Source organism: Notolepis coatsorum (assembly GCF_963971535.1).
Source record: "Notolepis coatsorum genome assembly, chromosome: 13".
Classification (NCBI taxonomy): domain Eukaryota; kingdom Metazoa; phylum Chordata; class Actinopteri; order Aulopiformes; family Paralepididae; genus Notolepis; species Notolepis coatsorum.
The window spans coordinates 68,134,468-68,206,556 of NC_140177.1; the positions used below are offsets into that span (position 1 = coordinate 68,134,468).

General features: G+C 41.4%; 1 protein-coding gene across 1 annotated transcript; it reads right to left on the reverse strand.

The window, feature by feature from the left end:
- Positions 1-5,516: 5,516 nt before the first annotated feature.
- Positions 5,517-40,081, reverse strand: ccnb3 (cyclin B3). Its single transcript, XM_084326876.1, has 12 exons — positions 39,960-40,081; positions 39,506-39,666; positions 38,171-38,254; positions 32,853-32,959; positions 31,900-32,098; positions 15,287-15,385; positions 14,332-14,424; positions 12,614-12,751; positions 10,103-10,258; positions 9,463-9,612; positions 6,925-7,055; positions 5,517-5,868 (listed from the first exon to the last, which is right to left on the reverse strand). The coding sequence occupies exons 2-12, from the start codon at positions 39,587-39,589 to the stop codon at positions 5,751-5,753; spliced, it is 1,359 nt and encodes a 452-aa protein (XP_084183002.1). The 5' UTR covers positions 39,590-39,666; positions 39,960-40,081; the 3' UTR covers positions 5,517-5,750.
- Between the last annotated feature and the right edge of the window lie 32,008 nt (positions 40,082-72,089).

Here is a 72,089-nt window from a genome sequence, read left to right on the forward strand (position 1 = left end):
CTCCTCCCTGAGGGAAGGAGCTGAAAGAGGTGATGTGCATGGGTGAGACTGGTCCTTGATAATACACTTGGAGCGGTGGAGGCAGCGGGAGGTGAAGATGGAGGTGATGTTTGGTAGAGGAGTCCCGCCGAGCCTGCCTGCCGCCTATACTAAATATATAGTAATTTAGTAGTGTTTTAGTGGTCTTTTTGACATGGTGTGTTTTTGTACCTGCATTTAATTGTATAGAAAGATATTTGAATATTCTTCCACAAGCAATATTTGTAATAAGACAACTTAATTATTGACTTAATCCTGTCTTTCCTCAGTTTCCTGTGCAGTTATTTCCAGCTGTATTATTTACTCAATTGTCAACTTTTCTAGTCATACCCTTTCTAAACATTTAAACATTTTATTTTGAATCGTGTCTCTGGCCTTTCATTTATTAAACTTCCTGCACCCCTGGGACAAAAAACTTCCCAACTGTAGATCATGTACATAATGTACTTGGGATAACCTAGTCTTGATTTATTGCATATCCCCTGAAATTAAGTCTGGGGCAAAAGATGAAGTCTGCATTTTTTTACCCTATAGTTTGCCCTGCAAAAAAACACTGCACACATTGTACCCCTGAGACAAAAAACTTCCCAATTGACTCCCATGTTAAACAGGTTAAAACACGTTTGCAGATTAAAAGAATAAAAATTCATCTAGGCCCCTTTAACACTTTAATCGCCGATGACGTGTTTAGACGTCATTCCTAGCCATGCTCATTCTGCCGAAGACGCCGTAACTCGTCTTTGATATCAATATTTCAAAAATCTGTGATCGAAATCATATTTCCCCTCCGGGGCCCTGAGATATACTGCAAAGCTCCACTCAACTCTCTAGCGGTTCAAGAGCGCCATCTGGTGGCCGATCGGCAGATCGCCAACAGGAAATGACTCATCGAACCGGAAGTGCTCATCCATATGTCGTCCGGGCACTCGCTATCGTTAGAGAGACTCCGTCTTGACACAGTGAACATCGATCGGTGCAAATAACTCGAAAAAACAACATGATTTGGACGTATATACTATTATACAACCTGGAAATGGATCGGGCATTTCTCCATCCCATAATAGAAAAAATTCTGTTCCACGCTCATCTGCCAGCGGCGCGAGGAAGCCACGGTGAGTTGCAGCGTTATATTCTAACGTGTTCCATATAAACTGCTATGATGATCATATGACCCACACTGGATGAATCATCTAACGCTGCCCACGGAATTATAAACGACCCCCCGCCCATCATCAGATGATACGTAGTAACTTCTAGAAGTACCTCCAGTTGAAATGTATTATCTGGCACAGATCGCTATCAAACTGTATTTCATCATGCATATAATGCATTTGGGGCTATAAATCACGTTCTGAAGAAAGCTGCAGAAAACGATAAAAACATACTTATACTTTAGACCATATTTTAGTATGAATATGTGAATGAAAAAGTATATCGTTGCTACACCCTGAACAATGGATATAGGACATTGAATGGGCCATAATAATGGCAATTTAGCAATAGAATTTAAAAAGTTATAGCCCTGCAAAGAAGGGGAACTTCTCCATAGACAAATAGAGCTGGCTAGGGATGGTAAATTATGAATTTGAACCATGGCGATCAAAGTGTTAAGGGCATTTACTATGCATGATTACTAATTTTTTTCAAGATGGCCGCATTGCGTCATCTATTTCCGCTGGCCACAGCTTGTGTGTTTACTGCTTGTATCCTGCAATGCAGTTAAAAAAAAATTATCTAAAATGATTTGAGAATGTTTTATGAAGGTCTTAGTGTGGTGTGCATGCGTGTTGAGAAATTAATGTGCATGCATGTGGTCATTTGCAGCCATAATGTGAAAATGGCTGCAAATGTCAAAATGCAGGCAGTATGTCAGATCTGCTCCCTATGCCTGTGTGTCGGCTGTCGGGGGAGGGGTGGGTGCACTGTGCATGCTGCTGGTTTTCTCACAGTGGCTCCGGTCCGTACACACACACGCACGCACGCACACACACACACACAGAGAGATCACTAAGCACTCCATCAGCAGTGCACCTGTGTAAACAAAGCAGGTCTGACTCCTTCCCCCTCTAGACTACGGTATCGGATTTCACTCAGCATTCACTAAGCATGCAGAGGCACATGTGCTCACAGATAGGAAGTGCTTTCAGGTAAACAAGAGGCGTGGCATACCAAATGATCTCTGGTCAGGAACCAATCCAAATGCTCCTGTTGTATTGGTCATGGATCCGTCAGCGTTTGTGTATGTGTATACAATCTGTGTGTGTCTACAGTGTGTGTGTGTCATTTTGCAGCCATACAATGCAGTCCTTTTGTAAAATCCGATACTGCTAAATTGTCTCAAGTGGATGAGGTGTGTGTGTGTGTGTCTACAGTGTGTGTGTGTGCCATTCACATGCACTGTGCGTGTGTGTCTGTGTGTGTGAAAACTAGCCATTACTAGTACAGTGTACTAGCCATTTTCACATAATGGCTGCAAATTACCACATGCATGCACATTAATTTCTCAACACACACATGCACACCACACTAAGGCCTCCATAAAACATTCTCAAATCATTTTAGATCAAAATATTTTTTGAACGGTATGCAGGATATAAGCAGTAAACACACAAGCTGTGGCCGCCGGAAATAGATGACGCAATGCAGCCATCTTGAAAAAAATGTGTAATCATGCATATGTAAATGCCCATAAAAGAGCCTAGATGAAAAAAATTATAAAAATCTAAATTCAATCTGCAATGGCGTCGTTTTCAAAAAAGCGTGTTTAACATGGGAGTTATGTAGGACTGAAGTTAATAATGGTATTCCTAAAAAAAAAGTTAAATAAATTCATAAGTAAATATATATATATTACATGTAAAGTACATGGGACAGAAAACGTCCCAAAGGGTACACCGTGTGCAGTGTTTTATAGACTGTCACTGCACAAAACATTTTTATATCAAACTTGTTTTTTTTTGCCAATCTTCGACACTCCAGGCTCTCATAATCCCACCCCAAAAAAAATGACATTAGCATTTATGGGATGGAAAATAATTAACCCTTAGTGTTTTTTGTCTTGAAAATAAGCCACGCTTCAATCACACAAACTGGTATTTAAGGGGTTAAAATCCTGAAAATGAATTAATATTTTATATGTATGTTGAGGACTGAAGTTAATAATGGTATTCATAAAAGAAAATGTAAAAGAAATTCATATGTAAATATATATATATTACATGTAAAGTACATGGGACATAAAACGTCCCAAAGGGTACACCGTGTGCAGTGTTGCTTTATTTTTGTTCTCATCCATTTTCTGCCGTCAAACTGCCACCTCTAGTTAACTTTTTTGTTTTGGTCTGGGTTGAGGTTTACTGTGCATTTCTCCACACCTCTCTTGGCGGAGCCTGAAGTGTGGCCAGCAGTAGCAACCCCTCCCCCTAGCCTGCCTGCCGCCTATACTAAATATATAGTCATTTAGTAGTGTTTTAGTGGTCTTTTTGACATGGTGTGTTTTTGTACCTGCATTTAATTGTATAGAAAGATATTTGAATATTCTTCCACAAGCAATATTTGTAATCAGACAACTTAATTGACTTAATCCTGTCTTTCCTCAGTTTCCTGTGCAGTTATTTCCAGCTGTATTATTTACTCAATTGTCAACTTTTCTAGCCATACCCTTTCTAAAAATTTAAAGTTTATTTTGAATCGTGTCTCTGGCCTTTCATTTATTAAAGAACTTGAGGGAACCTGTATCTTATAACTTTTAAGGTGTTTGAAGTGTCCCGTTTATTCTGTTGCATATACGTATTACAAATGGTCATGTTTATGTTGTGTTGAAGATAAATAGATTCCCCCGAATTCCTCTCTGCTGTGTGAAGATTGATCATATCAGGTAAAAGGCAGATAAAGAATGACTATTGTGAATGTGTAAAGAGGAAAAACTGAATAATCTTATAGGTAAGACTCTCTATTTGAGTGTGAATGACAATATACTGACTATAAATAAACTGAGGAACAAGTTGCAGTATATTCTGGTGAAGAAAACTCAAGGTATCTCTATAAAGACATGAGTCGTTTCGGCCCCTAGATGTCACTAGAATACCACCAAAATGTACGTTTATAAACTGAAATCTTTATACGATGTTGACTTTCAAACTAGGCATTGCAGATCAAATAGGACTCCAGATCTAGCCATATCCAATCTTGCTGCAAAAAATTTCAAATATATTTAGGTTCAACTTTGGGTAGAAAAGAAAATTGTCTTGCCTAATCTCCAATTTATCAAAATCAGCCCATGTTACCCCACTTCTTAAGAGAGGTACACTGGCTTCCCATCGCCACACAAATCCACTTCAAGGTCCTTGACCTGGCATAATAATAGTCTCTAACTACACTCTACATCTTCTGGTCGCCTCAGACCCACTCCTATCCAAGCTCTGGGGGGGTCATTAAAAAGATGTGAGCGAAGGTAAAGGAAAGGGGACATTTTACCAGAGCCGGTTAGAGTAGCCTCTGAAAGCGGGACGAGACTCCGTCAGGTGACAACCAGACTTCTGACAGAGTGGTCTCCGGAGGAGGATAAAATCACATTGACGCGTCGATGGAGCTGAATCGTGGGAATAGGGGGCAGGCCAGGGTATGAGAAAACGAAGGGGCGCACATCATAGTGCGGGCCTCCTCTCGAAATTAGTATATAATAAGTGATGAAAACGTGGGAGAGTTTTATAAAACAAGTAAAACATCTTTATTTTCAAACAATGACAGCCATCTCAAAATACAGAACAATATAATCAAACTGTCTTGCATGTAAAATATGAATCAGCATAATGACTAGGGGTGTAAAAGAAAATGTATTCACACAAGGACTGTGATTCTATCACATTCAAAATTGATTAAAATTCCAAATATGAAAAAATATCTATCGATTCCAATTTCTTTTTGCCTTGCTTTATTGCAGAAGATTGGAAATTGTGTTTCTGTTCAAATTATTGGAACAAACGAAATAACGGTTTACATTTGATGTGATTTTTTGCTTTGAGACTAAGTGTCTACCACAGTCAAATAGGAAAAGTAACTCAAAATACGAAAATAGTAATCTATTATCAAATCTTGACTATGAATAGTCAATCAAAGTAATGAACCGAGAATCGATTTTTAATTGAATCATGATACAAAAATTGGAATCCAATAGTGAGATTTCTGAATCTTTGCACCTCTAGTAGTGACATTAACATAACACTGTAAAACATGTGACATAGTGTATGTATACAGATATAAAAACACACATAGTATAGATATTATGGTAAATGTGGAAAAAAGATCAATGTATATATTTATCATTACATGAATATACTCAACTTGCAAATGTATACATTCAACCGTTTTCTGCATGTACCATAACATAGAATATATACACACACACAGCTCTAAACCAGCTGGGGGTATATAATGTAAAAAATAATAATGATATGCCCCCCCCCCCCCCCCCCCGCTCTAAAAATCCTAACAGTAGAACAAATAAAAAGAGATAGAACAAGCACAACTCACACAAACAACTCGTACTGAAACACTTGATTATAAAAACAGGAATACAAAAACAAAATGGCATTCATCTCTAGTGATATGTATATATAAAGAAAAAACAGTACAGAGAAACAGGACACTTATATAAATATTACAAATATTAACATATATACAAGATTCTCTTCAGGAAAATGTACATATTTTCACTCAACTTCTGTCATGGAATAATACTTTTCTTGTTTGACGTCGTCTCTCTGTGATAAGGCTTGCTCCAAAACCTCCATGTCCACCACAGGCAGAGTTGCGACTTCAAAGAACACCCTGGAGAAGGTTACACACAGAAAAGGTCATTAAAAACAAATGTCTTAAAAGGTTATCACTCACAAACACAATGAATTACCTCACGCACTAACATTTCAATAGGACTTGATGGTGAGTTATTGTATTGAGAATTGGAGGGAAGACTGGTATAATGCTTCAATGCAGCACGCACACACACTAGGGATGGGTACCGAATTCGGTACTTTTGAGGTACCGAACCGAAACACGTCGGTACTACCGAGTATCGAATCAAGTGAGATACCGAAAGAAAAAAAGAAAAAAAAAGAAAAAATACGTTCACACGCACAATATATGCTTACCTAGGATTTGACTTGATTCAACAACAAAGCAGTCGGAGCAATGGTAAGCCGAAAACTGTTGAAATTGTAGTTATTTGAAGTTTGGATTATTTTTTTTCACGACTCAGGTAGGTAAATTAAATTTCTTGAGACTAAAGTACCGAAAAAAGGTACCGTTGGGTACCGGTATCGGTTCAAATGTGAAAGGTACCCATCCCTAACACACACACACACATCTGGAGGACAGTTTAGATTTTGTACATCTGGCGTTTGATCCATCCTCCATTGACAACTGTTGCTTCCCGTTTGTCCAAAGATGTGATTGAAGGATCAAGAAAAGAGGACGGGATTGAAGATGGTCAATGTCCCCCACCGCACACACACACACCCCAACAAAATCACTTTAGCATTGTTGTATGTTTCTCAACACTACACCTTTCTCTAGAAGACATTATATAGGCAAGTATTGAGAACACTGACAAATATAACAATGCTGAGAGGTGATCCTGTGTATGTGCAGGATTTATTTTCTTTTTTGGACTTGGATCTTCAGGGGGATTCATTCCTTGCAACACAAAAAGAGAATACCGGTGGTGCCGTTTTCTAATCCTCTGTGTACTACACCCGGCCATTTCTTTTATTGGTCGTACTTGAGGTACACTTGATTTAATAATAAGTGGGGGGGAAAAGTAACTAAGATAAAGTAAATATAAATGTTCATGTACTGGATATTTGTCTCCTAAAAAGGGTCACGTACTTGTGCGAGTACTTATTCCTGACAGCCCGGAGTAAGTCGTCCTGAGGTTCTAAGAGCATGGGTTGAAGTCTTCTCACCACAGGAGCCAGATCTGACACTGTGTACCCACTGTGGAACTGGAGGATGGGAGACTGAGGAGGGAGGGAGAGAGAGGGGCGTCAGAACATGGTCTTTGAATCTGGCCTGGGAGCAGACCCAAGGGGTGACTCTTTTCACAGCTGCCATTTTGAAAGGTCACCAGAGTGTTTTTTCTTTTTTAACCTTTATTTAAAAAAGGTGCTATACACGACATTGAGCAACTAGATCAGGGGTTCTCAAACTTTTTTATACCACAATCCCATTTTATTTAGGATATTATTTGACGACCCCACACTTAATGTATCGCGAAATTTCAGCGATACAATTATCTGGGTGTGATAATAGACCACAAACTCAACTGGAAACCTCATATCAAATATGTCAGGACTAAATTGGCACAGAGTGTTGGTGTTCTATGCAAGATAAAACACATTCTAAACCAAAAAACACTGTATACACTGTACTGTACACTCTTCCTACCATATATGAGCTACTGTGCGGAGGTGTGGGGTAATACCTACAAGAGCACTCTACAGCCAATATGCACCATGCAAAAAAAAGCAATAAGAATAATCAACAATGTAGGATATTATGAACACACCAATAACGTATTTATAAAGCTACAAGCATTGAAATGTATGGACCTAGTGGATTACAAAACTGCCCTCATTGTATACAAAGCCAGATATAAACTAATCCCAGGCAACATTCAAAAATGGTTCAGAGACAGGGAAGGAGAATATAACTTAAGAGGGAGAGGGAATCTTGTGCACGCTGAAAAGCATAGTGAAGTTGTGGAATAATTTACCCGAATACATCAAACTGAGTAAACATGTGGCACAATTCAAAAAGCAGCTAAAAAAATACACATTGGAAAAATACAGAAATGAGTATTGAGGATAAACAAAGTTATGTTATATTGTGTATGTAGTGCTGTACTATATTCACTGCTGTCAAGTGAATCAAGTTCTTTCTTGTAATCTTTTAATATAAGTAAAAGTATATTCTATATTGTAATACACTAAATTATGTTATATCTAGTAAAATGTATGAAAGAACAAATATAAATGTAAGGGGGTAGGGATCAATAAGCTTAGCTTCCCTCTACTCCTTTTTTGGACATGTCTGCTAACCAAACACATTGCTCTTGACCTTGTTTATAATTCCTTATTTTTTTTTATTTTTTTTATATTTTTCTTTTAATGTTTTTTTTATTTGTTGCTATGATTGTTTGGTTCGACGGAACAAGATATCGTGAGTTGTTTGGAGGAATATGGAGAATAACATGTCCAAAAATAAACGTTTTCAATCATTCAATCATTCAAATAAGGAATATCAAAATAAAAGCGCATGTTGTTGAATTTGATCATGCATATTAGAAATTGAAATTACAGCACTATGTTATCAATGAAATGAATGAATATTATCAACAAAAGCAACGGAATTGTTTCTGTATACACATTTATAAAACGAGGCATACCGTAATTCCTCTAATAGTAACCCCGGCTTGTATTTGTTTCAACTGTAGCGGATACCAGGCTTGTATTAGGAGGAGGCATGTATAAGAGAGAGGCCTATATTTCTAATTTTCAAACCGATCATAATGAATAAATCAATATTTTGTGTCAGTTTGAACCCGGTTCATTTATTGAAACCAAGTACTGTATGAAATACGGTAGTAAACAGTGCAATTACAGGTGGTCAAAAAAAGTAAAATAAAGTAAAATAGTGCAATCACAATACTGGTATAATAATAATAATAATAATAACTTCGTTTTATACCATTCTGAGGTAGGCTTACTCTCTTGGTAAACATTAACACCATACCATTATATGGTATTTACTGCACAGCCAGGCCAGCATATAACAACAATAACAAAATATATTGCCTATGGTAAATCCATTGAGGGAAATACCGTAATTCCTCTAATATACATGAAACCCGGCTTGTATTAGGAGGCCGGCTTATAATTGCTTAGCTCAACAGCGCACCCGGTCATTAATAGAGACCCGGTTTTTAATTGAATACCGGTTACTATTAGAGGAATTACGGTAGTTATCCAAAACCCCTGATTCTGTGGATCAATTATAATTTGAAGCCCTGTTCCTGCACAATTAGGACATATCAATTCATTGATAGCCCAATGAATGGAAGCGGACATGGCCAGTTAGCCTAGGCATTGTCCAACTAACACCTCTCCCGAAGGCTAACCGGCCATGTGCTAAGCTAGGCTAACATGCAGCCAGATAGCTTTCTACTGAACGCACAGAGAGGAAACTGGTATCTATCTTCTCGTCTCTCTTTGGAGAAGACGGTAAGCTAATTTCCCCAAAATGTTGGGGTGTTCCTTTAAGACCTTTATTAATTTATATGGCCTAGAATTCTGATTATTCTATTTAAGAGTTTTTAAGACCCCGTGGGAACCCTGAGTGTGCGTGTGTGTGTATACTATTACTCACCCATCCCCCCAGGTCTTTGGTGACCAGTGCCATCAGCAGACAGGCCGAGGCCAACAGGGAACCCCTCTCTGGTACCAGGTCCATCTCATGCAGGCTCAGCTCACACACGTAGCGCGCCAGGGTCAACGTGTCCATGCCCGCATTCACACACTGCCGAGAGAGAGCGTGAATACACAGCGTTACACACAAACAGCTGGTATCACATACTGTAGGTCTCATCTCTCAATACCGCTGTATGTTTAATGGCTTCACCGCCATTAAAAACCATTTGCCATTTTCTTATATGGATGCGCAATATTGGCGACCATCACTTTATTTATTTATTATTACAAGTGCACAAGCATTGAAATTAAAGTTTAAAAAAAGAAAATCATGTCTTATTACTTTTAGTATGCATAAAATGTAGTTACTCGAGGGGGGGATGCATACAGACATATTGCATGCAATAAATATTGATGATCTGCCATCACAGAAAATGTATTATTGTTTATCGGCCAAAATGTCTATATTTCATTTCAAACCTTTATTTAAACTCGAAATGCAACTGAAGGCAACTTGCAAGTATACTGCTTTTTAAATAAGGCAGAAGGTTTTCCCAAAAAGGCAAGAGACACACACACACCTACATACATGTACATACCTTGGCGTAGCGTCTGAGAAACCGGTAGGGGATGGGGATGTTGATGTCAAAGCTCAGCGCCTGCAAGATACTGGTCTCCATGGAGATGAGCTCCTCCTTCTTGTACGCATCGTCGCAGATGTACAGGAAGTCGTCGAGAACTGGCGGGCTACGCTCCTGATGGATTAAAAAAAATTGTCAAAGTTAACGCAGTATTAACGCCCAATTCTATTAACGCCACTATTTTTTTTAACTCACGATTAACTTTTAAGAATTTTCTTTTGTAATTATTCTTTTTTTTTTCTCTAGACTTCACTCAGGTGTATTATTGATGCTCTCATTGATACTATGTTTGTTTCTGAAGTGTGTGTGTGTGAGAGAGATAGAGAGGGAGGTTGGTGTGAGAGAGGGGGGGGGGGTGATTACTCAGCCCTTGTGTGGGTGAATGTAACAAGTTCCTAACGTTTTCTTTCCCCTATTATTTCATGCACACTTTATTCATTGTTTTAAATTATTATTTTCTTTTAAGTTATTTTGTGCATCACTCTGTTTTGAATTTGATGCAAATTTGCAATGCATGAGGGTCATCCTTTTGTGTTAAATGGCTGCATAAAGCAAGCATTTGTTGACTCTCATGTTGATAAGAGTATTAAAACTTGGAACTTGAAAAAGATCCATTTAAGATAAAAAGAAAAGAAAATGCGATTAATTTGCGAGTAATCGCGAGTTAACTATGGACAATCATGTGATTAATCAGATTAAATATTTTAATCGATTGACAGCACTATTTTAAATATAAAAACACAATCAATGGGTATTTGAAGTCTAAAGCCCTCCTCCTATTTGGAATCTTCCAATTTCCAATCCAATAAATCCAATGAGTTTCTTAGCCCAAAAAGAGAAACAGAAAATGCTTTCGTTGGTGTCAAAGTTCACCATTATGTCTTAGGTTTGACCATGTAGGGGGCTCCCTTTGTGGGTGTAGTTAGGGGTGTTCCTAACCCTCAGGGTGCCATCTTGGATTTGGGATCTATGCCTCGAGTAGGAAGGAGGGATTGCTGAGGCCTCCTACAAACAAACTCCAAAAACCAAGCCAGGAGTAGTTCAGTCTTTCCCCCTATTATATTAGATTACCGTAATTCCTCTAATAGTAACCCCAGCTTGTATTTGTTTCAACTGTAGCGGATACCAGGCTTGTATTAGGAGGAGGCATGTATAAGAGAGAGGCCTATATTTCTAATTTTCAAACCGATCATAATGAATAAATCAACATTTTGTGTCAGTTTGAACCCAGTAAAATGTACTGGGTTCATTTATTGAAACCAAGTACTGTATGAAATACGGTAGTAAACAGTGCAATTACAGGTGGTCAAAAAAAGTTAAATAAAGTAAAATAGTGCAATCACAATACTGGTATAATAATAATAATAATAATAATAATAATAATAATAATAATAATAATAATAATAATAATAATAATAATAATAATAATAATAATAATAATAATAATAATAATAATAATAACTTTGTTTTATACAATTCTGAGGTAGGCTTACTATCTTGGTAAACATTAACACCATACCATTATATGGTATTTACTGCACAGCCAGGCCAGCATATAACAACAATAACAAAATATACCCGGCTTGTATTAGGAGGCCGGCTTATAATTGCTTAGCTCAACAGCGCACCCGGTCATTAATAGAGACCCGGTTTTTAATTGAATACCGGTTACTATTAGAGGAATTACGGTACTTTTGTTCCCTTTACTTTTCGGGCATGTGAATCAGCATGGGACTGATTTCTTGTTGGACAATGGAAGGTTTGCATTTTGAAAAATCAACTCTGTTCCAGTTCTCTCATCTTTATTTCCGGCAGGTTTATGCATTTATTTCAAGCACGTTACAACTCATCGCAAGAGTCTATGAGTGTGGTGGTGTAGTTGTCTCAAAGTGATATACTCTGTGTGTGTGTGTCCTCACCTCGAACTTGGCGGTGGAGGTGGCGGTGGATTTTTTTTTTTATCTTTCCCCCCCCTCCTTTTTACGATTTTTCTCCCATCCCACTGTTAGTCGTTATGCCAATTCCCAACCCCCTTCCTGGTTGTTGCGCACCCCCCCTTACTGTTGGTCCGGGAGGCCGGAGACTGTCACATGCTTTCCTCCGGCGCATGTGCAGCCTGGGGCAGGCCAACCTGGCCGCGCAGGTTCTCACCGGGAGAGTGTAGCGTGTGGGAGGTCACACTACCTCCCTCCAGATCCTACCCTCGCTGTGCAGGCGCCCCGACCGAACTGTAGGGGTCGCTGTCCACAACGCCCAGGACCCACCCATCAGCTTTCCCACCCCTAACACTGCCAATTGTGTTAGTGCGAACGACCAGCCAAGCTGATAGCAACGCCGAGAGCTGGGCTAGAACCCAGTGTCTCCAGCGTTGGTGGCGAGCGCCTTGCCCACTACACCACCTAGCCGCCCGTGGCGGTGGAGTTGTGTCAAAGTGATATACCGTGTGTGTGTGTGTGCGTGTGTCCTCACCTCGAACTTGGCGGCTATGAGTGTGGCGGTGGAGCCGATGAGCTGCAGCATCTCTCGTCTGACCGGCGTGGAGGCCAGGTAGTGGTCCGTGATCTTCACCGCCAGGTACAGAGTCTCGTGGTTCAGCTCAAAGTTCTCCTGCGACACAAAAACACTGGATGTGAGGAAAACATTTTCACAAAGTTTAATAAAGGAACACGCCAACATTTTGGAGTTATTCACTTATCGTCTTCTCCAGAGAGAGACAAGAAGATAGATACCAGTTTCCCTCTCTGTGCGTTCAGTAGAAAGCTATCTGGCTGCACGTTGGCCTAGCTTAGCACAATGAATGGAAGCGGACAGTGAGGAAACTGGTATCTAACTTCTTAATCTTAATCTTTTTACGGTAAGCTAATTTCCCAAAATGTTTGCGTGTTCCTTTAACACACGTAGAGAATCTCTTTCTGGGCGGCTGGGTAGTGTAGAGGTCTAAGCACTCGCCTACCACCGCAGAGACTCTGGGTTCAAGTCAGTGGTACCTCCGGCTTGATCAGTCGTCCCTACGAACACTATTGTCAGTGTACGCGGGTGGGAAGCCGGTGGGGGTATGAGTCCTGGTCGTTGCAAACAGCGAATCCTACTGGTTGGTCGGGGCGCCTGTTCAGCAGAGAGGGGATCTGGGAGAAATAGCGTGAACTTCTGCACACGTTACGTTCTCCCAGTGAAACTCCTCGCTGTCAGGTGAAAAGAAGTGGCTGGCGACTCCACATGTATCGGAGGAGGCATGTGGTAGTTCTACACCCTCCACAGACAGACAGTAGGGCAATGCGCGCAACAACCAGGAAGGGAATTGGCATAACGACAAAATTGGGGGATGGGAGAAAACTATAGAAAAAGGAAAAAGAATAAAGATTCTAATAATCTCTCCATTTCTTTCAATAAATTCAGTGGTGCGGTTTCCGCGACCGACAAAAGTGTACTTTATACACAAACGTCAAAGTGGCGCTGAGGGTGATGCCAGTAATTTTACTGGGCGTCGCAGACAGCATGCAGGTATGATGGTCGGGGTGGAAAGAGCGGCGACGGCCCACGCAGAAGTACATCTCAGTGTTTATCCACCTCAAGTCTAACAGCCCAAACCCACCGAACGCGGGCATGAGGCGCTTCACTTTCGCTCCCATGTTAACGGGTGTCGCTGTTCACACCGGCCGCGCGCGGGCAGGAAGTGCATTTTTTTGCTTTGGTTGGATTCAGAGGCATTTTTACAGAAATACACTCAATATCTGCATTATTACTACACATATAGATGTTGTTCAACCAGCTAATGTGTCTGTATCTTTCCCAATACAAATAAACCATACTATACTTTTTCCAGGAGTACAGTCACACTGATTTCATCATTCTAAAATGAATTCTAACATTCTAATTAATTAGATAATAAATGGTTATACATGCAAAATGGACAATAGAATACTGGAACTGGAAATATTTATACAATCTTCAAACGGGGGGACTGACTTCGCATATAGACTAGGCCTTTACAGCTGTTCCAATGTAAATGTGCCTTCCTCCTCCGTGCGCTTTTGCCCGCTCTGAAATTGGACTCGGTGTGGACGGCCACGCGGGCTGTTCTTGCATGAAACCCGCAAGTGCTTGGTGGGGTCCCGGCGTAAGACAAATCGTGGTTGTTGTCATGGTTACGTATGGACGCGGGCGGGCGGGCGCAATGAATAACACACCTGGACTTCAATCAGCCAGTCCACCAGCACGGCTCTCATCCCCGGGTTGAGGCTGGGCTGCGTGGACATGTAGTTAGAGAGGACAAACTTCTCCTTTGGAACACAGAGACAGAGAGAGATGGACGGACAGAGAGACAAGAAAGAAAAGAAAGAAAGAACAAGAAATGAGTGTTTCCACACCTTTACAATACAGTAGGTGCACCTAGCAAGCTCACTCACATCACACCGTGACAAACTGCCCGCGCGTCGTCTGCCCAGTCGGGGACGAGAGAGGAGGAAGTGAAGCCAGATGACGTGGATATAAAAGTCTATAACTGTTCCAGGCCTGGAAAACACTAATTATAAATCAAACTGCTTTTCCAGGTTTTCCGTGAAATTCCTATGGTATCTCTTGTGCTTGGTCAGGGATGAAAGAGGGAGTGAAGATTAGATTAGATTCAAAATCATTGTCAGAGTACAGTAAGTACAGTACAATGAAAAGAGGTTTGGCATCCAACCAGAGTGCAAATGTAACAGTAAAGTGCAATAGTAATATACAATGTATGAGTATAAATTAGTACTACTGAGTGTAGTGCTAATCAAATGTATGTACAGAGTTGTAGTGTTAATATGTACAGTGAAACAGGTCATAACTGCAGCATAACTAGTAAGAGTAGGTAAGGGATATGTAGATATAGTATCACTATCTACAGATATGTAAAAGTGATTATATGCAGGTATGTACAGATGTTGAGATATATGTACAGTACAAACAGTATTATTGTACATGCTAGCATAGAAATACATAACAGATATACATTATTCTACCCAAAAAATTTTCTTCAGTGACAGCTGGAAAAGTATATGTAACACCATTGTGTAGAGAACAGTCTACCGAATCGGGAGTCTTTGGTTTTGAAGCTTTGGATGACTCTTTTTTTCTCCCCTTCTTTTTCTCGTTGCGTTTTCAACTCACCTCTCTCTTCTTGAGGTAGTCGAAGATTTCCTTGGCGTACTCTGGAGTCAGAGAGCACTGGTCCGAGTGCTGCGAGTCGATGTCAAACTCCTCTGGGATCTGAAGGGGAGACGGACAGAGAGGAGAGAGTTTAATTTACCTGGCACAGGGTGGCCCTTCCTTCCGCCATTTTACCAGTCAAGTTGGTTTGAATAGAAAAGAGCCTCCTGGCAACTGTCAGCCTCCCACCGAAGTGTGTTGGTGTTAACAGACTTATCAGCCACAGATATTTACCGGCACGTGGCTAGTGTTACAGCTGGGACGACGGCAGCCCAACATGTCATCGCAACATTCAATATCAATAATAACCAAACTGTTTATTAAAACAGTGTATCTGCAGGTTTCAACATGAGATTTTTTTATTCCGATTTCATGACCATACTAGCACAAAAACATAGCGATAATGAACTGGTGGCTGCACTTTATTTAAATTGTTGCATGTCTCCCCCAAAAAAAAGTAATACCTGTGTGCAAATGAAATTGAAGACTTTTTAATACCCTGCAGATACCCTGTAAATACTGCTTCAGGCCATGATCATATAGGGCACTTCTTTTTCATAACCAAATGCTAGAAATTAGGGGTGTAACGGTACACAAAAACCACGGTACGGTACGTACCTCGGTTTTGAAGTCAAGGTTCGGTACAGTGTTCCACTCAGGGGTGATGTAGTGTGCAGTAACTAATTGTACTCATAGGGCTGTCAACGAATATTCTATATTGAAATTAATAACAAAAAATATTATTATATTAGATTGTGAAAATAACAGCCCCCGGTGGACGGTCATTAGTGGTTAACATACCGTTGTATTCGTTCGGTACAGAGCCGTTCGGTACGGTACGGTACACACTGAAATGGTTCGGTACGGATACGTGTACCTTTACACCCCTACTAGAAATGCAGCTGCGAGCGCCGCTAGTAAATGGAGAAGGTAAGGAAAAATACCTCAACCTTGTTGCTAAACAACACACAGTTTGACAAGAGGATGACATCGACATACGGTGTGGCAAAATCTGCTTTAAAATGTGAGTCTTTTGGAGAACGACTGCGACCAAACGGTTGAAGGAAAACTGGGAAAAAAAAGGCACAGGCGCATTCCAAGGAGCCTCCTACGTGATCTCAGCCTTAAAGGGGAGATGAAGCGTTAAACAATATGAGCCTAATTTGTTTGTTGTGTACCTTGGGTAAGACATGGTCCTATAATCAAATGTGAAATCCTGCTTATTTGTCTGAAAACGCAAGTGTAATTTCCCCGTTTTTGCCATGGGCGCCGCCATTTTAGATTGAGCTGGATGGTGACATCACGGTGATGGTTTGGGCTGGGTCCCGGTTTACAGTGATGGTTAGATAGCTACGTAAATATGGAGTGTCGTGAAAGTCATAAGATAAAGCAGGGCTCGCAACTCAGTCGTAGTTCCAAGGTGTTTTATTTGACAAAAAAAGGCAGATGCCAGTCAGTCAGTAAATTGTCAACCAAATGTAACGTTACGTTACCTACAGAAAAAATATATATTATATAATTATACTATTGTATTATCTGCGAGACACCCCCCCCACCCACAGTCTGAGTCAGAGCGATAGTTCAACTTGACTAACAGGGTGAAGTAGGTATCAGTTTCCTTTTTTTCCTCCCTCAATAATGTTATTTATGTACGTTATCATTATATAAACAAATGCACATATGGATTGTTTGCTGCAACGTTTCTGAATGAATTGAAGCATTAATAAATAAGCAGATAATTAAATTAGATATCCATAACATGTGTTTTTAATTAGCATAGCCTAAATAAATATGAATTAGGGATGTCCGATATTATCGGCCTACCGATATTATCGGCCGATATCGGCATTAAAATGTGATATCGGAAAATATCGGTATCGGTTTTCAAAAGAAAAACATTTCTATAACCTTTATTTACCCAGGCAAGCAAGTAAGAACAAATTCTGATTTTATTTATTGTCAAAAGTATATCACTGAAATCCAAGTTAATGTATATCTTAGAAGTTCTTTGTTTCATCGTACAAACAGCCAAAGCTGTCATGTATGTTGTGTATGTCATAAATGTCGATATGAATTGAAAATGGGGGACCCTGATGTAAACAAGACAAACGTCTTTCTCTGGTCTGCATCCTTTTAACAATTGGGAACACAGTTTCTTGAGTCTGGCGTTGTTGTACTTTATCTATTTAGTGTTACTTTTGGGAGTAGTGGGGGAGAAATGAATGAATGAATGAAAACTTTATTTAACAGATTGCAGAATGGGTACAATACAGTACGGCGCAATACACACAATTGTTAAGGGGATGCAGACCAGAGAAAGACTTTCGTCTTGTTTACATCAGGGTCCCCCATTTTCAATTCATATCGACATTTATGACATACACAACATACATGACATTAGGGATTAATAAGAACGAGCCACCTCGGAAGAAGACGGCCGCTGCTGCTGAAACCACCGCCTTGCGTTGCCTCGCTGGCTCTTCCGCTTCACAGCGCGGCAGCGGGCGATAAGGGGGGCGTGCTAGCGCGCGGTCACGTGACCAATCAGAGGAACCCGGAAACCGAACTGCGTTGTATTTGGCAGTGTTTCTAGTTGTAGCAGCGCAATAGTTAGATAACCTAGGTGGGGAACAACCAAGAGATCACTGCAACTCACACAAGTTGGAGAACTATCTCTCTCTCTCTCACACACACACACAAAAGGAGCCGCATGTGATTGGTGGAGGCGGGACCCTTACAAAAAACTGTTGTTGCTAATCATTGACACATGCTAGCCTGTAATAATCCCCCCCAGAAAAATCTACTTTGCATTTGATATATTGCAAATATATGCCATCACACACACTGGCATTTAAAGGGTTAGAATTATAAAATTTATATGTGGTGTTATGATCAGGCCTGAAGTTGAATAAAAGATTGTATTATTTTCAATCTGACATTACAAAAAAACTGAAAATCCATCAAAATCAGTGTTGTTGCTAATCATACATATGCTAGCCTGTTTTTTAACAATAATTTGTGATGCCATCACAAACACTGGCATTTAAAGGGTACAAATAAAAAATGCCTGCACCAGAATGCAGGAAATTAAGTCTTTGTAACAAGAAATGTCCTGGTGGGGGACCCCCAGACCCCCTGCTTAAAAAGTGGCCTGACTGGGGCTATATTTTGCACTATATTTCCTGGCCTGAATGATTTCCCTAGTTCAGCCCTGGTTAAAAGCCTCCAATGCTTATTAGTGTGTGTGCGTTTAAACGTGTGCATGTTTCAACCATACATTTATATAAAAAAAAAAAAAAAAATGTTACCTCCTATAATAGTGGGGGTCGCGGCTCTCTGACCCCGTTATTTTTGGGTCTCGGCCTGAAAAGTTTGGGAACCCCTGAGCTAATTGAAGAAACGCCTTCTTTCAGAAGGCTATCAATGTGCGAAATACACTGCCTGGTAGGGCTCGGGTACAGGGCAATGTCTGAAAAATACGTGCAACCTGGGAGAGTGTAACCCGGTCGTCGAGCCCTATTATTATTTTCTCTATATATATATTGTTTTATTTGAAAGATATATATTTACTGTTGACCTGTTTTATTGTTCACCCGTATATGCTCCTTGTATCGCCGCTGCTTACAGCGCGCATTGGAACGGAGACAAAGTTATACCGTTCGTTTTGTATACAGCCGAGCCACTACTCAACACATATTGAACGGAGAAAAAGATAACCGTTAGTTGGAGAATAAAAGTGAGGAGAGAGGTGTTTTGCTACAGCGCTGTGTAACGTTGGTGTTGTGGTGTCTCCAAGGGAGAGGAGGGAGGGATATAACTACTCCCGCATCGATCTGCCGACGGGCAGGGGATAACGGAGACAGAATAGACCTTTAGACTGAGTTCGGTTGAGGCTGAACTCATATAAACCAACAGACTTTAGGTGATAGCCTAATCTATACCCTTCTGTTGAACTCATTCTAATTATTAATCTGGACCTTCAGAACATGCAGTATTATTAATTTGCTCAAATGTCGTGGCCTCACACAGTGCCAACTGCAGGTCTCGCCATCTCAGGTGCCAACTGCAGGTCTCGCCATCTCAAAGATGACAGAGCATGCAGCATCCCCCTGTTGGGGTTGCTCAATGCTGTAAAATATTACATAAGTGTTTTTATGAATAACGATATTTGAGGAGCCTAATAATATTGCTACAGCATGCAATTCTCTGAGGTGGGAGGCTCCACCTCCGGGCGAAACCATCTCTGTGACATCAGCAACAAAATGGCGGCGCCCATGTTGATTTATGCTACATAAATGGACATAACAAATCGTTTTTTCTTAGAAACGCCTTACTTTTATAACGTGATTTTTTCTGTGGTTTATCTAAATACTAATTTGATGCTATGACTGTTTATATCGCTATGCTTCATCTCCCTCTCTCTTTAGGCCGAGCGTTGCGTCGGCGGACCGCAAATGACATCACGCCATAAATCCATCTCTACAGACTGTATGAATTAATGTTGCGTTTTTTTCCCTTCAAATTAGGGCTGGGCGATATGGCCTCTAAATGATATCGCGATATTTTTTGGCCATATCACGATACACTATATATATCGCAATATTTTGACATTTCCTCTAAAGCACTTAAAAATGCTTTACATCTAAGACTATTTATCGGACTATAAGCCGCGGCTTTTCCCCCCATTTTTCGACCCTGCGGCTTATATAACGGTGCAGTTAATCTATGGATTTTTACAGCTAACTGGGCGCACTCCCTCAGCTCTGTGACCGTCAGATCAGACTCCTAAATCTGCTGCAGCAGTGCACGCCTTGCCCCTCCTCCTCACATAACCACGTCAACAAACCATTACGGCAAGAGGAGTGCATGAGCAGCTCAGAGCTCCTCTTTCAACATAACTGAAGCATTAAACAAAATGACCCAGTCAACGAACTATTCACTTTAGTTTATTAACACTTTAACTGCCAGAAGACGAGTTTAGGCGTCCTTCCCCACCATGCTCAAGTTGCCAAAGACGCCGTAACTCGTCTTTGATATCAATATTTCAAAAATCTGTGATCGGATTCATATTTCCCATCCGCTGGCCTGAGACCCACCAAAAAGCCCCACTGAACCCTCTAGCGGTTCAAGAGCGCCATCTGGTGGCCGATCGGCGCAATCGCCAAACAGGAAGTTACTAAGACGATGTGCTGTTCACCCATATTACTTCCGGGCACTCGGTATAGGTCCCGGCACTCTAGCTCGTCACAATACATAGCGATCCGTTGCCAATAACTCGATAAACAACATGATTTGGAGGTATATACCATTATAAAACCTGGAAATGAACCGGGTATTCCAACATCCCATAATAGGAAAATGTATACTCCACGCTCATCGCCCAACGGCGCGAGGAAGATACGGTAAGATTCAGCGTTATTTTTCAATGTCTTCTATACTAACTGATCTGATGAACATATGACCCACATTAGATGAATGGTATAACGCTGCCCACGGAATTATAAACGCCCCCTCGGCCATCCGGTCAACATCAGATGACGTGTAGTAACTTCTAGAACCATGTCCAGTTGGAATCTTTTAGATCGCGCCGATTGCCATCAAACTGTATTTCATCATCAATATAATGCATTTGGGGCTATAGATCACGTTCTGGAGAAAGCTGCAGAAAGAGATGAAAACATACTTATACTTTAGACCAGTGGTTCTCAACTGGTCTAGCCTCGGGACCCAACATTTTCCTTAGTCATTAAGTCGCGACCCAAATTTCTTAACCACTATGATTTACATTTTTTTTTTGCAGTAATACACAATCTTTCATGCATTGTTAAAAACATGAAATAAACTCAAAGTGCAACTAGGGCTAAAAACCCAATGAAATAAAATAATAATAAATAATATATGCTTCTTAGCAGATTTCTTAGCTTAACATAACAGACCTAAGTTTGGGGGAACTAATGGGATAACTGGGGTTGCAACAAAAGTGCAACTAGGGCTAAAAACACAATGAAATAAAATAATAATAATAATAATAATAATAATAATAATAATAATAATAATAATAATAATAATAATAATAATAATAATACTAATAATAATAATAATAAATAATATATCCTTCTTAGCAGACTTCTTAGCTTAACATCCCAGGGAACTAATGGGATAACTGGGGATGTTGTTTGCTCCTGACAAGAGTCTCAAAGTCTGGGGTGATGGTAGACAAAGCAACTCTGAGGTCATGCTCAATGTCCAATCTGTTCCTCTGCTTTGTCTTAAGCCACTTCCACAAAGATAGGTAGCAAAAAAAAATTATAAAAAAAAGAAGAAAAAGAAAAGTAAAATTTAAATTTTTTTTTTTTTACAACACACATTGCAACCCAATCAAAATGACCCCGCGACCCACTTTTGGGTCGCGACCCACCAGTTGAGAAACACTGCTTTAGACCATACTTTAGTATGAATATGTGAATGAAAAAGTTTAACATTGCTTCACCCTGAACATTACATATAGGACATAATGGCAATAATAATGGCAATATAGCAATATAATCTAAAATGTTATAGCCCTGCAAAGAAGGGGAACTTATCCATAGACAAATAGAGCTGGCAAGTGGCAACCCATGCATGGTCATGAATTTAACCTCCGGCAGTTAAAGTGTTAATACATGAGGCGTTGTCTAATGTTATCTAGCTGCTGATAGCTCCTGATATCATCAGTTTGGCATTCGATTTCGCAGGTGCTGGCTAGCGCTGGCTAACTGGCTCTATCGTTATGAGAGCTAACGTTGCTACCTATATGTACCCGGCGCTGCTAACTGGCTATCGTTATGAGAGCTAACGTTGCTACCTACTGTACCCGGCGCAGCGGCGCTGCTAACTGGCTCTATCGTTATGAGAGCTAACGTTGCTACCTATATGTACCTGGAGGAGCTGCTAACTGGCTCTATCGTTATGAGAGCTAACGTTGCTACCTATATGTACCCGGCGCTGCTAACTGGCTCTATCGTTATGAGAGCTAACGTTGCTACCTATATGTACCTGGAGCTGCTAACTGGCTCTATCGTTATGAGAGCTAACGTTGCTACCTATATGTACCCGGCGCTGCTAACTGGCTCTATCGTTATGAGAGCTAACATCGCTACCTCTCTCTCTCTCTCTCTCCGTCATGAAAATTGTTGTAGTTGTTGTTTTAACCAAATAAAAAGCAGCAGCACTATTGCATAACTGAGTCATGTTTGCTTTGTATTTCTTTCTTTAGGGGAGTTTGTTTCACAGTTTTAGCATGTTTTATAGATGGCTAGGTTAAACAGGTTTTTGTTTTTAAGAGGGGTTTGATTTAGATTAGATAATTTAGTTATTTTTAAATGTCTGATCTAAAGATAAACAAAGGGTTTTAAAAGTGTTATATTTATCTTCTCTTATAGTACCAGAGAGAAGCTGAGGAGAATCAACCAGCAACAAAAGCAAAATTTGTTTAAAAAATAATTTAAAAAATGTATCATTATTATTACTATTTTTTGTATCGAAATGGTATAGAAATATCGATACTTTTCAAGGTATCGTATCGAAGTCGAAATTCCAGTATCGTGACAACTAGAGCCATATGAAATCCGTTTTATTATTTTCCAAATTCCATTTTATTTTTTCCCAAATTCCATTTTTTCCGTTTTAATATTTCAGAATTCTGTATTTTGCTTTTTATGCTCATTTTACCATCAGAAATAGTGTCTAATAAGTGGGAATGAATAAATGTCCACAATTGAATAAGATACAACAGTCCATTTAATGTTTTTAAGTGCTGCAACTCAGAAATACAGTTCAATTTTACACAATATTTTTCAATTAATATTGTGACAAAATAAAAATACATATTTCAAGTGTAAACAATAGATACAGCTAGCTACTACTGACATTATCACAATGACAATGTCAGTAACCTAGCTATATCTATTATATTGTGATGAAATATAGTAATGCATAATTTAGGCACCTTTAGTTTAGTTTATTTCGATTATAAAGGACAGTGTATAATGACAATCGTTTGCATTAAACAAATGGATGGGTGCACTAGATTTAGCAAGAAGCTATCATTTCCATCTATAGTCCTATGTACTCTAACGTTTCATAGCTATTTAAGTTTATTTAGATTATAAAGGGCAGTGTATAATGACAATCGTTTGCATTAAACAAATGGATGAGTGCACCAGATTTAGCAAGAAGCTATCATTTCCATCTATAGTCCTATGTACTCTAACGTTTCATAGCTATTTAAGTTTATTTAGATTATAAAGGGCAGTGTATAATGACAATCGTTTGCATTAAACAAATGGATGAGTGCACCAGATTTAGCAAGAAGCTATCATTTCCATCTATAGTCCTATGTACTGTAACGTTTCATAGCTATTTAAGTTTATTTAGATTATAAAGGGCAGTGTATACTGACAATCGTTTGCATTAAACAAATGGATGGGTGCACCAGATTTAGCTTAAACTTCTAGAAGCTATCATTTCCATCTATAGTCCTATAACGTTACATAGCTATTTAAGTGTATTTAGTTTATAAAGGACAGTGTGTAATGACAATCGTTTGCATTAAACAAATGGATGGGTGCACTAGATTTAGCTAGAAGCTATCATGTCCTAACGTTATAGCTATTTAATCACAATAGTGTCGCAAGTGTTTTTGCGGGTCCAGTCCACGCAACGTTGACAGAATTAGCAAAACACCTTATCACCGGAGGCATAAAAAGTCATTAGGATACTGTTCTGCTCTGAATTGAGGGCTTATTGTGGATTTTTTTAGCTTCTTGACGATGTTAACACTGAAGCAGCCAGACGCTTGAGCACCGCTTGTGTTGTGTGTAACACGCTGTAGCGTCCCCGCCTCCCCGGTCGCGTGTGCACCAAACGTTCCACCCAAAAACGAAATTTCAGTCCAGATTAGGCCAAATTCTGCAATATTCCACGTTTTGCAGTTGATTCAATTTTTATTGGTAAATTCCGCGATTGCGTCCGCGATTCCGTGAACGCGGATTTCATATGGCTCTAGTGACAACACTAATATGTACCTGGAGCTGCTAACTGGCTCTATCGTTATGAGAGCTAACGTTGCTACCTATATGTACCCGGCGCTGCTAACTGGCTCTATCGTTATGAGAGCTAACGTTGCTACCTACTGTACCCAGTGCTGCTAACTGGCTCTATCGTTATGAGAGCTAACGTTGCTACCTATATGTACCCGGCGCTGCTAACTGGCTATCGTTATGAGAACTAACGTTGCTACCTATATGTACCTGGAGCTGCTAACTGGCTCTATCGTTATGAGAGCTAACGTTGCTACCTATATGTACCCGGCTCTGCTAACTGGCTATCGTTATGAGAGCTAACGTTGCTACCTATATGTACCTGGAGCTGCTAACTGGCTATCGTTATGAGTGCTAACGTTGCTACCTATATGTACCCGGCGCTGCTAACTGGGGGATCATCCCTATGTTCCCCGGGTTCTATGTTCCCCGCTTTGATTGATTAATAGATTGAAAATTTTATAAATTTTTATTCTTTTATTAATTATTAATGTCCGCCTTGTTTCGAACGGTTAAGCTTAGGCCCTCTTTCGAACTGGTTAAGGTTAGAGTTTGGAATCAGGGCTGGTGGTCTAAAATGTTCAATCAATCAATCAAAGCGGGGAACATAGACATGCTCCCCTAACTGGCTATCGTTCCTGTTTAAACAAAAATGTTAATAAATGGGAGCTTCCTCAAACAGCCATCTCTTTCCCGACAATCCCCTCTGTGCACGAACCCTTACATATGGTAATTAAACATTAAAACACCTGCAGTTTATAGTCCAGTGCGGCTTATATATGTACACATCATTCAATTGAGCTGCTGCGGCTTATATTAAGGTGCAGCTTATAGTGCGAAAAGTACGTTAAAAACTCTTGGGTGCCTAAGACTTTTGCACAGTACTGTGTTTTCTATCACCTTTAGCCAAACACACACACACACATATATATATATGTAGCGGTATATATATATACACACACTGTGAGAAAATAATAATCACACACAAAGGGATAATGGCTTATAGCAGACTTAATGATTTTAGAATATTTCAGATAATGAAATTAAATGTTTATATCATCAACTATCCAGTTAGTAATTTATACTGTAACGTTTGGCTACTTTAAATCATTGAATGTAGAGAGAGAGAGCGCCAGCCCCCCCCCCCCCGCCGGTTTTGTAGGTTTGCGTTTTGAGCGTATAAGCTGCCGTAGGTGATGATGTCACACTCAAATGTCAACACAGGAAGTTGAACAGACGATTATGGGAACTGGATGCCCGATATGAAGAAACGAATAACCAATAAATATGAAGTTATGTTTGAACTTCTGTTGTCAAGCCTCAGGATCAGCAGTATATGGAGAGGTTGGTCATGCTGACATGGTAGAGGAGGATCATCAGTATATAGAGAGGTTGGTCATGCTGACATGGTAGAGGAGGATCATCAGTATATAGAGAGGTTGGTCATGCTGACATGGTAGAGGAGGATCAAGAGGTTGGTCATGCTGACATGGTAGAGGAGGATCATCAGTATAGAGAGAGGTTGGTCATGCTGACATGGTAGAGGAGGATCATCAGTGTATGGAGAGGTTGGTCATGCTGACATGGTAGAGGAGGATCATCAGTGTATGGAGAGGTTGGTCATGCTGACATGGTAGAGGAGGATCATCAGTGTATGGAGAGGTTGGTCATGCTGACATGGTAGAGGAGGATCATCAGTAGGGCTGGGCGATATGGCCTAAATATGATATCACGATATTTTCTGACCTTTCGGCGATACACGATACACATCGCGATGTTTTTCCTTTTTTCCCCAAACAATTCATTATGAGGCTTACCAAGACAGTATTTGAGTTTGCAAGCGAACATTAAAGACAAAAGACTCATGCATTTAGCATTTTTATATTATATATTAGATTTAGATTATTGGATTCTTAGATTATATATTTAGCATTTTAGCCTTTTGTTTTTTTTATATTATATATTAGATTAGATTTAGATGATTAGATTACATATTGTAACTATTTATTTATTTACATGTATGTATACATTTATTATTTGAACGGCTTAAGGCTATATCTGTACTTGATGTTTGTTTGTTGTGTTGCATACTTGAAATAAACTTCAATCAAATCAAACCCCCCCCTCTTAAAAACAAAAACCTGTGTTTAACCTAGCCATCTATAAAACATCATGCTAAAACTGTGAAACAAATGTCCTACTCCCCTAAAGAAAGAAATACATAGCAAACATGACTCAGTTATCCAATAGTGCTGCTGCTTTTTATTTTGTTAAAATCTTTTAGTTAATAAGACTAAAAGACTACAATATATATGACTACAAGGGCCAGAAGCCCACTTCATGACGGCTTCCTGTCCTCGCATTCCATTTCCGGTTTTCCGGTTAACGTTACATTTTCAACAACAGATTGCTGCTAATTAAACACTTCATGGAAACGGAGTAACGTTAACGTTATGTCGAGTTCATACATGTAGTGTAGTATGAACTCCACATAACGTTAACATTACTCCGTGTCCACTGTTGCTGCCACTGTTGCGTCGCAGATGGATGGTACACTCTGTTAGCTCCGTAGCTAATCCGCTCATAAACTAACTTACAGATAGCAGTACCGTTAACGCCGGAGCTTACTCCTGGGTTTCAGGGGGCATCCCTAGCACCGAGCCACCGCCTCTCTGTCTCTGGCTAGGTGTGTGCGCTTGCGTGCGTGTATGTGCGTGTAGATGACGTAATTTTGGCAAGTGTGTGTGTGACTGACTTTTTTTTTCTGCGAGAGGTAGAGGCGAGAGAGAGAGGAAAGCATTTAGCACTGCGCTTGTAAGTCTCATCTCAGCCGCGGCGGCCTCTAACGCGAGGGCAAAACATCACGATATCCGCGATACGTTTAAAAAGTGTATTGTTAATGAACTGTACCCGATATTTATATAATATCGTCATATCGCCCAGCCCTAATCATCAGTATATATAGAGGTTGGTCATGCTGACATGGTAGAGGAGGATCATCAGTATATAGGTTGGTCATGCTGGTAGAGGAGGATCATCAGTATATTGTAGAGAGGTTGGTCATGCTGACATGGTAGTTGACTCGCTGTACATGTGGGAATCGGGATGAGACACATGAACACCTGCCTCCTCCCAAGGTCTACTTTGGATCTGGATATGCCCATTAACCTCCAAGAACTCATGCATTACCCCCTCTCGCCTCATGCACTTGGCTCTCCCGATGGCTTTTTGCCAAGACAAACAATGATGATCCTCCTCTACCAGCATGACCAAACTTTCTATACTGATGATCCTCCTCTACCATGTCAGCATGACCAACCTCTCTATATACTGATGATCCTCCTCTACCATGTCAGCATGACCAACCTCTCTATATACTGATGACCCTCCTCTACCATGTCAGCATGACCAACCTCTATACTGATGATCCTCCTCTCTACCATGTCAGCATGACCAACCTCTATATACTGATGATCCTCCTCTACCATGTCAGCCTGACCAACCTCTCCATATACTGATGATCCTCTTCTACCATGTCAGCATGACCAACCTCTCCATATACTGCTGATCCTCCTCTACCATGTCAGCATGACCAACCTCTCCATATACTGATGATCCTCCTCTACCAGCATGACCAACCTCTATATACCGATGATCCTCCTCTACCATGTCAGCATGACCAACCTCTCCATATACTGCTGATCCTCCTCTACCATGCCAGTATGACCAACCTCTCTATATACTGATGATCCTCCTCTACCATGTCAGCATGACCAACCTCTCCAGATACCTGGCTGGACCATGGCACTGGCACCTTGGCACTGCAAGCTAATACATGTGTCCGAACTGGCTGAGTCTCTGGACTCAGAGTACTGCAGCACTCTGCTGGGATACTATGACTTTTCTGGGGATGACTGTGCCAGCGCTTTCAAAGGAAAGAGACCGGTGAATCCGTTGAATAATCTGCAGAAGAACCCTAGATTTCAGAAGGCTTTTAGTCAGCTTGGCACATTGTCGCTGGTAACAGATGAGCTCCAACATGAGATGGAGTCCTTCACATGCATTATGGATGGCCATGGTCGGATGAAGTCAGTTGATGCTGTGTGAGCCAAGATGCTGCAGAAAATGATGGGTGCTGATAAAGTCCTGGATGCAAACTACAAAGTAGACATTGAACGCCTGCCTCCCCCCAAGGTCTGTCTCATCCCACATGTACAGCAAGCCAACTTCAGAGTCGCCTGCTACAAAAGAGCAGAACAGCCAATATTCAAGAGGCCCAAAGCCTATGATCAAGGTACTGGCCCATAAACTGGAGTCAGAAGAGCAAGAAGCTCTTGATAAAGAGGCAGATTACGCAAAAAATAACATGGATGAGGAGGATGGAGAGTACGAGTGTGATGAGGCGGAGGAAGAGATAGACTTTGACAATAGTTTTAGTGATGATGATGATTAGTAGTTTAGGGTACAAAAAACAAATAGAAAAAGACTTGAATGTTGTGTCAACAAAGAAGATATCCAGTCCATGATATCCAGTGCATATGAAAACATATAGTTTGAACCTTAACAATAAATAAATCACTGATCAAAATCGCATGGGAAAATGTGTTAATTTGTCTCTATATAATTGTTTATACAAAACTATAATATTTAGGGCATAACAGCATGGAGACAATCTTTATTACAATATTATTTCCAATATTAAGCTAAGCTAAATCGATCTCGTCCAATGCACTACATTTCAGTAAAAAGGGAAAATAGAGATGTGATATGCTTTTTCAGCGTTTTTTGCCTTTTCTGTCCTGACATTTTATCAAGATGTGTTCGAATCTTTAAAATAACAATTGTACTGAATTCCTTGGGTCAAAACTTGTTTGGGGAAATGTTTTAATTTGTCTCTATATGTTGTTAACTTCAAAAGTTATGCTGTTTTCTTTTTCAGGTTTTGGTTCAGAATAGGTGTAATAAATGGTTAAAAATAAACCCATGGGACATTATTCCAACCTGTTACCTGTCAGAATCTTAAAATAGACACTTCAAGGATTAATAAAAAACAAGTGGTGAAAAAAAATCCACCCTATGCAGGTGGACCTACTGTATGTTTCCATCTAGACTATAGTGGCTGTTCTGTATAGTTTAATAGGAGCCTAATACTGCTTTTCTAATTTAAGGCTCACAATGACCTGTAACAATGAAATAGTATAGGCATATTATACATTTCCTGAATCCTTATGGTCCTGAGAGTGTTGTAGATATTGTATTTAGTGTCTTTGTTGCTCCTAGATGACACAAGGCTAAAAGATAGTATATCATTTAGGCAAAAATCGTGTAGATATGTGTGTTGTTGACTGTTCAAAGAGCTCCAGTGACCTCTATATTGGTCAGAAAGATTCAAATCTTAGCTTGAATGAAAGAGGACATAGTCCCCTTTAAAATGATACCAAACACAATATTGTGAAACATTGACAAATGTCCTCTACGTGAGTCTAAAGCAGGATATGCACCAGCATCTGAAATGCAATTTCCTGAGGGGGTAGGTATACTTCATGACTTGATAATTATGATAAAGCTACCACTCTGGAAGGGCTATCATACAAAAATATCATCTACAGACATAGATCTTTGAAAAAATTATATGTAAGTTTATTCACCCTGAGTGGCACTGACAAGTGAAATGTTGGCCTCTGGCCCATGGACTACTAGTGTGGAGTCCGCTTTGAGCGTTTCCAGGGTTAGCAGCTAACGCTAGTTAGCTTAGCCTAGTTATGTGGGATAACTTAATTACCGTAGCAGCTAACGTTAGCCCATTGCTTGCGTCAATTAAATTGCATGTCATTAAAGGTCCGTGCCGGTCTGTGTCTAATGGAATTACAATTGCATGTCATTTAAGGTCCTCGCTGGTCTGTATAATGAAATGAGAGGAAAGCTCTGCGCTAAAGCAAGTCTCATCTCAGCCGCGACGTGACAACATATACTCGATGTTCGCGATATAGTAATTTACTACATCTCATGTAGAACAAGCCGTGATACATTGAGTATACTCGATATATCGCCCAGCCCTACTTCAAATGTAGCCAAGGTTAAAGACCCTAACCCTGTCAAAACAGCAGCAATAGTGTATATTTTCAGCAATACGTTTGTTTACCAATAAGTGTTATTAGTGAAATATTAGTTTTGGAAATGTATTCAGAAACTTGAGAATATCGACGGAAGGTAATGCATGCCGCCATTTTGTTTGTAGTCATATGAGGAGAGGAGTCCCAGGGCTTTCGAATGGTGTTGGAATTTTTTTAAACGACACTACCCAGCTCAAGCCAGCTCCTGTCATGACTTATTTTTTTATTTATCTTATTTTTCGGAATTAACTACCACAAACCTGAACGTTATTGACATAAATTAGAACGCAGTTAGTTCATCTACCTTTCTGTGAACATTTAGCAAAAATCTGCATTGCATTCTGATAAAAAATGGCGACACAATTTCCATTCAAATAAAGTAAATGTACTTACAGTAGATTTCATTCACAGTTTGTGGATCACGCCTGGTGATACTAAATCCAGATTGAACTCTGCCATTGGAAAGAGGAGATTTGGCCCGATCCATAGATGTGCATCTTGGCTATAATAAGGTAATTTATAGGCCTGATATTCTATATTCTATAATAATATTTCAAATTGCATGTGTCCGGATAGAAGAATTCAGTACTGTATCTACAAAACCTTCCGTTTCATCATCTTCCCTTTATTAATTTGCTTAGATTTTTTAGCATGGTGTTATTCACTGTCAAAGATGAAAAAAATAATAATAGTAATTGAATTGATATTCTCCTTTGGTTCATTACAATTTACTCAAGCCTAGTAACAGACACAATATTTCTGACACAGGGAATCATTCCCTGAGATCCATAGATGTCCCTAGATACCAAGAACATGCAAATGGACCTTGTAGAAGTGGAGCAATCTTCCATTTACTTAGGTATGTATTTTTAGGCCGATTTTCAGAAGATATGGCTAGGGCGGAAGAGGTTAAAAGGCCCCCTCCACTCAAAAACTTGTTTTTGTACACAGTTAACTCCTTTCGGAGACATGACTTTGACTCTACAGGTTGTTATTTGTGCAGAACTTGTCACCAGAGCGCCCTCTTCACATCCTTCCACTGGAGGAGGAGGTCTTCTCTGTACTTCGCCAAAATCGGAGCCACCTGTGTGACGCAGCTAATCCTCTAATGGTCACTACTGCCCAGTTGGCCACACTGTCGACCAAGAAATGCTCAATGCTAACATGAAACTATAATATTCTGATAACATGAAACTATAATATTCCGGCTAATGGCACTCATTGGCCACGGTCGTCATTGGCCACGGTCGTCATTGAATGATAATCACCTGCTTGTTGATTACAATCACATGTTTGCCAAACCAAGATGTCTGCGATGGAATACCATGAAATAGTTAGCGTCAATCTCCCACCCCTGACACACACACGCATACAGCCTTACCTGTGGTCTCTGGAGGCGCAGTGGCAGCTCTCGGCCAACAGAGGGTGTGGCAGCCACCTCCGTCTTCTCCTCCTCCTTTATCTTCACCTCTGCCTCATCCTCCTTTATCTTCTCATCTACCACCTCCTCCTTTATCTTCTCCTCTACCTCAGGTCTCTCTTCCTCAGGATCTGGCCCCTCTGAGCTCCCAGAGGAAGACCTAAAGAGGAAGAGACAAGAGAACTCTTTAATACTTCTTCAAACCATTCAAAAACAAAGACTCAGACTACCTTAGGGTCTGAGGGGGCTGACAACCAATAGGAACAGCCGGTGTTGACGGTGGATAACAGGGTCAGCAGCACAGCACTCGTTAGTTTACTTGAAGATGTGCTTGGATGGAGGTAGACTGAAAACATGTTCTGCTCAAGTGAAACATCACTTTTAAAACACCCGGGGGGATTTGATTTGAACACATTAACCAAACATAATGAGGTGTGTTAGCTGCCAATAGGAAGAAAGGATTATGATTGAAGATGGTAAATGGTATTATTATACATCAATCATATACAGGGTTCCCACAGACGTTGTAAAATGAAACTCAAGGACTTTCAAGTACTTTTCCAAGCACCATTTATCATTTTAAACAGGCATTTAAAGGGATACAATTAACTTTTAAATGCTGTTTTTATAGAAAAAGATGTAGGATCCAATATTTATGGCTTAAAACCAATTTCCGTCAATTATTTGCACTTTAAATAAAAAAGATTTTATTTCTTGGATTTTATCATGGATGAACGTTCAATGCGAATGGTTGATTTGAATTTCAAGCACTTTAACCGTTTTGCGGCCAACCACGTATATATACGTAATTTTTTTATTTTTACTTATAATAATGATGTGAAGAGCAGTGGAAAGAGGGCCAGGGGGCGAGTAGACAGAAAGCACACTGAAGAAAGTATATAAAGGTATATTACTTTTTCAAGTTCTTGACCGACACTGAGGTGGCGGTTGTGGTTTTCTTCACAGTCTTCTTCGCCAATTCCTTCTTCCTCCCCGGGAGACTGATGTGGACCTTGTGGGCCTGTGGACGCCGGGTAAGGACTTCGGTTAAGGTGGTACACAAGACACGGATACCAGCATATTGGCTCAACATTGGCCTATGTCTAGGCTTCGGCAGGGAAGTCAGTTCAAGTCAGTGCTCTAGTCATCTATTTCTGGTGACCCAGGATACGGTCGCAGTACAGTGTCCCAAAATGAGTCTCATCAGAAAACTAAAGTACTAATTGACCACAGGGAAAAATGTACATTGTACATTATAGCCATAAGTAATATATTTACGTCTTATTTATAAAAGTAATATATTTACGTGTTGTATCTGCAAGAGTACAAAACAAACAGGACCGGGAGACAAACCAACAATGATAGTATATAAATGGATATGCAACATTATGTACTTATTACACCCATACGTACACATACGTATATTACGTATTGCTATAACATACAATATGTACCTTTTTTCTATTTGTTTACTGCAGAGTGGAGGAACTGGGAGACCCATGTTACTGACCAAACACTCCATATCAGTGATGGCCATCGAAATGTAGTTATTCAATACTTATTTTAAGAAAATAAATACCACGTAAAGCACCTTTAATGACATGCATTTGTGTAATGTGAAACGTTTCCAATGAGGAGGAAAACTGTTGAGTTGAAACTGAATAGGCCTTGAGCCACTATCTTGTATTCCATCCTGTATACCAGCGCTCGAGTACTCGCATGAATTACTCGAGTAATGCTAGAGTAATTGTTTAGGGAAATAATTTTTAGAATGCATCTTAAAACGCATGGCAGCACGGAGTCACTCACACTACTATTTTATTATGTTCGAATAATTACATTACCTCCACTACTCTGTCTGCAACAGCCAACAGGTCTCTCCACTCAAGAAACGGCATGCCCATATCAATAATTCAATAGTGTATGAATTAGGGCTGGGCGATATGGCCAAAAATGATATCGCGATAACGATATCGATAACAATATCATATCACTCAAAAAAAAAAAAAAAAAAAGTATAAATTTTTTTTTAACAACAGATGTATGTTTATTTTGCAGCAATTGTTTGTCGTTGCCGCCATCTTTAGTGTTACATCCCCTCACACTCCAGTTCTCAGGCTGCAGCTGGTTTGAAAGCGAAAGTAAACCGGCTTCTCTGCTGGCTGTGGCTCCAGGGGAGTTGAACAGTTCTGGCTCTGCTAGTTTCTTTTCTATCTTTTGGCGCTTTTTTGGTGGACAAACCACCGCACATGTGCACCGTGACTCATGACTGGAGACTAGCTCTGCTAGCTAGGGATGGGTACCGAACCAAAACACGTCGGTACTACAGAGTATCGATTCGAGTGAGATACAGGACGAAATATATAATAATAAAATTCTATTTTTTTTTTAGCTTTTTTTTTCTTCATGTCAACGTTCACACGCACAATATATGCTTACCTAGGATTTGACTTGATTCAACAACAAAGCAGTCGGAGCAATGGCAAGCCGAAAACTGTCGAAATTGTAGTTATTTGAAGTTTGGATTTTTTTTTTCACAACTGAGGTAGGTAAATAAAATTTGTTTAGACTAAAGTACAGAAAAAAGGTACCGTTGGGTACCGGTATCGATTCACAGGTACCGGTTCAAATGTGAAAGGTACCCATCCCTACTGCTAGCACACATAGCCTACGGTGTACAGACAGTTTCAAACTGTATTTTAATTTAGAAAGCAAACAAAATAAATGGACAAGAGAAAAATATATCTCAATTTGGTCAGTATTGTCATTTGGACAAGCAAAGCCATTACTTTAAGTTGCAGGCAAGAAAGACAAGTCTGTCCACTGTCTCTGGTTTTAAAACTGCCATGTTGCAGGTCACAAAAAAAAAATATATATATATATATATATAAATTTAAAAAAATCGCCAGCTTTTAACGCAACAAAGTGTTATGCTCTCATGCTTCACAGCTAACCAGCGTTGTTTTCCTGCAACAACTCATGCCCCATGGGATTTCAGAGTGAGATTTCTGTTTCAGTGGCACAAACAAGTACTTTTGGCAATAAATAAAAAAAAATTGGCATAAAGGAATAAAATATACCGTATTATGTTAAACATAATATAATATGTTTTGGAAGTCCAACATATATAAAACTCTCTGGTCATAATATCCTGTGAAAATAGTTACCGGTACCTCTTGTTTTTATTTGGTTACCAAGTAACATGCGTGTGTGTGTGTGTGTGTGTGAGCAGCAGCTAAACAAACCGTGGAAGCTAGAGCATGAGAGAGTTGGAGGAGGAATCTAACAAGTAATGTTACCAGGAAAAGTTTGTTGCGTTGGAATACAGCTACAATAGTTTGTGTTTCTGCATTTCCAAATTGTGCTGACAACATGTCACCCCCTTCGCGTAACATTCACAGACTATTGATGCGAACGTACACGCAGAGTTGTGCTACATGGACCGAAACACTCCTGGGCTGGCTGTACCAGAAACACCTTTGAAACACTTGAAATCTGCCATTCCATGAGTGGAGAGAGCTTCTGCAGTGCAGACAGAGTGGAGGTACTGAGGTAGTGTAATGTTAGTTAGTTATTACAAATAGTAACTGAGACTGTTTCGATTGACAATAAGCATCAGGTACAACGTTATTGCAATAAGGTCAATAAACAAAGATCATATTTGTCCAGAATTTCTCCGGGACATTGAAATCTTCCCGGACGCATGGACTGCAGGAACACTGTGCACCTTATATATATTCAAAAATGCATGCGTGCATCAATACAAAGATTCCTGAAAGGAAGAAGAACCCCCCCCCCCTTTAAATAAGTGTATGAGCAGAAACATCACTGCCTGCCCAAGTACCGTAATTCCTCTAATAGTAACCCCGGCTTGTATTTGTTTCAACTGTAGCGGGTACCAGGCTTGTATTAGGAGGAGGCCTGTATAAGAGGGAGGCCTATATTTCAAATTTTCAAACGGATCATAATGAATAAATCAACATTTTGTGTCAGTTTGAACCCAGTAAAATGTACTGGGTTCATTTATTGAAACCAAGTACTGTATGAAATAGTAAACAGTGCAATTACAGGTGGTCACTGGTCATTTCAACGTTTTCAAAGTGAAATCAAGTAACTAGCTCAGTATGCAGCTCAGTATATTAGTAACCCGGCTTGTATTAGGAGGCCGGCTTATAATTGCTTAGCTCAAGAGCGCACCCGGCCATTAATAGAGACCCGGCTTGTATTTGAGACCCGGTTACTATTAGAGGAATTACGGTATTTCAAAGAGCAACAAATATAACTCAAATCAAAAGACAGGGTTTCATGATCAAAACAAACTCAAGACATGGCGATCATTTATAATCACCAAAGTTAAGTGATGGAGTACATGCAGCACCACCAGTGACAAATTTAACAAGTTAATTTACACCAACCAGGGCTCCCCACTGGGACTCAAACAATTCTAGTCTATGAATTTCCAGGTTTTCCAGGACGAGTGGGAACCCTGACCAACACACACACACACACCAGACACAGTGTCTCTCCCGCCCATGCTCAAAGTACAGCGTCCATTACCAGAGTGGCGGATGCATAGTGTCACACTTACTGACACCTCCCTCCCCATCGTCATGGCGATCTGACAGGCAGCCTGTCATCAGAGGAGCGGACAAAATCACTCTACTGCACTAAAAGCATTTTATTACAGTAGAACATCATGAGACTGAACCCAACAATCTGAACACTGAATTACCTTTGGGTAAGCTTTGGCCCCATTATTCACAGCAGTTACACTTTTATTTGATCTTACTACTACTACTACTACTACTACTACTACTACTACTACTACTACTACTTATTGTTATTGAACATACCTGTGTACAATGAAACCCTGCAGTGCACCTTAACATGCCCATACACTAAATGGTAAATGGCTGTATTTATATAGCGATTTTATCCAACGCGCTTCATAATTTGTTCCTCACATTTTACTCAAGGACACTTTGATACGCTGCCCGGGAGGAGTGGGAATCGAACCGGGAACCTCTGGATTACCAGACGACTGTTCTACCTGTCGCCCCACTATATGCAAGACACTTTCTTACCTAATTTTATATTTTATCTTTCTTACTACTACTACTACTTATTGTTACCATTCTTGTATTCATTGTTGTTTCTTAATTGTGCACTGTTGAGTCTGAGCTCGAAACACACATTTAATTACCTGCAATGCCCCTGTATTGTGTATTTAACAAATAAAGAACTTGAACACATTCAACTGAAACTGGAGTTTTACCATCTTAACTCATTGGCAGCCAACCGTTGAGCGCCAATAATGAGTTCTCGTTTTTAGATGCTTTGATCTTTTTCCTTTGATCCCCAACACTTGCGCGGACCTCCCTGTATCTCCCTTGCACCGCTGCCTACGTTAAAATTGCAATGATGATCGAATCCCACCAGGTGGCAGTATCGCCTACCTTTTGAACTGGGATAGTTTAGTGTGGGGAGTGTCTGCAGGAACTTCTCCCCCTCAGAGGGAATCAGGACAGAGCAATCGGTCGGAGATTGTATCGCCTCAAACCTATTGTTTCCCGTAGGATAGCCATGCAAAATATACACGAGTAATTGCGATCGCGATGGGGTCATTGGGATTATTCTTTTTGGAGTACCTTCTGGCTAAGGTAAGGTATATTTTACCGAACCTAAAACATGCTTTTGTACCGATCACAGCGCCGTCTTTTACCAAACCTAAAACATGCTTTTGGTAACGATCGCAGTTTCGAGGTAAAACGACCCCCGCCCCCCCCTTGATGATTTTGTGAAGACACATAATATATATGGTATATACCTTTGATTTGGAAATATTTGGAGTTTCAGGCGAGCAAGCCGAACGATTTGGGCATATGCATATAAGACGTCATATCTCACGATCTAGAAAAAAAAGACTGGATTATTTTGGAAAGGGGCGATGTTTAGCATGTAATAGCGCACAAACTAAAGTATGTAGACATTAACTGGTTTGTCAATGTTGGACTATAAACAATGCCTGTCAAATGAGCCATACTATTGTCTCCATAGCTATAATACAGAACACACGATGGGTCCGCAAACATTGCGAAAATGGTCAATAACGCTGGCGCCATTGAGTAAAGATGGGAAAACAGCGTGTCAGTCAATGAGTTAATAACCAATGTTATTTTTAGATAATAGAACGTCAACCCTTCTACGGAATTGTTCATTCTGCACAACTCACATTGGTGATGTCAAGGAAGGCTGGCCTCTTCTTAGGAGCACCTTGGGGAGGTGAGGACGACCTCTTGACATGGGGACCGTCCTCCTGCAAGACACACACACACACACAGGAGACAAGTAAATAAAAACACATGTCATTACACATTATTAATCACTGTTGACTTCGATAGCTCTATTGACCTTTGTATGTATGTATACATATATCCTAATATGTCATACGTCTATGCACTCAATACTGCAGCACCCAAGTTTCAGCACTGTTTGATCGTTGTTACTCAGCTGAAAGAGTTGTACCCTTCCTGCTGACTTGTCGTACAGAACTTGTAAGTCGCTTTGGATAAAAGCGTCAGCTAAATGACAAAATGTAAATATACAAAGCTCTATGAAGAACAGCGGTGGATTCCGAGGGTTAAGTTAATAACTCATCCTAACAAATTATTGCAAGTTTGCATTGTGTTTTTGAGTCAAAGGCTGGTGGGGTGAAAACACAAGCCGCTATCAAATCTGAAAGTCATTATGTCATTACAGCAGCATTACCGGAAATGAACAGCTCGGCTGGAGAAGTTTAAAGGAGACTTTGGAAAAGGGTAATTGTATACTGTATTTCAGCAGCAGCTTGTGTTAATTTCACCCCGCTGGCCTTTGGTGAGACTCTTTGAGCTTTCTGTTGATCCCTTCGAAAACACAAGGAACTTGCAATAATTAGTTAGGACAAGTTATTAACAACCCTCAGAATCCACAGTGTTAGTTATAGAGCTTTGTATATACATACATAGCTCAATAGAGCTAGAAAATATACAGATACCAACATGATCAGAATTAGGACTAGGATGTGTTCCATGCAAAGGTATATACGTGTAGGCTATACTGTTGTCCACAATATCCTATAGATGGATATTGCATTAAAAAAGTATTTAATATAAAAAGAGAAAGACAGTGTTGAATGAAACACCATGACAATTGTATTACAAGATCAAATATCCTACAGGTCCTGCATTATTATTGCACCGAATCAAAAATACGTTTAGATTAGGTATGCATTCCTCCAGTGCATAGGCTGCTCATTTTGTGCCAGTTTAATTCAACTGAATGTAGCTTACAGGAAACAATCAAGTGATGAAATAGACATGTCGACAAGATGGAGAATGTGGTAAATTTAATGTTTTCATTTATCGTTAAATGTGCTGTGGATTTCAGGTCACATAAACACGCTGTGTTTTGAGTTCTTTCTGTAGTGAGATCGTAGTGCCTCCCATTGTTCATAGTCACCTCGGCGATTTAAACAGCTCGTCTAACCGAACGATACCTCAAGCAGAGTTGAATGCAAGTCACTTACCTGTTTCTCACCCCCTTTGATATTTAATTTTGGTATTTTACTCCCGCCGAGCACAGTGGGGTTCTTCCCCCTCGGAAAAGGCATGGCTGACTCCGTATTATCCTCTCATAGATCCTACTCTCTATCTCTCTCTCAGCAGACTGATGGCCAGTGATGATGACCTGTAATGGAAAAACAACGAAACAGGCGGGTCTCTGGTTTAAAAAAATAAAAATAAATAAGATCGAACTACTTCTTTCTCTCGATGTTCAATGTGAAACAAGGAGCAAGTTAATTGTATATATTATTAGGTTTTTTTGTAATGCATAACTTGAACATAATCTGTGTGCACGTTTGCAGATCTCTAACGAAGCCCGTCTAGCGTTGTTAGGTGTGGCGGTTTCGTAGTTTGATTGAATCGAAAATGACTATGTAACGTTAGGTTAAAAAATATATATATTATATTCCATCTTACCGTGACTGGTGTCTCCTCCTGTGTGTTTAAATAAATCACTTAATAACTAAAGGTGAAAGACTACAGTAGATTGAGCCCAGTAGGTTTGAACTCTGCGCCTCTGAGACACAACAACTATGGGGCCGCGGCGAGCCACACCAGCTGCGCTCATTGGCTGGAATTTGACTCCAGCGAGCCTATCAGGGTGCCGCTGGGATGCCGTTGTTAAGGAGCGCGTCACGAGTTAAGGTGGGAACGAGGTTAAGGAGCGCGTGTTTTGCTGCACAGGATCCGCCCAACGTCCTGTTTACTTTCTGTCCACTTTAGAATAATATCTGGTGATTCTAAAGTGCATGTTTCCCCCCCAATGCACTTGGACAGAAAGTTAAAAAGACAGGAAGTTGACTTCGAGAAGTATTTGCAATGGTATTGTGACGACGTAAGTAGCATATTATAATATAAAGTCCACTATATATTATGAGTTATACATACACGTTTCAACAAGTAATACTATTGTGAGATTATACCAACGGGAATACGAATGCACATACATGGCTCCGCCCATGTGGTCGACAAATCCTGTAAACCCACTAGGAGGAGTTCTTTGACATTTCAAACCGCTGAGCAACCAATAGAAGCTCTGCATAGGCGTTTGTTGACTTTTTTGTATTTAAAACACGCAATCTTTGGAAGGGCACACCCCCCTTTAGTCTTTCACGTCATTTTCATAGACTTTGGGGAAGTTATAGATAGATAGATGAATCATTTATTGATTTAGAATAACACATACATTTGAACACAAGATGAACAGGTATACATATCACCATTTACCAATAGGATTAAAATAAACACAATAAAGCTTGATTGAAATTGATTGATTGAAAATTGTATTAACAGATTGCAGAATGGGTACAATACAGTACAGCTCAATACACACAATTGTTAAGGGGATGCAGACCAGAGAAATACTTTCGTCTTGTTTACATACATCAGGGTCCCCCATTTTCAATTAATCATAACATATATGACATACATGACATATAGACATTACTGTTACATCTAGACATTTATGACATATCAGCAGTGGTGCGTTATTGAAATCATCTGGAGTGACACGCACCACGTGCACGCGCGCTCCCGGCGCGTGCGCGAGCTCCCGCGAATGCGCATTTAATGTCCCCTCGCTTGGGCACAGACTAAAGACAGTGCCTAATTGCGTCTACGAATGGAATGTAACACGTCTTCACAACAAGGTAGGTGTGAATGTGTCTGAGAACGTATTTAACACACCTGACGACCGGTGCTATTGATATGCAAATAGCGAGTGAGGTTACACACCGTGCTACCCAGTCCCATGAACAACGCATGCCTGCATATCAGATTTACAAATACAGTACTGTTTGTGATACAAAAAGAGTATAAAAAAGAGAGTATACATTTGACGAAGAAACTGGACATTGGAGGAGGTTGGGCAGGTGGGTTGGGTAGGTGGGGTGGTGGGGGGGCAAACTGGACATTGGATTATCGACGAAACCTTACTTGGTCCCAAGAAGAGGGTCTTGTGTATTATTGGGTTAGGACATTTACTGTACATTGGAGGGGGTTGGGTTAGGACATTTACAGGGGCCAGTTTCGAATTGCAGTCTCCCGTATAGGTGCTCTTTGAGAGTGGTTTTAAAAGTGGGTAGTGATTCACATTCTTTGCAGTCTCCGTATAGGTGCTCTTTGAAAGTGGTTTTGAAAGTGGGTAGTGATTCACATTATTTTACAGCTGTGGGTAGGGCGTTCCAAATTGATGTGGCATAATTGCAAAACGTGTTTAGTCCCTTGTTTGAGGCCCTTGTTACACACAGTGTTTTTGTGCTCGTTTGAATACGTTTTTGAATACGTTTGCTGTCCCTATTAGATAGAAATGCCGTTTTGGCAGGAAACGTTGTGGCCCTACTGAAAATGCTAAATTGTGTTTCCGTTTTGGAATAGCGCCAAAAACTATATATTGCATACAACTTACAATAAAATTGTTCAACTGTGCAATACCAATAATACATGCATATACATACATTAATATTCCATTTTATAAAGAATAAAAGAATAAAAAGGAATAACACATATTAGAAACCCTTTGTTCACTACTCCCAGCTTCTGCTACTTATGATCCACCTCTTTATAGCTGATTTAAAAGTGGAGAAGGGGCTTATGGACTTCAACTCCATTGGTAGGCTATTCCATAATACTGCTGCTGAATATATGAATGACTTTAAGTTTTGGCCTATCTTTCTATTACATCTCACTGGGACGATATCTGTAGGACTCCCCCTGGTGGCATGTCCGTGTAAATCCCTTACCCTGTTAAAATATTCACTAAGATATTGAGGGACAGTATTCCAGAGTATCTTGTAATAATAATAATAATTAATTTAATTTATATAGCGCTTCTCAATAACCCGAAGTCGCTGACAAAAGTCGGGAGCAAAAGTAAAAACAAAGAAACAAAAGCAAAGAAACAAAGAAACAAAAACAAAAGGAACATGAGACCATGGGGGGAACGGGGAAGACAGCAATCTAGGATGGCTTAGAGTAGACGACAGAGTACAGCAACTTGCAATGGGCCTGGTCTACAAGATACACTACGCGACCAAGGTACCCATGTACATGTCAAAATACTTCCCAAAGGTCAGTGAATACCATGATCACAACACCAGAGGGAGCTCCACAAATCATGTTAAACCCAGATTCGGCTCAAACAAGGGACTAAACACGTTTCGCAAATATGCCACATCAATGTGGAACGCCCTACCCAAAGCTGTAAAGGAATGTGAATCACTACCCACTTTCAAAAGCACTCTCAAAGAACACCTACGGGAGACTGCAATTCAAAACTGGCCCCTACAAATGTCCTAACCCAGTTGTACAGTAAATGACCAAGTATGGCTTTGTCAGTATTCCAATGTACAGTGTACAGTCCCCCCCCCCCCCCCCCCCTACTCAACCCCCCCCCCCCAATGTACAGCCCACACCCACCCACCCAACAACACCCCACCCACCCAACCTCCTCCAATGTACAGTTTCGACGTCAAATCGAAACTCCATCGGAGTTCCATACACTCTTTTTCTGGACACTTTTTGTATCACAAACAGTACTGTATTTGCTAATCTGATATGTCATAAATGTATAGATGTAGCAGTACTGTCTATCTGTATGTCATGTATGTCATATATGTTATGATGAATTGAAAATGGGGGACCCTGATGTAAACAAGACGAAAGTCTTTCTCTGGTCTGCAACCCCTTAACAATTGTATGTATTGAGCTGTACTGTACTGTACCCATTCTACAATCTGTTAATAAACTTTTCAATCAATCAATCAAGCATGATAGCACAAAAAGACTGGAGACAGACATCAATCAGGTTGGAGGGGGGGGGGGTTTATGGGTGGGGGGGGTTGAAGGCAAGGGAGAACAGGTGGGTTTTGAGGCGAGCTTTGAAGGTGGAGAGTGTAGGGGAGTCTCTGATGGACTGGGGGAAGGAGTTCCAGAGTCGGGGTGCAGTACGAGAGAAGGCCCGATCTCCAAAGTTTTTAAGTTTGGATGTCGGGACAGTGAGGGAGGCAGTGGAGGAGGACCGGAGGGAACGGGTGGGGCGGTAGGGAAGAAGGAGATCATCATCATGTTGAGTTTTAATTGAGAGACCCTCTCCTCAACCCTGAGCCACTTGAGGCTGTTAAAATGTGTCTGTGTAAGGTGAGTCCTGGGATGGAGTTTTAAAATCAGTCTAACTAATTTGTTCTGAGCTGTCTGTCTGTAGCCTACCTTTCAGTGCTACTGTGATGCCAGTGTACCAGGAGGAGCACGCGTAGTCATAATGACATTGGATCAGGGCCCCTGCCAGTACTTCTGGGTACAGAGAAATTGTATTCTCTGGTTGATCTTTGTGACCACCTTTTGTGCCATGCTCACCCCTGATAAGGTCTTGTCCAAAACACATCCTAGGTATGTGACTTCCTCCTTTGCTGTAACCTCGATATCTCCTACCACTACTTTGAACCCAGGAGACCACTTAAGTCGTATGGCAGAGCCAAAAAGGATAGCTTCGGTTTTACCCAGGTGGAGGGATAACCTGTTTTCGACCAGCCAATGACCTTGACAAGCTCTAGACTGAGTGACCTCTCAACTTCTCTTTTGTCCTGATGGGTGACCACCAAGTTTGGGCTTGTTTTTCCTGTAAAGTAACTTATAAATATCGGCAGTTTGGGCTTGTTTCCAAAGGGCCTGCTCTCTAGTATCCTGTCTCTATGGACGGTTTCACTGGGAAGCCCGCTTGTTGCGAGGAGTCAATCCAGACCCTTATGAATATCCTGTCAGACAACGTCGCTGCTGAAGCAGGTTAGCTAACTGAGTGACGCTAAATCGATGGTTCTTGCTGCTGTGTGTGGGGTTGCCACCCTTCCCGTAGAATGTGGAATTGACCATTCAATCTTGCATTTCGTTTTGAATCAATACATCAGAGCGGCACACCCGGTAGGCTACTGGGGGAAACGCAGACACCTTTCCAGCCATTGTATTTGGCCTGCATAAAATCTGTCAAATGCGTATTATTTGAGTTTGTTTTGTTAGTGCATCATGTTAAATCAAGCAATAAAATCGGATTAAAATGTAGTGTCATTATACAGCACAAGTACAGTACAACGAAAAGAAGTTTGGCATCAAACCAGAGTGCAAATGCAACAGTTATGTGCGATAGTAGTATACAATGTATAGGTGATTAAACTGGGTATAAGATATATAAATTAGTACTACTGAGAATAGTGCTAAATCGGCTAATCAGATGTATACAGAGTTATAACAATAATACATTTGATTTATAAAGCGCTTTTCAGGAACCCAAATACGCTGAAATATTACATGTACATATTATACTTATACTAAGTATATACTTAGTATATACTAGGAATTATAGTATTATTATATACAGTGAACCAGGTATAAAGACACTATGGTAGTAAGTCATACTGGCCAGGTATGTACAGACAGATGTGGATATCAGACAAAGTTATGGGTTATATGCGGTAGGTATATAGAAGGATTATATGCAGGTATAGTCAGACAGATATGGATATATATGCGATAAATGTATATACAGTATACACAGCACTATTGTACACAGCTATACAGAGTTATATGGGTAGACTATAGTTTGAGGTAGGACTCGTTTATAGTAATTATATGATTACAGTGTAAGGCAGTTGTAGAAAGCAGTTACTGTAGGCAGGTATAAATTGAGTATAGGCAACTGAGTTCAATGTAAGTACAGTATGGGTAACAGAGCCTAGGGTAGGCCTATAGGCAGTGGAGTTCAGAGTTTACATGGTATGGCGGGGGGCAGTCATTTCCCCATTCAGCTGCAGGATATCTCCTCATTTCCCTACCTGAACTTATAATATTATGCTTATGAATCTAAGAGGTTCTGACTTTCTGGGCCTTATTAGTCTTCAGCGTGATTTATACCCCTGTTTTTATGAACAAATGCCATCTACTTCCTGTTTATTCCTTGAGTTGTTTTCCCCCCAAAAAGAGACACACAACGATAAAAATCCGGTGCGGAATACTTGTTGCCGGTCTGATGTATACAGGATGTGATTGTGATCCCACACAAGGATGAGTTTCAGAGGGGTGCAGCACCGAGCTTTGGAAAGATAGGCTGGCCGACTTGTCATGCAAATTGGAGCATAAATTTAAGCTATTGCCCATTGGAGGTATTCAGGTGGCTATTCAGTATGAACTATGCTACCACCATTTCAGCATGTTCAGTACCATAGAAATGTTTATTGGGTGCTCCATCCACTCAGAGTCCTAACCAGCTGCATCGCAAGGTAAGTCTGTTCCCGTTACCTTCAGCGATATCGAGGGGATCACTGGTAAGCTCAACCTCATCCATGAAGTCAATATGGATGAACTTTGATGAATGCACGGCAGCAAATACCTTTCAGATGGGGGTCAGAGAAAATGTGGAAGATGAACGGAAGTCCAAAGGCATGGCTGCCAGGTGGGGTGGCTAACTTTCAAGTTGCTGACCTGTCTTAACACGCTGTCTGCTCTGCCATCAGCCACATCCGGAGCGTTTCAGCTGGATCCACTGGATCTGTGGAAAGGGTATTTTTCCAGAATGGCCATCAAATGGAGTGACAGCAGGACCAGGCGCGCCGTGGGGCTCGTGAGGAGTGAGCTCCTGGTCTCTCTCAACTTTGAGCAGTCCAGTTCAGAGTTTTACTGCAACATTTTGAAAAATAAACAGCTACTCAGTGCTGCAAGGAGTCGTAAGAAGTACACATGGAAAAGGAAGAGCTTCTCTCTTCCTCACCGTGTGTGTTACTTATTTAATAAGTAACACACACGGTGAGGAAGAGAGAAGCTGTATACTTAAAAAAAAATATATATATTATTAAGATTAACAGCATCAAAAGAAGGCTGCAACTTCTCAGTGGCCAGCTGCACAGAATCAGCAATACAGTATACAACTGGATTGTCAGCATACAAGAGGGATTCAAGCTCAGACTCAACAGTGCACAATTAAGAAACATCAAGTGAATACAAGAATGGTAACAGTAACATCAAAATAAAATATAAAATGAGGTAAGATAAAATAGTGAATTAGGCAGTTGTAGAAAGCAGTTACTGTAGGCAGGTATAAATTGAGTATAGGCAACAGAGTTCAATGTAAGTACAGTATGTGTAACAGAGCCTAGGGTAGGCCTATAGGCAGTGGAGTTCAGAGTTTACATGGTATGGCGGGGGGCAGTCATTTCCCCATTCAGCTGCAGGATATCTCCTCATTTCCCTACCTGAACTTATAATATTATGCTTATGAATCTAAGAGGTTCTGACTTTCTGGGCCTTATTAGTCTTCAGCGTGATTTATACCCCTGTTTTTATGAACAAATGCCATCTACTTCCTGTTTATTCCTTGAGTTGTTTTCCCCCCAAAAAGAGACACACAACGATAAAAATCCGGTGCGGAATACTTGTTGCCGGTCTGATGTATACAGGATGTGATTGTGATCCCACACAAGGATGAGTTTCAGAGGGGTGCAGCACCGAGCTTTGGAAAGATAGGCTGGCCGACTTGTCATGCAAATTGGAGCATAAATTTAAGCTATTGCCCATTGGAGGTATTCAGGTGGCTATTCAGTATGAACTATGCTACCACCATTTCAGCATGTTCAGTACCATAGAAATGTTTATTGGGTGCTCCATCCACTCAGAGTCCTAACCAGCTGCATCGCAAGGTAAGTCTGTTCCCGTTACCTTCAGCGATATCGAGGGGATCACTGGTAAGCTCAACCTCATCCATGAAGTCAATATGGATGAACTTTGATGAATGCACGGCAGCAAATACCTTTCAGATGGGGGTCAGAGAAAATGTGGAAGATGAACGGAAGTCCAAAGGCATGGCTGCCAGGTGGGGTGGCTAACTTTCAAGTTGCTGACCTGTCTTAACACGCTGTCTGCTCTGCCATCAGCCACATCCGGAGCGTTTCAGCTGGATCCACTGGATCTGTGGAAAGGGTATTTTTCCAGAATGGCCATCAAATGGAGTGACAGCAGGACCAGGCGCGCCGTGGGGCTCGTGAGGAGTGAGCTCCTGGTCTCTCTCAACTTTGAGCAGTCCAGTTCAGAGTTTTACTGCAACATTTTGAAAAATAAACAGCTACTCAGTGCTGCAAGGAGTCGTAAGAAGTACACATGGAAAAGGAAGAGCTTCTCTCTTCCTCACCGTGTGTGTTACTTATTTAATAAGTAACACACACGGTGAGGAAGAGAGAAGCTGTATACTTAAAAAAAATATATATATATTATTAAGATTAACAGCATCAAAAGAAGGCTGCAACTTCTCAGTGGCCAGCTGCACAGAATCAGCAACTGGATTGTCAGCATACAAGAGGGATTCAAGCTCAGACTCAACAGTGCACAATTAAGAAACATCAAGTGAATACAAGAATGGTAACAGTAACATCAAAATAAAATATAAAATGAGGTAAGATAAAATAGTGAATTAGGCAGTTGTAGAAAGCAGTTACTGTAGGCAGGTATAAATTGAGTATAGGCAACAGAGTTCAATGTAAGTACAGTATGTGTAACAGAGCCTAGGGTAGGCCTATAGGCAGTGGAGTTCAGAGTTTACATGGTATGGCGGGGGGCAGTCATTTCCCCATTCAGCTGCAGGATATCTCCTCATTTCCCTACCTGAACTTATAATATTATGCTTATGAATCTAAGAGGTTCTGACTTTCTGGGCCTTATTAGTCTTCAGCGTGATTTATACCCCTGTTTTTATGAACAAATGCCATCTACTTCCTGTTTATTCCTTGAGTTGTTTTCCCCCCAAAAAGAGACACACAACGATAAAAATCCGGTGCGGAATACTTGTTGCCGGTCTGATGTATACAGGATGTGATTGTGATCCCACACAAGGATGAGTTTCAGAGGGGTGCAGCACCGAGCTTTGGAAAGATAGGCTGGCCGACTTGTCATGCAAATTGGAGCATAAATTTAAGCTATTGCCCATTGGAGGTATTCAGGTGGCTATTCAGTATGAACTATGCTACCACCATTTCAGCATGTTCAGTACCATAGAAATGTTTATTGGGTGCTCCATCCACTCAGAGTCCTAACCAGCTGCATCGCAAGGTAAGTCTGTTCCCGTTACCTTCAGCGATATCGAGGGGATCACTGGTAAGCTCAACCTCATCCATGAAGTCAATATGGATGAACTTTGATGAATGCACGGCAGCAAATACCTTTCAGATGGGGGTCAGAGAAAATGTGGAAGATGAACGGAAGTCCAAAGGCATGGCTGCCAGGTGGGGTGGCTAACTTTCAAGTTGCTGACCTGTCTTAACACGCTGTCTGCTCTGCCATCAGCCACATCCGGAGCGTTTCAGCTGGATCCACTGGATCTGTGGAAAGGGTATTTTTCCAGAATGGCCATCAAATGGAGTGACAGCAGGACCAGGCGCGCCGTGGGGCTCGTGAGGAGTGAGCTCCTGGTCTCTCTCAACTTTGAGCAGTCCAGTTCAGAGTTTTACTGCAACATTTTGAAAAATAAACAGCTACTCAGTGCTGCAAGGAGTCGTAAGAAGTACACATGGAAAAGGAAGAGCTTCTCTCTTCCTCACCGTGTGTGTTACTTATTTAATAAGTAACACACACGGTGAGGAAGAGAGAAGCTGTATACTTAAAAAAAATATATATATTATTAAGATTAACAGCATCAAAAGAAGGCTGCAACTTCTCAGTGGCCAGCTGCACAGAATCAGCAATACAGTATACAACTGGATTGTCAGCATACAAGAGGGATTCAAGCTCAGACTCAACAGTGCACAATTAAGAAACATCAAGTGAATACAAGAATGGTAACAGTAACATCAAAATAAAATATAAAATGAGGTAAGATAAAATAGTGAATTATTTACAGGAATTTAGAGGAAATAACAGAGCTGGAGGTGACCAATATTATTGGTACACTAAACAGTTCCAAAGCTAAGGACGCCTATGGGCTTGATACCAATTTTTTGAAAACCCATATAGAATCTTTGGTCCCCCCAATCACACATCTGGTCAATCTGTCCTTCAGGGAATCAACTGTTCCTTCAGCATTGAAGGTGGCCACGGTTGCCCCAATCTTTAAATCTGGACAAAAAAATGACATTGCTAACTACCGGCCAATCAGTATTCTCCCGGTCATATTTAAAGTAGCTGAGAAGTGGGTAGTAAAGCTATTGAATGAACATCTAAATAAAAGCTGTACGCTCTTGCACCCCATGCAATTCGAGTTCCGCGCCCATCATTCAACAGAATCAGCAAACTGTATGTTCTTAGAAAAAGTAAAATACTCACTAGACACACATTACTGTGTTGGTGCCGTCTTCGTTGATCTGAAGCGGGCATTTGATACTGTCAACCACCAGGTTCTATTGTCCAAACTTAGACATTTTAATTTCTCTGAAATTATTGTGGATGAAATCATATCTATCCAGTAGAAAGCAATGTGTTTGTGTTGATGGTGTCAAATATCCCTACCTTGACTGTTATACAGGCCTTCCACAGGGTTCAAGTCTTGGGCCAATACTGTTCTCATTATTTATCAATGACTTACCTGATGCATGCCATAACACCAATGTCCAAATGTATGCTGACGACTGTGTAATCTTTACATCTGCAAAATCAATACAAGATGCCTCTGCAACTCTGACATCTGCAATGACCCATGTTCAAGACTGGCTAACAAAATCATGTCTTTCACTTAACACCAAGAAAACAGTGTGTATGATGTTCACAAAGTCACCAGTAGAGGTCACTCACTAATGTGTTTCTGGGAGAGGCGGAGCTGGACATTGTAAATGAGTTCAAGTATCTTGGGGTCACATTGGACTCTACATTGACCTTCAAAAGTCACGTGAAGAAAGTAACAAACACAGTCAAGTTTAACATCGAAAACTTCAGGCAGATCAAGTTTTCAAGTTTCAAGTTTCTTTAATAGTTGTCATACAGAAGTACAGAATACTTTCATACAAAATGCTTCTTACTGTTACGCTCCAGAGACTGTGCTAGACAAGATAGTATCAAATAACATAGTATAGCATGTAAATTAGAAGTAGAAAATGAGGTCACAGTGTTCAGTATAGACATATGTACAATGTTCGATGCAGAATAGACGTAACTGAGTTACCATATAATATACAATACTATGCAGTGTACTAATGTACAATACTATATAGTGCAAATCAGAAATGGGATGAGGTACAATTTAGGTACAATTTACAGTAAGGCGTACGAGTTGTAGTGCAATCCTTCATCAATAAATATAAAGTGTGGGGAGTGGGTGCTACAGTGTGTTTGTTTAAAGTGAGTGTGTGCTATAAAGTGTGGGGAGTGAGTGCTACAGTGTGTTTGTTTAAAGTGAGTGTGTGCGTGTGGATGTGTGTGCTATGTGCGTTTGATGGTTGTTGTTGTGTAGTGTTCATTGTTCGTTGAGCAGCCTGATGGCCTGGGGATAGAAGCTTCTTCTGAGTCTTTCTGTGCTCGCCTTGAGACTCCGGTATCGCTTGCCTGACCGCAGCAGTTCAAAGAGGCAGTTGTTCGGGTGACTGGAGTCTTTAATGATTCTGTTAGCCTTGCCCCTGCACCGCTTGTTGTAAATGTTCTGGAGGGTGGGGAGCCCCCCTCCAATTGTGCGTTCGGCTGAACGTGTCACTCTTTGTAGTCTGCTTCGGTCTTGTGCAGTGCTATTTCCAAACCAGGAGGTGATGTTGCCAGTCAGGATGCTCTCTTCTATGAGTAGAAGTTCTTAAGGATCTTCTGACTGACTTGGAACTTCCTTAGGCGCCTGAGGAAGTAGAGGCGTTGTCGTGCCTTCTTCACAACACTGTCAATGTGTGTGGTCCATGTCAAGTCCTCGGATATGTAGGCTCCGAGGTACTTAAAGCTGTTGACTCTCTCAACCGGTGCCCCGTCGATGCTGAGGGGGCTGTAGTCCTTGACCCCCGACCTCCTGAAGTCCACAATCATCTCCTTTGTTTTGCTGACATTCAGGGAGAGGCTGTTTTCCTGGCACCATCCCGCCAGGACGCGTGAATATTAAAGGCAACCAACTTGTGTTCGGCTTTTCTCTGATTGGCCGCGACCCCCCGCCCCCACGCGCAGGCAAGCGCAGCCGTCCCACATCCCAAATGAAATCCAAGGAGCAAGCGCGGCAGCGCGGGCAACCAACTTGTGTACCAACCAACTTGTGTTCACCTGCTGTACCAACCAACTTGTGTTCAGCTGCGGTAGCAGTGGAGCGCTGCTGACTGATTATTATGTTTCGCGTTTTTAACAACCAACGGTAGATTCACTCGTCACTGTACATGTATAAACAAAGCCCATACAGTTATGAAATGCGCTGAACTAGAAAATACATCTGGTAGTTCGTTTATGACGTTAATTAATAATAAACACTGTTAGGACTCTTAATAATAAACACTGTTACGACTATCTGACTCTTAATAATAAACACTGTTAGGACTATCTGACTCTTACTAATAAACACTGTGTTAGGACTATAAACACTGTTAGGACTATCTGACTCTTAATAATAAACACTGTTACAGTGTTAGGACTATCTCGATTCACGCGTCACTACTGTAACTAGAAACTCTGGGTGTCACTGTACATCAGTGTGGAACTGTAAGCTGTAACATTATTTCGCGTTTTTAATGTCAGCGGGGCGATGCGGTGGTTTGTCCCCGGCTTCCGTGCACCGCCGCCGGCTCTACTCGGTCCAGCTCCAGCAGCAGCGACCGTGCTCCGTTGTAGAACGAAGCCCTTCAATGACAGAGCTCTCATATTTTGCAAATGCATAAACTATATCTTAAATTATGGCTATGTGTCTAATATGGCTGTCGCTTATCAATGACTTCGCGACAGCCATATTAGACACATAGCCATAATTTAAGATATAGTTTATGCATTCGCAAATATGAGAGCTCTGTCATTGAAGTGGGTGGTGGCAGTGTAACAGCGTTCACCCTGATGTAAAGTAGCGATTTTTATTGTTTTGTCATGACAACCCAATTACATAATCCAACATATGTGTAAAGAAACAACATATTCCAGTTAACGGTATATTTTTTAATGATTCATTACGGTATAAATTAGATTAACTGGAGCTGTGGAGGCTGCTTGCTGAAGAGCCAGCGGGGCGACGCGGTTGTTTTTTCCCCGGCTTCCGTGCGCCGCCCGCGGCTTGATCCAGCTCCAGCAGCAGCAGCGGCCGCGCTCCGTTGTAGAAGCCCTTCAATGACAGAGCTCTCATATTTTGCGAATGCATAAACTATATCTTAAATTATGGCTATGTGTCTAATATGGCTGTCGCTTATCAATGACTTCGCGACAGCCATATTAGACACATCGCCATAATTTAAGATATAGTTTATGCATTCGCAAATATGAGAGCTCTGTCATTGAAGTGGGTGGTGGCAGCATTACTAACAGTAGCGATTTTTATTGTTTTGTCATGACCAAACATAATCCCAACATAGATAGGAGGTGTACTGTATGTCAAATGTCGGTCATGTGGTGGAAGAGTTTAGTACAGTCACACAACAGAACACCGCTGTAGTACAGTCACACAACAGAACACCGCTGGTTCGACCAGCGCTTCTGCCGTGCGTCTCTCTTGCCGCAAGGGCGTGTGCTAGTGGATTGATTGATTGGCCGTGTGGCCAATCAGAGAAACGCTGAACGAAAAGCTGAACACAAGTTGGTTGCCTTTAATATTCACGCCGCCAGGACCTTGACCTCTTCCAGGTAGGCCCTCTCGTCGTTGGCAGAGATCAGGCCCACCACCACTGTGTCGTCAGCAAATTTGATGATTGTGTTGCTACTCCGCTGAGCCACACAGTCGTGTGTGTACAGGGAGTAGAGGAGGGGACTCAGAACACAGCCCTGGGGGGCCCCTATGTTGAGGGTGATGGATGAGGAGGTGCAGTTGCCTGCTCTCACCACCTGGGGTCTGCCCGTCAGGAAGTCCAAGACCCACTGGCAGAGGTCATAGTTCAAGCCCAGGTCCCTGAGCTTGGCTATGAGTTTGGAGGGGACTATGGTATTGAATGCCGAGCTGTAGTCGATGAATAGCATTCTCACATAGTTCCCCTTCCTCTTGTCCAGGTGTGATGCTGCTGTGTGCAGCACATGGGCTATGGCGTCCTCCGTGGACCTGTTGGGGCGGTATGCAAATTGCAGGGGGTCCATGTTGATGGGGAGGGAGGAGCAGATGTAGCCCTTTACTAGCTTCTCAAAGCACTTCATGGCTATGGAGGTGAGAGCTACAGGGCGGTAGTCATTGAGGCAAGCAGGCTTGGATTTTTTGGGTACAGGGATAATAGTGGACTTCTTCAGGCAGGTGGGGATGACAGCCTGTTCTAAGGACAGGTTAAATATGTCAGTGAATACCGGGGCCAGTTGGTCGGCACAGATGCCGTCCGGTCCTGCTGCCTTCCTGATATTCACTTTTTTAAAGGTCCGCCTTACCTCATGCTCTGTTACCCTGAACACTGAGTCTCCATCAGCAGCTGACCCCCCCCCCCCCATTGCCGTGGCTTGTGGGCTGGTGTTGTTATTACCAGCATCAAACCTCGCATAGAAGGTATTGAGGTCATTTGCTAAGGAGATGTCACTGTTCAGTTTGAGGGAGGTGCCTTTGTAGTCTGTCATCGTTTTGAGCCCCTGCCACATAGCTCTGGAGTCAGCCTGTTCAAACTGGAGTAAAATTTTATCCCTGTAGCGCCGTTTGGCCTCTGTCACTGTCCTCCTTACGTTGTATCGCGCCACCTTGTGGTCATTCATGTTGCCTGCCACCAGGCCGTCGTTGTATGCTTTGGTGCGCGCTTTCAGAGCTTCACGGATGGATTTGTCTACCCAGGGTTTTTGATTTGGGTAAACTCTAATTGTGGTAGCGGGGATTGTTTCTTCCACCAAAGTACGAACATAGTCCAGCACTGTCTCCGTGTAGACATTAATGTTATCTGTGTCGCGGAACACGCTCCAGTCTGTGCACTCAAACGCAGCCTGGAGCGTCCCCCCCGACTCCACATCCCATTTCTGCACCTCTCGCGAGACTACAGGAGTGCTCTTGATTCTTTGTTTATATTTTGGTGAAAGAAAGATGGCCGCGTGATCAGACTTACCAAAGCCACTAGCAGAATGAGCCTTGTAGCCACCCTTGAATTGCGTGTAACAGTGGTCTAAGATGTTACCGCCTCTGGTGTTACAAGTCACATGCTGATAGAAGTCAGGCAAAACCTTTCTCAGATTGGCGCTATTGAAATCACCCACTACTACAATGGCGGCGTTAACGTTCGCTGCTTGGATTCTATTTACCTCGTCGAGGAGTCTGGAGAGCGCGACACTATTGCTGGCTTGCGGTGGAATATACACTCCGACCAGGACGATCGCCGTTAACTCCCTCGGGAGGAAGAAAGGACGACACTTGATAGTTATATATTCCAGGTTGGGGCAGCAGTGGTTCGATAATTCCTTCACGTTGGCTGGATCGCTCCAATTGTTGTTAAACATGAAGGCGATACCTCCTCCACGCTGTTCTATCCTTGCGGTGGATGAAGAAGTGATCGGCCGGTTGGATGGCGTGATCTGGGGTTCCTGGCGACAGCCACGTTTCAATGAAGCAGAGGCCCTGCCTACCAGTTAATGCTGCAAGGATGTTTCTGCATTCAATGATTTTATCACACATTGAGTAATAATAATAATAATAATAATAACTTTATTTGTATAGCACTTTTTATACAGAGGTTGCAGTTCAAAGTGCTTCACAACAGTAAAAAAATACAGGCATAAGCGGGCATAAAAAAGATAGACAGGTAGCAAGGTATGGCAAATCACAGTGTTTCACATTAGGATCTAGCATCCCAATAGGCTCTCCGCTTACAGTTTTCAGTAACACAAATAATAAAAATAGTTAAAATGATTCAGTTTAAAAATAGTCAAAAAATTATAAAATAGAACGGACATAAAAAATACAGGCATGAGCGAGCATAGCAAGGTATGGTAAATCACAGTGTTTCACATTAGGATCTAGCATCCTAATAGGCTCTCTATTCAGTAATACAAATAATCACAGTGTTTCACATTTGGATCTAGCAAATAATAAAAATAGTTTAAAATGATTCAGTTTAAAAATAGCCATCAGTAAGAAGTAAAAAGTGCGATAACCGACACATGAATTTGATAGGCAGTGTACCTGTAAGAATAGTGCAGGTAAGTACAAGTTGTGTCAGGATATCCCTGATGTTTCCTCTTGCCACTAGGTGGTAGCAGATATCTATCAGTGAAATGCCTGAGCAAAGAGATTGGTTTTAAGCTGTCTTTTAAAGATGTCTAGCGAGTTGGCTTCTCTCATGTTTTGGGGTAGTTTGTTCCATAGTTTTGGGGCATAGTTGATAAAGGCTGCATTACCGATCCTCTTTTGACTGCTTCTGGGAGCCTCTAGTAGTCCAGCAGCTGATGATCGCAGTGTTCTTGCTGGTGTGTAATTTATTAGAGTGTTGGCGATGTAGCTAGGTCCCTGTCCATTTAGAGCTTTGTATGTAAGGAGAAGGACCTTAAAATAAATTCTAAATGTTACAGGAAGCCAGTGTAAAGCAGCTAAGACTGGACTAATGTGCTCTCTCCTTTTGGTTCTAGTTAGCAGTCGGGCTGCAGAGTTTTGGATTAGCTGAAGCTTCTCTGTGGTTTTCTTAGGGAGACCTGTGAAAAGTGCATTACAGTAGTCTAACCGGCTAGATATGAATACAGAGAAATATTGTGCTGACACCGAGGACAACGTGATGAAAGCGAGTGCCTCCGACGGACGAGGGAGAGAGAGGACTACAGGACCCGACGTCAAGTGCTTCAACTGCGGAGAGAAGGGACACATAGCCCGGGCATGTCGGCGCAGTGAGCGCCAGAGGCAGACAAAGTGGTGTGGATACTGCAACAGCCCCACACACACAGATGCAACCTGCAGGAGTAAAAGACAGGATAACGCGAAGCAAGCGGCCGATGAAGAAAGTGATGAAGAGGAACACGCGTATATCTTCAAAGCAAGCGACGTCCAACTAGCCGGTTCCAAGCAAAAAGGGCTGATGGTGGACACCGGAGCAACGTCTCACATAATAACAGACATACGCAAATTCAAGAAGTTCAACGATACGTTTCAACCAGAGAAGCACTTCATCGAGCTGGCGGATGGCACCAGGACGAGCGGCGTGGCGACCAAAAGGGGCGATGCAGAGGTACACCTGGTGGATCGTGCAGGGAAAGTGGTGAAGGCCAAGCTGAGGAACGCGCTCCTGATACCATCTTACCCACAAGAGATCTTCTCGGTAAAAGCAGCTACTGCCAACTGAGCTACAATCAAGTTCAAACAAGGACATGACGAACTCATCCACGAGAGTGGCAAGAAATTCGACATTGAAGAACACAACCGGCTCTACTACTTAAACACTGTGAGTGATGTTCCTATAACTGACGATTCATGTAATGGCTGTTACGATATTCAAACGTGGCACACAATCCTTGGGCACTGTAACTATGATGATGTTTCCAGGTTACAGAATGTTGTAGAGGGAATGCAGATCATGGGTAAATTTGACGAGCTAAATGAATTGTGAAATATGCGCACAAGGTAAATTCGTTCAGAGCAGAAATAGGGAACCTGACACAAAAGCAAAAGAAAAATTTGAGCTTGTACAGATTTGGCTGGTCCTATTGACCCAGTAGCCAAAGATGGGTTTAAATATGCCCTAGCTTTTACAGATGATTACTCAAGTGCAGTATTTGTGTATTTCCTGAAAGCTAAGAGTGATATGGCGAAAGCTACAGAGAGATTCTTCGCAGACATAGCTCCATATGGAAAGGTGAAATCCCTCCGGTCCGATAATGGCACAGAATTCACAGGACAGGAGTTTCAGTCTCTGCTTAACAAAAATAGCATTAGACATGAGTTCTCAGCACCGTATTCGCCACACCAAAATGGTACGGCTGAGAGAAATTGGCGCACGTTATTTGACATGGCACGATGCATGTTAATTGAGAGCAATATGCCAAAAGAGATGTCGACGTATGCTGTACAGACAGCGGCAGTGATACGCAACAGGTGCTTTAACAACAGAACAAAGCAAACCCCATTCCACACACTGACAGGCAAGAAGCCAAACTTATCTAGAATGAGGGTATTTGGATCGGTGTGCTACGCATACAAACAGGACAAAAATAAACTGGACCCACGAAGTGAGAAAGGGATTTTTGTAGGTTATGACAAAAATAGTAAAAAAATAGCATATTTAGTGTACTACCCCGATATTAAGAAGGTCATGAAACATAGGCTAGTGAGGTTTGCCACAAAGCCTGACATGGTAAAAGAGACACAGACAGATCCAATTATGATTGATGATGACTTCCCTGACTTACCTAGGAGGAGAAGTATCCCTAGAGCAGATGTGACAGAAACGACAGGTGTGTCTCAGGATCCTGATAATTCTGATAGACCAGACAATATTCAGATAGAGGGAGGTGAGCCTCGTTACCCGAGGAGAGATAGGAGAACCCCACAGTACCTCACAGTACCTCTCTGAGTATGTTACCGATGAGAGTTCAGATGATCATGTGTTATTTAGTGTAGATTGTTGCTACAGAGTATGTGACACACCGCAAACCTTCAGAGAAGCAATGAGCTCAGACAAGGCAGACAACTGGACTAAAGCCATGCACGAAGAAATGGATTATCTTAAAGAGAACGACACATTTACATTGACCACCCTACCAGAAGGAAAACGGGAAGTGGGGGGCAGGGGGTCTACACAGTAAAGACCAGTGCAGATCAATCTGACACCTACAAGGCTAGATATGTAGCCAAAGGATATAACCAAGTGAAGGGGATAGACTATAAGGAGTAGAAAAGACTCACGCACATCCAAAGTATAGTCACGGGTGCTTGACTCAAATAGATATGTAAAGTTGTGGAAAAAAAGTCAGCACACCGTCTGCAGTGTTCCCAAGTTTAATATACTTTAACACAACATTTCGGCCTGTGGCCTTTTTCAACACTTCCCACAGGCCGAAACGTTGTGTTAAAGTATATTAAACTTGGGAACACGATAGACTATAAGGAGACATTTTCTCCCACTGCTAATCTGACGTCAATACGTGCCCTGATGCAGATAGCAGCCCAACCCAACCCCCCCCTCCACCCCACCTACCCAACCTCCTCCAATGTACAGTTTCTTAGTCAAATATACTCTCTTTTTTAGACTCTTTTTGTATCACAAACAGTACTGTATTTGTAAATCTGGTGTGTCATAAATCTATAGATGTAGCAGTACTGTCTATCTGTATGTCATCCATGTCATATGTTATGATGAATTGAAAATGGGGGACTGTTGAGTGTTGATCTCATTTGCATATTCACGTTCACGTTGTGTGACGTCATACGCTTGTTCATTCACGTTGTATATAAAATGAAAGAGCGCCAATAAATATTTCTCTTTCCGGCAAGTAACTGATGCGAGCAGTCATGTGTATTCTTTATTACCAAAGACAATTAATCTAGCTACCAAGTATGGCTGCACCACTGCCAACAGGTTATGGGCCCAGGCGTGAAACAGGAGGAAGCAGATGGTCTAGATTGTGCTTTGATGGCGACGAGAGAAATGACGAATTATGGGAAACAAAGTTTTTGGGTCACCAAAAAGTAGAAAAGACTCACGCACATCCAAAGTATAGTCATGGGTGCTTGACTCAAATAGATATGTAAAGTTGTGGAAAAAAAGTCAGCACACCGTCTGCAGTGTTCCCAAGTTTAATATACTTTAACACAACATTTCGGCCTGTGGCCTTTTTCAACACTTTCCACAGGCCGAAACGTTGTGTTAAAGTATATTAAACTTGGGAACACGATAGACTATAAGGAGACATTTTCTCCCACTGCTAATCTGACGTCAATACGTGCCCTGATGCAGATAGCAGCGCAACTCAGCAAGACCGACGGCTTCTCGGTTGCAGTGGGTGACAATATTATCACAAGGAAAGATGAAATTACCTACCTGGGTTCCATCCTAGAGGCTAATCTTTCCTGTGACAAAATGGCATCCAATGTAATAAAAAAAGTCAACCAACGAACGCGATTCTTGTACCGGATCTCCTCTCTGGTAAACAAGAATACCCTGAAGACTCTAGCAGGAGCACTCATTCAAGGGTACTACGACTATGCTTGCACCTCATGGTACCAAAGCACCTCAAAGGCACTAAAAAACTAATTACAAACATCTCAAAACAAGCTAGTCAGACTACTGCTTGACCTAACTCCTAGAACCCACCTCACCCCTGCCCACTTTGACAACCTAGGATGGCTTAGAGTAGACGACAGAGTACAGCAACTTGCAATGGGCCTGGTCTACAAGATACACTACGCGACCAAGGTACCCATGTACATGTCAAAATACTTCCCAAAGGTCAGTGAATACCACGATCACAACACCAGAGGGAGCTCCACAAATCATGTAAAACCCAGATTTGACTCAAACAAGGGACTAAACACGTTTCGCAATTATGCCACATCAATGTGGAACGCCCTACCTAAAGCTGTAAAGGAATGTGAATCACTACCCACTTTCAAAAACACTCTCAAAAAACACCTACGTGAGACTGCAATTCGAAACTGGCCCCTACAAATGTCCTAACCTAGTTGTACAGTAAATGACCAAGTAAGGCTTTGTCAGTATTCCAATGTACAGTGTAAAATGTGTGTGTGTCCCCTACCCAACCCCCCCCCCCCCCCACCTCCAATGTACAGCCCTCACCCAACCCACCCAACCCCACCCCACCCACCCAACCTCCTCCAATGTACAGTTTCTACGCCAAATGTATATACACTCTTTTTCTGGACACTTTTGTATCACAAACAGTACTGTATTTGCAAATCTGATATGTCATAAATGTATAGATGTAGCAGTACTGTCTATCTGTATGTCATGTATGTCATATATGTTATGATGAATTGAAAATGGGGGACCCTGATGTAAACAAGACGAAAGTCTTTCTCTGGTCTGCATCCCCTTAACAATTGTATGTATTGAGCTGTACTGTACTGTACCCATTCTGCAATCTGTTAATAAACTTTTCAATCAATCAATCAATCAATCAAGCAGGGTCTTAAATTTCACCAAATGGATGTAAAGACAGCGTATCTACATGCTCCTATCGATTACGATTTATATATTGAACAACCAGAAGGGTTTGAGCTAAAATCAGACACAGGGGAAAAGTTAGTCTGCAAACTAAACAAGTCACTATATGGGTTGAAACAATCTGGCAGGAACTGGAACAGGATGCTAAGTGATTACTTGTGTGAAAATGATTTTGTTCAAAATACTGCAGACCACTGTGTATACAGTAAACAAACAGGAAAAGAAAGGGCAATAATCCTCATATGGGTTGATGATTTGATAATTGCGGCAAGCAATGATGATCTGTTAAATGATGTGAAGAAAACACTCACTATGAAATTTAAAATTAAGGATCTTGGGAAACGGAAACATTTCCTAGGCATTGATTTTGACCAGGATGATGCGGGAACAGTGAAGATGAGCCAGAAAACATACATTTCTAAGGTACTAGAAAGATTTGGTATGTCAGATTGTAAACCAAGATCCACCCCATGTGAACAGAAATTAGACAACAACAGTGATGCTGACCCAGTGATGGATCCCAAAAGATACCGCGAGGTTGTGGGGAGTCTAATTTACTTAATGACCTGTACCAGGCCTGATTTGAGCTGGGTGGTGGGAAAGTTATCACAGCATTTGTCAGAACCAGATGGACAGCACTGGGTAACAGCTAAACATGTGATGAGGTATTTGAAGGCCACTGGCCACAGTAGACCACAAGCTATGTTACAGGAAGAGTGAGACAGATCTCAAACCTGTGGGGTATAGTGACTCGGACTGGGCATCTGATTTAAGTGACAGACGAAGCATGACAGGTTATTGCTTCAGTCTAACAGATGATGGCCCACTGATTTCTTGGAAATCAAAGAAACAAGCTACAGTAGCCTTGTCAACCTGCGAGGCAGAGTACATGGCGCTGGCCGCGACCACGCAAGAGAGTTGATACCTGATACAGTTAATGAATGGGATGGAAAACAATGGTCAATATGCACCAGTGGAAAATATTTGAAGATAATCAAGGTGCAATTGCTTTATCAAAAGATCCAGTGTGCCTCCAAAGGTCCAAATATATCGATATTAGATATAATTTTGTTCGTTCAGCAGTAAATGATGGTAAAGTCATACTTGAGTACTGTCCTACAGAAGACATGGTGGCGGACGTTATGACTAAAACGATGACCAAGTTCAAGATGGAGAGATTCATGCGATTCATGTTGGGTGTGTGATCAATAAAAGTGCATGTCAAAGTACCTTTGTTTATTACGGTATTGTACAGTCTAAGATCAAGTGGGGGTGTTGAGTGTTGATGTTTAATGTTGATAAGTACCTTGTTCATTACGGTATTATACAGTCTGAGATCAAGTGGGGGTGTTGAGTGTTGATCTAATTTGCATATTCACGTTCACATTGTGTGACGTCATACGCTTGTTCATTCACATTGTATATAAAATGAAAGAGCGCCAATAAATATTTCTCTTTCCGGCAAGTAACTGATGCGAGCAGTCATGTGTATTCTTTATTACCAAAGACAATTAATCTAGCTACCAAGTATGGCTGCACCACTGCCAACAGGGACCCTGATGTAAACAAGATGAAAGTCTTTCTCTGGTCTGCATCCACTTAACAATTGTGTGTATTGAGGTGTACTGTACCCATTCTGCAATCTGTTAATAAACTTTTCAATCAATCAATCAATCAATCAATCAATCAATCAATCAATCAATCAATCAATCAATCAATCAATCAATCAATCAATCAATCAATCCCCCCAAGGGCAGCCGGGAGCAGATAGGTACGCCGGCGCTGCGGCGTGGGGCCGCGCACCGGGGACCAATCCAAGTGCTCCTGAATGAGAGTCAGAGATTGAGTCCTGCTCCACACAGAAAATAAAGACAAATGTCCAGATGAACTGATGGAAGAGGGTTGAGGGATGTCCTGCAGTTTTAAAGTTTCATAAATTATTCAATCTATTTAGCTTATTTCTAATGTTCATAGTTCATAAAGCACTTAAAACCGTTAAGTTTGAATCTGAAATAAACTGAGGAGATTTTCCAAAATGTGTAAACGAGGACATCTAGTGGCCAAGACTTATAACACACTCCACAAGTGCATAGGACTATAAAAGTTAATTATTGTATAGAATTGCAAGCTAGTTTCACACCTGTTCCAGGGACCCAATTTCCCCCACACCAGTTTGATTATTCAGTTATGAATATATATGTATCTTCCAAAACTGCACAGAGCACCTTAAACGTAAACAGTAACTGAGGCCATGGTATAATACATTTTCTTTTAAGTCAAGGGCAAAATTGTTTCATAATCAAATAATATAATTCCCCTTTTAAGTCATATCTCAAGAATTAAATGTGAATTAAAATAGGCCTACTTTAACAAGGAATATATCATAAAAGAATGTATTTGTATTCGAAGCATGGAAAAATATTTCTTTAAAAATCCCTACCCTGCCCAGGCTAAGCCACTTCTTAAACTGGGTTTTATGCTACGGTCACTGGCCACATCCCAATTAATAGCCACTGATTACAACTGTGGATAGGTGAAGGCAAAGTGAATCCATTCAGTTGCCATGCGACCAAACAGATCAGATGAGTCCTCACAGGACAGAGAGAGGTTGGCAAGGTAAATAGCTTCCTGTAGACCAATAAATACCGGGTTTTGTGTCTGTGGGCACTGACCTTTCCATAGTGGACAAGTTCAAGTTTCAAGTTTGCTTTTTAATGTTTTTTGTTTAAGTACAATCGATAAAAAATGCAGACAATGAGGTTCAAAAACTTTTTTTTTAAAAGGCAAGGTGCAAAAGGCAAATGAGCTATGGATGTAGTGCAACTCTCTTTAATAAATAGATAAATATGATGTAGTGTTAAAGTGTCTAAAGTGAGTGTTAAGGTGAGTGTTTGTTTAAAGTGAGTGTGTGGATGTGTGTGTAATGAGTGTAGAATACAGTCTTGCAGGTGGATATGCTCTACCACATCATAGTTTTACAATCTAATAACATTGATCACTATCAGCTAATCCTTCATACATTCCTGCAGCGTTGGCTGAGGCACTCCTTGGTACACCCACATGAAGTGAACTCCCTGCAGGCTTTAGGCATGGGTGGCAGAGAGAGTAGCCGTGGCACTAGCTGTCCTTCCTTGTGTATCCACCCCATTTCATCAACAGGAGGAAGATCAGGGTGTGGCAGGATGAGCTTGGTTCCAGATGCTTGCTTGATAGTGTGAGCGCATGATGTGGAACTTCACTGCATCCGAGGTTGGTGGCAGAGTCTCTTGTGGACGGCCTTTGCAGAATAACTTGACTCTTGCTTTGTTGCACGTATCCACCTCAGGCACACCATAGATCTTGCAGATGAATCTCTCTGTTGATGTCACAAGATCTTCTGTGAAAGGGCCCTTCCCAAGGCCAGCAAGATCAGTGTGATGGTGCTCGAACACCTGCCAGGCTGTTTTCTTTCCGTGACCACTGAACTTCTTGGCAAAAGATACATTGCTTCTAGGGATGTCCGATATTATCGGCCTACCGATATTATCGGCCGATATCGGCATTAAAATGTGATATCGGAAAATATCGGTATCGGTTAAAAAAAATAAAATAAAAAATTCTATAACCTTTATTTACCCAGGCAAGCAAGTAAGAACAAATTCAGATTTTATTTATTGTCAAAAGTATGCATAATGTTGTGTTAATTCCACAACAAGAGATATGTAATGTTAATTACCTGAAATGATTCCATTTTTTGGGGGGGGGGGAAACCCTGCATATATCGGTATCGGTTGATATTGGTTGATATCGGTATCGGAAATTAAGAGTTGGACAATATCGGTATATCGGTATCGGTAAAAAAGCCAATATCGAGCATCCCTATTTGCTTCCAATCCATTGGAGGGATTTTGCTGCGTAGCCTAACATTTTGCGTAGTTGCTGTGGATGCACATGACATTTCCTTGGCAATTTTCTTCGATCCAGCCTTCAACCTTTCAATTTTACCTTTATCCATGTATGGCGCTCGGCAATCCCTATGCCATAAGAAATGGTGAGGCAAGTCTCCTTGAAATATCTCTGTAAGTTGACTAGTTGCATCTCGAAAATTGTCATTATGTAATTTTGGCCGGAGTTCTCTGATAGTGTTTGCTGACTGGAGGCCATCCTTACTAACTTCCATGAGCTTTTGCTTTTTGTCTCTGACAGATGATGCACAACTGCGGCTCCATTGACACTACACTTTCTGTCGCTTCAGCCATGGTTTCAGTCGCCAATTGACTAATTCAAACCTACAAGAAGATTTTAACAATCTTAGGATAAGAATGCAAACTGTAAGACATATGTATTCATTTAGCTTGCTCATTAACACTTTGAGTGCCAGCAGGGGGCGCCAGAAATAGCGCTTGAGTGCCAGCGCTGTAGTCAATGGGAGGGCGATCACATTTGCCAACGCATAAACTACATCTTAAATTATGTCTCTAATACGCCCGTTGCTTATCAATGACATTGTCGAAACGGATTGTTTTTTAATCGGTACATTTCCGTTTTATACCATTTTGAAAAACGCTCGTTTTTTTAAACTTCCAGAAAAAAAAAGATTCTGCAGGAATCGCGCTTTACTGGAATACACAAAACACGTTGTAATTTTTCTGCCTATTTATGAATAGTTTTCAAATAAACGCTAGATTATCGATAGTATATGTGTACTTATGCACACTAGAGAAGCGGGCTGAAAAATCGATTATCTTATTTCCTGATCAGCACACACACACTCACAGCCACACACACACATATGGGACACGCTGAGATATATGTGAAAAAAACTCTGATTATCCCAAGACTGGTAAAATAGATTCCTTACCTCAGATCAGATGTTCTCCAAAAAGATTATTCCAATTCCTGATCGCCATTCCAAATATCGATCGCGTTTATTGATCCAACGCTGGGTACTGGAAACACATTCCACGCTGTTCTGCGGCTCGGCAATGAATGGGATCGTCTCCGGTTACATGCCTGACAAGCAAAATGTGGATTCCGGACAATTTTTTTCCCATCCATTTCATTCAGTCCAATCCAATGGGTGCAATACCATCCGGAGAGATGATAGGGGGCGGTATTTTCTCTGTTTGAGCTCAGATAGATCCCCACTGGTAACGTATGGCTAGATTGATGAAAAATTTATGGAAATCGATAATTAAAAAAAATAACAATTAAATAACGAGATTTCTCGTTCTTGGCACTCAACGCATGGCATGAAGTAACGAGATTTCTCGTGGCTGGCACTCAAAGTGTTAAGCCTAAAACGTTAGCCTGTCGTATTCTGGCCTTGTGAGATCACAGTAACGTTAGCTAGCGACTAGCTAATCCCAGCTAAAAACGTGCTGACTAATGTTAGCTAACGTTAGTAAGGCTTCTTTTTGTGATAAGATATACAGACAAAACAAATTTAAACAGCATAAATCATGTCACATTATTACAATTTACACTGGACATGACTTTACCTGTTAGCTGTTTCATGTTTCGGACCAGCCAGCCTCAGCCTCTTCTGCGAGAAGTGTAAGGCTTCTTTCTGAGATCTAAATATGATAAAAAGCTACAGACACTACAATCACTTAACATAAAATGTCAAATGATCACATCAAAACAATAGCCATGACTTTACCTAGGTAACAGCTGTTATCTGTCCCATAGCAGAGCAGCCATTCTTTGAGAGGTGAAGGTGAAGTGCGCGCTCGTGCAGGTTGGGAGGGACATGTGGATGGATAAGGGGGAAGGGGTTGATAGTGGGGATGGCAAAGGTTCCATCACAGCACATTTGATTTATTTTTTGAAAATAATAACAATAGCTGAGAAATTATTCATAGTTACAATTATTTTTTCACTATCTATATCACTAGTCTATATGAGATATAAATCTGAATATGGCATTGGATCCCCCATGTAAGAAAATGTACAAAAGCACATTTAATTCAGGTTTGTACCTTGTGTAGTCACACTTAACTCATTAAGCCCCACCATTTATTTTTTGAAAATTCACCTAAAACAGCATGCTTACATTAAAATGCTTATATATCCAGATTTATAAGAGCTACTTGCATAAACCTGGTACCTGAAGAAAGCTAAGACTTGGGGGATTCTAATGTTGGTGTCCAACACTGTATAGTTATTACCAAATTGCTGTAGTATTCCTGCATACACTGAAGAAATGTCATTTTCTTTATCCTCGCCTATACAAAGATTACAGTTAGACAGTCAAAAACACCCTGTTACTGGGGCGCTCCAGTAGCACACCACATAGCGCGCTGAGTCGCGAAGCGGTCGTCCCGGGTTCGTTTCCCAGTCCCGGCGACCACTTGGCGCATGTCTTCCCTACCTCTCCTCCCGTTCTCCCTCTCTCCCTCTATCGGTCCTGCGTGGCCAGAAAAAGCTGAAAATGCTACTCTCATGGTTGCACCCCAGCTATATTCCTACTTTCTTCCTCCATAGGTGCAGATGTTCTGTGCAAAGTTTCATGTCAGTAGAATAAAAAATGTGGGTTTAGCACCTATTTTTGTGGAGAGAGGGCCTGGTGCTGGCGGCCATGTTGGATTTCTCAATTTTGAGGCCTTATTTGACATTTCTGAGCTTGGTATACAGCATATTTGGATTCAGCACCCCTTAATACCCCTAGAAATGTTGTGTACCAAAAATAAACACGAAATGCCTTCAGCACTTTATACAAGCACATTTTCAGAAATTCTGCCTAGTCTAGTATGTACTTACTGATTCGATACTTTCTTTCAGTCCCAAATACTTGGTACAGGCTAGCTCCCTTCTTTAGCAACAGCAGGGAAATCACTGCAGCATTATAAAGTCCTTCGTCTTTACAAAAATCCAAAAACTAACTTGGCCCATTGCTTGTGGAGCACGATATCATTAGGAAATGAGTGCAAGGACGTATTCACTGCTTGCCCGTTTTGCTCATAATTTCAACATTACGCTAACTTCCTCGAATTGTTGATTGTGGGCGGTGGCTACAACGTACAACCACAGAAGGAGCTGAGGTATGCAGATCAGATTTCTTACACGTCACAGATCTCAGAATGGCTTGGTTCAGTGGGGGAGGTTCTTGTCTCAGCTGTACTGAAGAAATGGGACTGGGTAGAGATTTCACATCTAGTCAGTGTTGGTACAACCCCACATTGCTAGAAAACAATGCAAACCACTGGAAAAGGCCATTTATAAGATAGGGGATCTTTAAGGGAGAATGTCAACAAGCCTCAGGGTTTTTTTTTTTTTTTTGCGAGGCCCCCCTTCCCGCGAGGCCTTTTTTCATCTAGTTTTGCTTACATGCTTATATATTTCACATTAGACACATTTGTAGAATAGTGTTCCGGGCTGCGTGAACATTAAAGGCAACCAACTTGTGTTCAGCCTTTCGTTCAGCGTTTCTCTGATTGGCCACACGGCCACGTGACCACGCTAGCACACGCCCTTATCCGCGCCGCTCTGCTTATCCGTCTGTGTGTTGTTGCGCCGCCCGCGGCAGAGAGTGAGACGCGGCAGAGAGTGACGCGTCGGCCGCGCATGCGCATGAGGCTCCCCCAGGTGCTTCTTGGTTCCCAGGTGCTTGTTGGTTAATGCCATATTGCCATATCAGCAGTGTTCGCGCGGTTGCTTAACGCCATAACTAACTAACTAACTAACTAACTAACTAACTAACTAACTAACTAACTAACTAACTAACTAACTAACTAACTAACTAACTAACTAACTAACTAACTAACTAATTCAAGATGGACCCTGCCGCCAACGTGCAAGCTTTTGGCACGCCAACGTGCAAGCCAGCACAGAGCAATTCGCCCACGCCGCCGCCGCAGGCTGCCAACGTGCAGAGGTACAGTAAGGTACGCTAGGTTACATGTTTGATTGATTAACTACATTACCTGCTGTGCGCTGTAGGCCAAAGCAGAGGTACAGTAAGGTACGCTAGGTTACATGTTTGATTGATTAACTACATTACCTGCTGTGCGCTGTAGGCCAAAGCAGAGGTACAGTAAGGTACGCTAGGTTACATGTTTGATTGATTAACTACATTACCTGCTGTGCGCTGTAGGCCAAAGCAGAGGTACAGTAAGGTACGCCAGGTTACATGTTTGATTGATTAACTACATTACCTGCTGTGCGCTGTAGGCCAAAGCAGAGGTACAGTAAGGTACAGTAGGTTACATGTTTGATTGATTAACTACATTACCTGCTGTGCTGTAGGCCAAAGCAGAGGTACAGTAAGGTACAGTAGGTTACATGTTTCATTGATTAACTACATTACCTGCTGTGCGCTGTAGGCCAAAGCAGAGGTACAGTAAGATACAGTAGGTTACATGTTTCATTGATTAACTACATTACCTGCTGTGCGCTGTAGGCCAAAGCAGAGGTACAGTAAGGTACGCTAGGTTACATGTTTGATTGATTAACTACATTACCTGCTGTGCGCTGTAGGCCAAAGCAGAGGTACAGTAAGGTACAGTAGGTTACATGTTTCATTCATTGATTAACTACATTACCTGCTGTGCGCTGTAGGCCAAAGCAGGCGTACAGTAAGATACAGTAGGTTACATGTTTCATTGATTAACTACATTACCTGCTGTGTGCTGTAGGCCAAAGCAGAGGTACAGTAAGGTACAGTAGGTTACATGTTTGATTGATTAACTACATTACCTGCTGTGCGCTGTAGGCCAAAGCAGAGGTACAGTAAGATACAGTAGGTTACATGTTTCATTGATTAACTACGCTACCTGCTGTGCTGTAGGCCAAAGCAGAGGTACAGTGTGATTAACTACATTACCTGCCGGCAGAGGTACAGTAAGGTACAGTAGGTTACATGTTTGATTGATTAACTACATTACCTGCTGTGCTGTAGGCCAAAGCAGAGGTACAGTAAGGTACAGTAGGTTACATGTTTCATTGATTAACTACATTACCTGCTGTGCTGTAGGCCAAAGCAGAGGTACAGTAAGCGCACATGTACAGTAAGGTACAGTAGGTTACATGATTGATTGATTAACTACATTACAACGTGCAAGCCAGTGCAGAGGTACAGTAGGTTACATGATTGATTGATTGATTGAAAAGTTTATTAGTACAGGTCAATACATACAATTGTTAATACCTAAATAGCTAGCCTGCTGTTTTTGCATTCATTTGGACTTTAGACGCAGTGATGGTGTTTGTGAGCAGGACGACCCAGCTGCCAGCCAACTGCAGTGGCACGCAGGAAGTTGCCAGCTGGCTCGCGGAGGCGAGTTCAAGCTGGGCAACCTGCGAAGCAACCTGCGAAGCAACACAACCTGAGCGCGTCGGTGGCTTTGAACATTAGTGGGGCAAAAAAGCATTGAAGCTCATAGTTTTTAATTTTCTTTTCTTTTTTGGAACAAATGTTTTTTTTTCTTTCTATTTTTACATGAAACAACAGACCTGATAGGGATATATATGCTGAATGGCCCGGTTGAAATTCCAACCAGAGAAATCACCAATCAGGGCAGCAGGTCCAGACCCTGAATCCCAAAATAATTAGCATATAGACAGAGCCGCAGCTAGTCATTCAGGGTCAGAATCCAGGTGATTTTCCAGGACGAGTCCAGCTGCACTCATGTTACTCTTTGCACACATCTTTTTCTGTTAGCAACCTTACCTTTGTAGCTTTCCAAAGAGCCACCTGGTGTGATCCTAGCCCTTTCAGAAGCTCTGTAATCCAGTTTGGAAGAGCAGTGTCCTTGTTCACGTGTGTTCATTGTTCATTATTGTTCTGTGTTTAACAATATCTGAGATATTATTACATTTATACATTCATATATATGACATAACTGTAGCATATAGATTGATAGGCCAAGTTGTCCTGAATTTTTTTTTGTATATCACTTAATTTAGCAATACAGGGTTGAGGTTAGACACCCACCCACACCCACTCTCCACACTTTAGATCACCCAAACACACTTTATATTTATTGGTAAAGGATTTGCACTACAACTTGTACACCTTACTGTAAATTTTACCTAAATTGTACCTCATCCCATTTCTGCTTTGCACTATATAACATTGTATATTAGTATATTGCATAGTATATTGTATATTGTATGGTAACTCAATTACTTCTAGTCTGCATCGAACATTGTACATATGTCTATACTGAACACTGGGACCTCTATTTTTACTTCTTTTTACATGCTACTTTATTTTATTTCATACTTATCTTGTCTAGCACAGTCTCTGGAGCGTAACAGTAAGAAGCATTTTGTATAAAAGTATTCTGTACTTCTGTATGACAACTATTAAAGAAACTTGAAACTTGAAACTTGCATGAACCTTCAAGTTCCCTGGTGCAAAATATAACATTTTGGCAGCCCATGAAACAAGACAAACAATACAGTAACAGTAAGCCAAATTGATTGTTCATTATTGTTCTGTGTTTAACAATATCTGAGATATTACATTTATACATTCATATATATGACATAACTGTAGCATATAGATTGATAGGCCAAGTTGTCCTGAAAAAAAATTGTATATCACTTAATTTTGCAATACAGGGTTGAGGTTAGACACATGTTGTGCATGAACCTTCAAGTTCCCTGGTGCAAAATATAACATTTTGGCAGCCCATGAAACAAGACAAACAATACAGTAACTGTGAGGTTCGCCTTTCCCTTGACCTTTAATTCCCTGTCTCCTCACCTCACTAGCCCCCACCCTTGCGTTCGTTTACTCTCGTTTGCTCTTCAGCAGCCACACCCTTGGACTACCTGTCATTATGTGTTTGATTGGTCTGGTGCCGAACACACACTTCTAGTTCAAGTACCAATTACCTTCACGCACCTGATGTGTATTCTAATTAGCACCCCTTTGGGCTTTAAGTACCTCGCTCTTCCCCTCTGTCCTTGTCGGGTCGTTCCGTATCATATCTCTATCACCAAACTCCTTCGGGAGGATTCTCTGTCTGTAGGCTCCTGCGGGAGTTTCTGTTTCTGTCTGTATGCCGTTTTATCTCCGGCGTGAGATGCGCTCAAGCCTTCGCCTCCTGTCGCCATTTGCCTGGAGGGAGACACTGAACTGCGCTCTCTAAACCTCTACGGGAGGTATTCCAGTGTTCCACCCCAGACCTCCGAGCCAGACGCGCTCTTCACTCCAGACGCGCATCCAGACGCGCATCCAGACCTCCGAGCCAGACGCGCTCTTCACTCCAGACGCGCATCCAGACCTCCGAGCCAGACGCGCTCTTCACTCCAGACGCGCATCCAGACGCGCACTCAGACCTCCGCGCAGCAGACGCGCTCTTCACTCCAGACGCGCATCCAGACGCGCATCCAGACCTCCGAGCCAGACGCGCTCTTCACTCCAGACGCGCATCCAGACGCGCAT

What these genes read in the sequence shown, in the direction of transcription:
- ccnb3 (XM_084326876.1), bottom strand. Translation starts at nt 39,589, where the DNA reads ATGCCTTTTCCGAGGGGGAAGAACCCCACTGTGCTCGGCGGGAGTAAA. An exon ending in TCAAAGGGGGTGAGAAACAG is followed by an intron (nt 38,255 to 39,505) that starts GTAAGTGACTTG and finishes TGTGTCTTGCAG; the next exon opens with GAGGACGGTCCCCATGTCAA. An exon ending in TTCTCAGACGCTACGCCAAG is followed by an intron (nt 9,613 to 10,102) that starts GTATGTACATGT and finishes CTCTCTCGGCAG; the next exon opens with TGTGTGAATGCGGGCATGGA.